General features: G+C 38.0%; 1 long non-coding RNA gene and 2 other non-coding genes across 4 annotated transcripts; 1 reads left to right on the forward strand and 2 right to left on the reverse strand.

Annotated features, from left to right (window-relative positions):
• Positions 1-25833: 25833 nt before the first annotated feature.
• On the reverse strand, positions 25834-25941 carry LOC112804563 (small nucleolar RNA R71). Its single transcript, XR_003203173.1, has one exon. It is a non-coding gene; the product is annotated as a small nucleolar RNA R71 (small nucleolar RNA).
• A 17983-nt stretch (positions 25942-43924) lies between these two features.
• Positions 43925-44028, forward strand: LOC112804225 (small nucleolar RNA R71). The gene has a single exon (XR_003202842.1). It is a non-coding gene; the product is annotated as a small nucleolar RNA R71 (small nucleolar RNA).
• A 10854-nt stretch (positions 44029-54882) lies between these two features.
• LOC112799691 (uncharacterized) lies at positions 54883-58237 on the reverse strand. Of its 2 annotated transcripts, none has more exons than XR_003818861.2 (5): positions 57383-58237; positions 56323-56410; positions 55549-55654; positions 55387-55449; positions 54883-55197 (listed from the first exon to the last, which is right to left on the reverse strand). It is a non-coding gene; the product is annotated as an uncharacterized lncRNA (long non-coding RNA). The 2 variants fall into 2 exon arrangements; XR_011881659.1 differs by lacking the exon at positions 57383-58237 and adding an exon at positions 56929-57062.
• Positions 58238-72089: the final 13852 nt, after the last annotated feature.

The following is a 72089-nucleotide window of genomic DNA, read 5'->3' on the forward strand; positions in this document are numbered from 1 at the left end:
CTCACCCAAAGATAAGATAAGATAAGATAAGATAAGATAACTAACTTATCTTATCTAAGAAGGTCACTTCTCACCATTATAAATACACTGGAGCACCCAGGTATAACTCATACTCTGATTCTACATAAAACCTGTTTAATACCCATGCTAACTTAAGCATCGGAGTCTCTTGCAGGTACCCCCCACCCTCCGGTGACGAAGGATCAGCAGTGCAACCAGTCCAACAAGTCGGACGCGGCAGCTCTGGCCACCATCTACAAGTCGGACGCGGCGGCTCCGACCACCATCAACAAGTCGGACACAACAGCTCCGACCAGCACAGAAGATCTCATCCGAGATCGACCTACAGTTTCAGGTTACCCTCGGAACACATAGTAAGATAATTCTTTGGATCCGGGTTCACACTTTGATCATGGTTCTTGGTGATCCATGCATTGGCATAGAACTCTTGAACCATTAAGATTCCGACTTGTTGAATGGGGTTGGTAAGAACGTCCCAACCTCTTCTTCGGATCTCATGTCGGATCTCCGGATATTCACTCTTTTTGAGTGAAAAAGGGACCTCGGGGATCACCTTCTTCAAGGCCACAACTTCATAGAAGTGGTCTTGATGCACCCTTGAGATGAATCTCTCCATCTCCCATGACTCGGAGATAGAAGCTTTTGCCTTCCCTTTCCTCTTTCTAGAGGTTTCTCCGGCCTTGGATGCCATAAATGGTTATGGAAAAACAAAAAGCAATGCTTTTACCACACCAAACTTAAAGGGTTTGCTCGTCCTCGAGCAAAATAAGAAAGAAGAGAGTAGAAGAAGAAGAAATGAGAAAGAAGGGAATGGCTTTGTGTTCGGCCAAAAAGGGGGAGAAGTAGTGTTTAGGTTGTGTGAAAATGAAGGAGTGAAGATGGGTTTATATAGGAGAGGGGGAGGGTTGATGTTCGGCTATGTATGGGTGGGTTGGGTGGGAAAGTGGTTTGAATTTGAATGGTGAGGTAGGTGAGGTTTTATGAAGGATGGATGTGAGTGGTGAAGAGAAAGATGGGATTTGATAGGTGAAGGGTTTTTTTTGGGGAAGAGGTGTTGAGGTGATTGGTGAATGGGTGAAGAAGAGAGAGGGTGGTGGGGTAGGTGGGGATCCTGTGGGGTCCACAGATCCTGAGGTGTCAAGGAAAAGTCATCCCTGCACCAAATGGCATGCAAAAATGCGTTTTTAGCCATTTCTGGCGTTAAACGCCGGGCTGGTGCCCATTTCTGGCGTTTAACGTCAGCTTCTTGCCCTTTTCTGGCGTTTAACGCTAGTCTGGTGCCCCTTTCTGGCGTTAAACACCCAGAATGGTGCCAGACTGGGCGTTAAACGCCCAACAGCTAGCCTTACTGGCGTTTAAACGCCAGCACGCTCTCCTCCAGGGTGTGCTGTTTTTCTTTCTGCTTTTCATTCTGTTTTTGCTTTTTTTATTGATTTTGTGACTTCTCATGATCATCAACCTACAAAAAATATAAAATAACAAAGAATAGATAAAAACATAACATTGGGTTGCCTCCCAACAAGCGCTTCTTTAATGTCAGTAGCTTGACAGAGGACTCTCATGGAGCCTCACAGATACTCAGAGCAATGTTGGAACCTCCCAACACCAAACTTAGAGTTTGAATGTGGGGGTTCAACACCAAACTTAGAATTTGGTTGTGGCCTCCCAACACCAAACTTAGAGTTTGACTGTGGGGGCTCTGTTTGGCTCTGTTTTGAGAGAAGCTCTTCATGCTTCCTCTCCATGGTGACAGAGGGATATCCTTGAGCCTTAAACACCAAGGATTTTTCATTCACTTGAATGATCAACTCTCCTCTATCAACATCAATCACAGCCTTTGCTGTGGCTAGGAAGGGTCTGCCAAGGATGATGGATTCATCCATGCACTTCCCAATCTCTAGGACTATGAAATCAGTAGGGATGTAATGGTCTTCAACTTTTACCAGAACATCCTCTACAAGTCCATAAGCTTGTTTTCTTGAGTTGTCTGCCATCTCTAGTGAGATTTTTGCAGCTTGCACCTCAAAGATCCCTAGCTTCTCCATTACAGAGAGAGGCATGAGGTTTACACTTGACCCTAAGTCACACAAGGCCTTTTTGAAGGTCATGGTGCCTATGGTACAAGGTATTGAAAACTTCCCATGATCCTGTCTCTTTTGAGGTAGTTTCTGCCTAGACAAGTCATCCAGTTCTTTGGTGAGCAAAGGGGGTTCATCCTCCCAAGTCTCATTTCCAAAAAACTTGTCATTTAGCTTCATGATTGCTCCAAGGTATTTAGCAACTTGCTCTTCAGTGACATACTCATCCTCTTCAGAGGAAGAATACTCATCAGAGCTCATGAATGGCAGAAGTAAGTCCAATGGAATCTCTATGGTCTCATTTTGAGCTTCAGATTCCCATGGTTCCTCATTGGGGAACTCATTGGAGGCCAGTGGACGTCCATTGAGGTCTTCCTCAGTGGCGTTCACTGCCTCTTCCCCCTCTCCAATTTCGGCCATGTTGATGGCCTTGCACTCTCCTTTTGGATTTTCTTCTGTATTGCTTGGGAGAGTACTAGGAGGGAGTTCAGTAATTTTCTTGCTCAGCTGACCCACTTGTGCCTCCAAGTTTCTAATGGAGGACCTTGTTTCAGTCATGAAACTTTGAGTGGTTTTGATTAGATCAGAGACCATGGTTGCTAAGTCAGAGGTATTCTGCTTAGAACTCTCTGTCTGTTGCTGAGAAGATGATGGAAAAGGCTTGCTATTGCTAAACCTGTTTCTTCCACCATTATTATTGTTGAAACCTTGTTGAGGTCTCTGTTGATCCTTCCATGAGAAATTTGGATGATTTCTCCATGAAGGATTATAGGTGTTCCCATAGGGTTCTCCCATGTAATTCACCTCTTCCATTGAAGGGTTCTCAGGTTCATAAGCTTCTTCCTCAGATGAAGCTTCTTTAGTACTGCTTGGTGCATTTTGCATTCCAGACAGACTTTGAGAAATCATATTGACTTGTTGAGTCAATATTTTGTTCTGAGCAAATATGGCATTCAGAGTGTCAATCTCAAGAACTCCTTTCTTCTGACTAGTCCCATTGTTCACAGGATTCCTTTCAGAAGTGTACATGAATTGGTTATTTGCAACCATTTCAATCAGCTCTTGAGCTTCTGTAGGCGTCTCCTTCAGTTCAGAGAGACCATCATAGAAAATACCTATGATGATCCATTCAGAAAGCATGTCAGAGGGACACTTTCTGATTAATTGTTTGTATCTTTCCCAAGCTTCATAGAGGGATTCTCCTTCCTTCTGTCTGAAGGTTTGGACTTCCACTCTAAGCTTACTCAATTTTTGAGGTGGAAAGAACTTTGCCAAGAAGGCATTGACTAGCTTTTCCCAAGAGTCCAGGCTTTCTTTGGGTTGAGAGTCCAACCATGTCCTAGCTCTGTCTCTTACAGCAAAAGGGAATAGCATAAGTCTGTAGACCTCAGGGTCAACCCCATTAGTCTTGACAGTGTCATAGATTTGCAAGAATTCAGCTAAGAACTGATGAGGATCTTCCAATGGAAGTCCATGGAACTTGCAATTCTGTTGCATTAGAGAAACTAATTGAGGCTTAAGCTCAAAGTTGTTTGCTCCAATGGCAGGGATAGAGATGCTTCTCCCATAGAAGTCGGGAGTAGGTGCAGTAAAGTCACCCAGCACCTTCCTTGCATTGTTGGCATTGTTGTTGTTTTCGGCTGCCATGGGTTCTTCTTCTTTAAAGATTTCTGTTAGGTCCTCTACAGAGAGTTGTGCCTTGGCTTCTCTTAGCTTTCGCTTCAAGGTTCTTTCAGGTTCAGGATCAGCCTCAACAAGAATTCTTTTGTCCTTGCTCCTGCTCATAAGAAAGAGAAGAGAACAAGAAAATGTAGAATCCTCTATGTCACAGTATAGAGATTCCTTGAGGTGTCAGAAGAAAAGAAAAATAGAAGGCAGAAGTAGAAAATTCGAACTTATCAAAGAAGATGGAGTTCGAATTTTGCATTAAGGAATAGTGTTAGTCCATAAATAGAAGGATGTGAGAAGAGGGGAAGTAATTTTCAAAAATCAAGTAAAAGATTTTGAAAACATTTTGAAAAACACTAATTGATTTTCGAAAATAAAAATGGGAAAGAAATCAAGTGTTTTTTTAAAAAAGAATTTGAAATTAGAAATCAAAAAGATTTGATTGAAAGTTATTTTGAAAAAGATGTGGTTAAGAAGATATGATTGGTTTTAAAAAGATGTGATTGAGAAGATATGAATTGAAAAATATTTTAAAAAAAATTTGATTTTGAAAATTAATGACTTGGCTATCAAGAAAAGATATGATTCAAACATTAAACCTTTCTCAACAGAAAAGGCAACATACTTAAAATGTTGAATCAAATCATTAATTGATAGCAAGTATCTTTGAAAATGGAAAGAAATTGATTTTGAAAAAGATTTGATTGAAAAGATTGATTTGAAAAAGATTTGATTTTGAAAAATTTTGAGAACTTGAAAAAAAATTGATTTGAAAACAAAATCTTCCCTCTTGTGCCATCCTGGCGTTAAACGCCCAGAATGGTGCACATTCTGGCGTTTAACGCCCAAAACTCTACCCTTTTGGGCGTTAAACGCCCAACCAGGCACCCTGGCTGGCGTTTAAACGCCAGTCTGTCCTTCTTCACTGGGCGTTTTGAACGCCCAGCTTTTTCTGTATAATTCCTCTGCTGTATGTTCTGAATCTTCAATTCTCTGTATTATTGACTTGAAAAGACACAAATAAAAAATATTTTTGGATTTTTAATAGTGAGGAATAATCAAAATGCAACTAAAATCAAATAATAATGCATGCAAGACACCAAACTTAGCAATTTGTATACTACTGACACTAATGAGAATGCATATGAGACACATAAACACTCAAGTCAAGAGGAATTAAAGATCAGAGTAATGAAATCATCAAGAACATCTTGAAGATCACTAAGACACATGCATGAATTTAAGAAGAACAGAAACATGCAATTGACACCAAACTTAAGATGAGACTCTAGACTCGAACAAGAAATATTTTTGGATTTTATGATTTTGTAATTTTTTTTTTTGGATTTTCGAAAATTAAGTGGAAAAAGAAAATAAAGATATCAAAATTCTTAATGAGAGTTCCAGGAATCATGCAATGTTTAGTCTAAGACTCCGGTCCAGGAATTAGACATGGCTTCACAGCCAGCCAAGCTTTCAAAGGAAGCTTCGGTCCAAAACACTAGACATGGCCAATGGCCAGCCAAGCCTTAGCAGATCACTGCTCCAACAGCAAGATTGATAGAAATCAACATGCTCTTGTGATGATAAGTTGAAACCTCGGTCCAATGAAATTAGACATGGCTTCACAGCCAGCCAGACTTCAACAAATCATCATGAAACTCTAGAATTCGTCTTTAAGAATTCCGAAAAAAAATACCTAATCTAAGCAACAAGATGAACCGTCAGTTGTCCAAACTCAACAATCCCCGGTAACGGCGCCAAAAACTTGGTAGCGCGAAATTGTGATCAATACTTTTCACAACTCAAATAATCCCCGGTAATGAATCCAAAAACTTGGTGTTCAATACCATGGCATAAACACAACTTCGCACAACTAACCAGCAAGTGTACTGGGTCGTCCAAGTAATAAACCTTACGCGAGTAAGGGTCGATCCCACAGAGATTGTTGGTATGAAGTAAGCTATGGTCACCTTGTAAATCTTAGTCAGGCAAACTCAAATGGGTATGGTGATATACGAATAAAACATAAAGATAAAGATAGAGATACTTATGTAATTCATTGGTAGGAATTTCAGATAAGAGTATGAAGATGCTGATCCTTTCCGTCTCTCTGCTTTCCTACTGTCTTCATCCAATCCTTCTTACTCCTTTCCATGGCAAGCTTAAGCAAGGGTTTCACCGTTGTCAGTGGCTACCTCCCATCCTCTCAGTGGAAATGTTCAACGCACCCTATCACGGCACGGCTATCCAACTGTCGGTTCTCGATCAGGCCGGAATAGAATCCAGTGATTCTTTTGCGTCAGTCACTAACGCCCCGCCCACAGGAGTTTGAAGCACGTCACAGTCATTCAGTCATTGAATCCTACTCAGAATACCACAGACAAGGTTAGACCTTCCGGATTCTCTTGAATGCCGCCATCAGTTCTAGCCTATACCACGAAGACTCTGATCTCACGGAATGCCTGGCTCGGTTGTCAGGCGAGCACTCGGTTGTCAGGCGATCAACCATGTATCGTGTATCAGGAATCCAAGAGATATTCACCCAATCGAAGGTAGAACGGAGGTGGTTGTCAGTCACACGTTCATAGGTGAGAATGATGATGAGTCTCACGGATCATCACATTCATCAAGTTGAAGAACAAGTGATATCTTAGAACAAGAACAAGCGGAATTGAAGAGAAGAACAATAGTAATTGCATTAATACTCGAGGTACAGCAGAGCTCCACACCTTAATCTATGGTGTGTAGAAACTCAATCATTGAAAATACATAAGAACAAGGTCTAGGCATGGCCGACTGGCCAGCCTCCCAATGATCTAAGATAGCATCAGAACAAAGATAACTACCCAGATATCTCAATACAATAGTAAAAGGTCCTACTTATAGAGAACTAGTAGCCTAAGGTTTACAGAGATGAGTAAATGACATAAAAATCCACTTCCAGGCCCACTTGGTGTGTGCTTGGACTGAGCAATGAAGCATTTTCGTGTAGAGACTCCTCTTAGAGTTAAACGCCAGCTTTGGTGCCAGTTTGGGCGTTTAACTCCCATTCTTGTGCCAGTTCCGGCGTTTAACGCTGGGAATTCTGAGGGTGACTTTGAACGCCGGTTTGGGCCATCAAATCTTGGGCAAAGTATGGACTATCATATATTGCTGGAAAGCCCAGGATGTCTACTTTCCAACGCCGTTAAGAGCGCGCCAATTGGGCTTCTGTAGCTCCAGAAAATCCACTTCGAGTGAAGGGAGGTCAGAATCCAACAGCATCTGCAATCCCTTTTAGTCTCTAAATCGGATTTTTGCTCAGGTCCCTCAATTTCAGCCAGAAAATACCTGAAATCACAAAAAAAACACATAAACTCATAGTAAAGTCCAGAAAAGTGAATTTTAACTAAAAACTAATAAAAATATACTAAAAACTAACTAGATCATACTAAAAACATACTAAAAATAATGCCAAAAAGCGTACAAATTATCTGCTCATCAATGTCCCTTTTGTCTTTGATTATGAGTGTCTGCATGCTTTTGAAACTCTGAAAGCTAACCTTACCTCTGCCCCCATTATAGCTCCCCCTGACTGGGATCTACCATTTGAATTAATGTGTGATGCTAGTGATTTTGCTATAGGAGCTGTTTTAGGACAGAGGCATGGTAAGCTTGTACATGTCATTTACTATGCTAGTCGTGTGTTAAATGATGCCCAAAAGAATTACACAACTACAGAAAAGGAATTATTAGTTGTTGTGTACGCTGTTCATAAGTTTAGGTCCTATTTACTTGGTTCTAAGGTTATTATTTATACTGATCATGCTGCTTTGAAGTACCTTCTAACCAAACAGGATTCTAAACCAAGATTAATCAGATGGGTGTTACTCCTTCAAGAGTTTGATATTGAGATAAAAGACAGAAAAGGGTTAGAAAATCAAGTAGCTAACTATCTTTCCAGAATTGAGCCTGAAGCAGGAGAACAACCACCCACAGCTGTGACTGAGATGTTTCCGGATGAACAATTGTTCCTCATTCAGCAGGCACCATGGTTTGCAAACATTGAAAATTACAAAGCCATGAATTTTATCCCAAGGGAGTACAGTAGGCAATAAGTGAAGAAGCTATTGACTGATGCAAAGTACTACATTTGGGAAGAACCATACCTTTTTAAAAGGTGCTCAGATGGAATAATCCTGAGATGTGTCCCAGATGAGGAAAAGCAGCAGATTCTTTGGCACTGTCATGGGTCTGATTATGGAGGCCACTTTGGTGGTGAAAGGACAGCTGCAAAAGTCCTTCAGAGCGGGTTTTACTAACCGACTCTTTTCAGGGACTCAAGGGCATTTGTGAAGCACTGTGGCAAATGTGAAAAAGCTGCAAATCTCCCCGCCAATCATGAAATGCCACAGCAGGGAATTCTTGAGGTTGAGTTGTTTGATGTGTGGGGTATTGATTTCATGGGACCTTTTCCACCCTCACATTCAAACAACTATATTCTAGTGGCAGTCGACTATGTGTCCAAATGGGTGGAAGTTGTGGCTCTTCCCACCAATGATGCCAAAGTGGTAATGAGCTTTCTTCAGAGATATATTTTTAGCCAGTTTGGTGTTCCAAGGACACTTATTAGTGATGGAGGAAGCCATTTCTACAACAGACAGTTGGACTCTCTTCTGCAGAGATATGGAGTCCGTCATAAAGTGGCAACCCCCTATCACCCTCAGACAAGTGGACAGGTTGAAGTTTCCAACAAGGAGCTTAAGAGGATTCTGGAGAAGACCGTCAGTGTTTCAAGAAAGGACTGGTCTAGGAAGCTTGATGATGCTCTCTGGGCATACCGGACAGCATACAACACTCCAATTGGCATGTCCCCATATCAGTTAGTCTATGGCAAAGCCTGTCACTTGCCAGTTGAGCTGGAGCACAAGGCTTATTGGGCAATTAGGCATCTGAATCTTGATTTAGAAGCTGTAGGAATTAAGCGGATGCTTCAGTTGAATGAGCTTGATGAATTCAGATATTCAGCCTATAAGAATGCCAAGCTCTACAAGGAAAGAACCAAGCTACTGCATGACAAAAAGATTGCCATCAGAGTCTTTGAACCAGGACAAAAAGTACTTTTATATAATTCAAGGCTCAAATTCTTTCTCGGGAAGCTGAAATCCCGATGGTCAGGACCGTTTGTGGTTACCAGAGTCTCACCATATGGTCATGTGGAAATACAGGAAGAAAATTCTGACAGAAAATTTACCGTGAATGGCCAGAGGTTGAAGCACTATCTTGGAGGCGAGATTGATCGCCAGAGGTCCACTCATCTGCTGAACTAGCAGAACTGACCGTCAAGCTAGTGACGTTAAAGAAGCGCTTGTCGGGAGGCAACCCGATAATTTCGTATCCTTCACTATTTTTCGTAGTAGTTTTTCTTAGTTATTTTATTATTAGAGTTCTTACTAATTTTCTGATCATGCAGCTATGTTCTCCCAGGAACCGAACACCTCAAGCTAAAAAAAAATGCCACGCGACGCGACCGCATCAGCGACGCGTCCACGTCGCAAGGAGAGGGGAGAAAATAAAAACGAACAGAAAGTCACGCTGGAGCGTGGCTGGAGGCATGCCAGTGGCATAAATCGCCCCACGTGACCGCATCGCTGACGCGTCCGCGTCATGTGGGAATATTAGCTTCCCACGCTACCGCGTGACCCACGCGGCCGCGTGCCCTGATTTTCGACGTAAAAAGGGTGCACAACCAAATATTGTGCTGGAGTGGTGCTGGCTTGGTGCTAGACGCATAATCCCTATCACGCGAACGCGTCGCCGACGCGTCCGCGTCGCCGACGCGTCCGCGTCATTTCCTTCTGAAGCCACTTACGCGATCGCATGCCCCACGCGATCGCGTCACCCCAAATTTGGCAAATATTTAAATTCGAACAGAGAGTTGTGCAGGCGCAAGGCTGCACTCGCGCCCGAAGCATAACATGGGTCACGCGACCGCGTGACCGACGCGACCGCGTCAACTAACTAAAACGCAATCATGCGATCGCGTGCCCCACGCATTCGCGTCACTTGCGCCACACTAGTTCGCCGCCCAATTTTCTTTCTCTCTCTCTCCCAATCATAAATCTCTCTTATTCTTTTATCCTTTTATTTTTTCATAATATCTGTCTCTTCTATTTTCAGTACTTCTTTGCTTGAGGACAAGCAAACCTTTAAGTTTGGTGTTGTTGGACGCTGCGCTTATTGGTTTTCTGGCACAAAAGGGAGGCGAATCATCTCACAGAGGAGCACAACCTGAAGAATAAAGCGACCGCTAGGATAACTAAGGTGGTTGAGTTCCTTTCATTTTTATTCCTCCCCTCTTTTTGCTATGTTATGTTCTGGCTTTCTGCTATTTTGCTTTGTTTGTTGCATGATTTTTTTTATTAGTTAGAATTCTATGACTAGTTTTTTTTTCTTTAATGCTGAAAAGATGTTTCATGTACCACTCACTGAACTTGAATCTAAAAAGAAAAGAAAAAGAAGTGATGTATTGCATGAGAAATTGAGTATAATTCTAAGAATAGTCTTATTTACTTAAATGTGGTGGTATTTTCTGTTATTTTTGAATGCATGATATGAACAGTGCATATTTGAATTTGAATCAAGAGATGTTGATGGATAAGGAACAGGAATTTAGAGAATTATTATGACTTCTCTGAAATAAACAAAAATTTAATCCTTGAAGCAAAAGAAACAGCAAAAGAAAAAATCATTATATAAATAAATAACCAATAATAAAAGCAAGGTCCAACGCTCTGAGCATCAATGACTAGGGAGGTCAGACATGATTAAAAGCTCAAAGAGTTGTTTCCCTAGTCATATGCTTGTGGTGTGATTGTGTCAAGTAATCTTTGAGACAGAACACTTAGAGTCGAGACCAAGTGCGTTTAACAGAGTATGCCAAAGGCTTTGAGCACCACTGTCTGGGAGTAATTGAAAGAAAAATCAGAACTCAAAGAGAGTTCCCCAGTTAAGTGCTTGTGGTGTTTCGGTGTCAAGTAACTCTTAAGACAAAACATTTAAAGTCACGGCTAGGCTCAAGGTGCAACGCACCAAAGAAAAATAAATTAAAGTAAATGTTGCTGTGTTCAAGGATTAAACTGAAACGTAAAGATCAGAGAATTCATAATATCATCCGGATTCTAAATCCGAATGGCATTAACATTCTTCCGATTCAAAGGAGATTGAGATGCCAAAACTATTCAGGATTGCAGTTGTAAACCCCACTATGAGAAGAGACATGAGCTTAATAGCACTCTCATTCTCATGCAAATTCACATCATAAGCTTATATTAGTTTTGGTTGCTTGAGGACAAGCAACAGTTTAAGTTTGGTGTTGTGATGCGTGAGCATCTTGTCTATCTTTTCCTAGTGAATTTACATTTAATTTGTTGAGTTTAATTAAGAATTAATTATATTTTAGCCACTATGGATGCTATTTTGAGTTTTGTGCAATTTTATTTATTTTTAGGTAGCATTCGGAGGGATTTGACGAAGTTTTTGCAGAGAAAAAGAAGAAACCAAAGAGATGACCAGCGAAGACCGACGCGGATGCATGGCTCACGCGACCGCGTGGAATGGAGAAATTGCAATGATGTGATCGCGTGCCTGACACAAACGCGTGGACTGGAATCTGCACAAATGACGCGAGCGCATGGACGACGCGGACGCGTCACATGCACGATCTGCAATAATTCAGAAAATGCTGGTTACGAATTTTGGGCTGTTTGGACCCACTTTCCAGCCCAAAAAACACAGATTAAAAGCTGCAGAATAGACAAATCAAGTGGTCCCCAACCATCAACTGAAGATATTATCTTTTAATTTTTGATTTTAAACCTATTAGGATTAGTAATAAATAGAAACTATGTACATTTAGACAGGTACCAGATTGTTACCAGAACCCTTATTTTTCTTCTCTGAACCATGAGCAACTAATCCTTCATTGTAAAGGTTAAGAGCTCTGTCTATTTGTATGGATTTATTCATTTGATCTTTCTAATTTAATTCATGTCTTGATTTATATTTCAATAATTGTTTTCGCTCTTTACTTTATGAATATGGGTGGAACGAAAGTATGACCCATGTTCTAATTGAGTTCTTGTAAAACTTGGAAAAGCTCTTTACTTGAATAACAGCTTGAAAACATATTATACTGAATTTCTAATTATTTGTATTTAACGGGATACGTGACATATAATCCCTTTATTTTTGGATAATTAGAATTCTTTTGGCATATAAACTAGAAATTGATCATCACCCTCTAATTGGAATTAATTGACCAAGAAATTGGCAATTAATGAATTTTAGAGGAGACTAGGAAGGTCTAAGAAATTAGGGCCTAGTCACATATAGTTTGCCATGAAATTATATATTGCATGATTAAATTAGTTAGTCATAAAAATAAATCTGGAAAATAGATAACTCTGAAACCTTAACTGCTTTCTCAACATTTTATTCCCAACTCCTTTATTTGTCTATCCTTTTGATATTCTAAGTTCGAACTTAAACCTTTTGAACATCTCAAAACCAACTTTTGCTTGCCTAACTAATCCAATCAATCAATCATTGTTGCTTGATCCATCAATCCTCGTGGGATCGACCCTTACTCACGTAAGGTATTACTTGGTACAACCCGGTGCACTTGCCAGTTAGTAAGTGTGGGTTATAAATTCCGCACCATTCAGCGTGGACCTTAATGAATCAAGTGGTCCCCAATTCGTCCAAAGGCTGCATATATTAATTTGAAATAATTTTGATTTAAACTTTTATTTTATTTATAATTATGAAAGTATATTATTTAGTTTAGGAATTTTATTTTATATTAATTAAGATTAGATATAAAAGGGGGAAGAATCAGCCCTTCGAGCTCCCATCTCTTCTCTCTTCTACCTCATTCCGCAATTTAAAGTTTTTGAGAATCCTAGTTTTTCTTTTGAACCATGAGAAACTAAACCTCCACTGTTAAGGTTAGGAGCTCTATCTATTGTATGGATTGATACTATTATTTTTCTATTTTAATTCATATACTGAATTATATTTCAAGAATTGTTTTCATTCTTTATCTTATGAATTTGGGTAGAACAGAAGTATGACCTTGATTCTAATTGAGTTCTTGTATAACTTGGAAAAGCTCTTTAGTTGAACAACAGCTTGAAAACATATTCTCCTAAATTTCTAATTATCTGGACTTAATGGGATACATGACATATAATCCTCTTATATTTGGGCAATTAGTATTTCTGTGGCATATAAACTAGAATTGAACTTCATCCTCTAATTGGAATTAAGAGACCAAGGAATTGGCGGTTGATAAATTTTAGAGGAGACTAAAAAGGTCTAAGGAATTAGGATTTAGTCACATATAGTTTGCCATGAATTAAATCTTGCATGATTAAAATAGTTAGTAAGAAAAGTCAATCCGGAAGATAGATATCTTTGGAGCCTTAACTGTTTTCTCATATATATTTCATATCAATTTACTACTTGTTTTCTGATTTTCTGAATTACCATTTGATGCATTTAAACTCTCAACACTATTTTCTATTTGTCTGACTAAGCCAATCACTCAATTATTGTTGCTTGATCTATCAATCCTCGTGGGATCGACCCTCATTCACTTGAGGTACTACTTGGTATGACCCGTTGCACTTGTCGGTTAGTTTGTGGTTGTAAATTCCAAACCACTATTCTAATTCTTATTTCTTATGTTTAGATTTACATGATCACTAGTAGTATTTAAGTTTTTATTCTTGTCTTTTAATTTAAGTATTGCATGAGTATTAATAGTATTTAAGTTTTTATTTTCCAAATTAGCTATAAAATATTCCTCTTATCCTCTCATTGAACTTTAATAAAATTTTGGAAGTAGTAATGATACATAGATTTCTAGTTATATATTAAGGATAGTTCAATTATGTTGATGTGGTGACATTGCCTATATTTTCTGAATGCATGAATGAACAGTGCATATTTGATGTTGGAGTTAAGAATATTAGCTCTTGAAAGAATGATGATGAAAGTGAAGTATATTAGTAATCTAAAAAATCTAAAAAATTGATTCTTGAAGCAAGAAAAAGCAGCAAAAAGCAATAAAAGAAAATGCAATTGTGAAAAAAAAAAGCAAAAAGAAAAAGAAAAAGTCAGTAGCTCTTTAAACCAGAAGACAAGAGCAAGGATCCAAAGCTTTGAGCATCAATGCTTAGGAGGGCCCAAAAGAAACAAAATCTTGACCTGAACAGTTCAAATGAGCTACTTCCCTAACTATATGCTTGTGGTGTGAAGGTGTCAAGGGAAAAGCTTGAGACTGAGCAATTAAAGTCGTGATCCAAAACAAAAAGAGTGTGCTTAAGAACTCTGGACACCTCTGGCTAGAGATTCTAGCAAATCTGAATCACAATCCAATCAGGTTCACCCAGTTAAGTGTTTGTGGCGTTTATGTATCCAGTGACCGGTGGTAATACTGGAAAATAAAGCGCTTAGGGCCACGGCCAAGACTCTATAGAAGTTGTGTTCAATGATAAAAAAGAACTAAACTAAGAGAATTAATAGTATCATCTGGATTCTGAGTTCTTAAAGATGCCAACTATTCTAAGCTTCAATTGAAAGTGAGATGCCAAAACTATTCAGAAGCAAAAAGCTACTAGTCCCGCTCATCTAATTGAAGCTGAGCTTCATTGAAAACTCTGAGATTCATTGTATTCATCTCTTCTTTTTATCCTACTTTGTTTTTTTTTTTTGTTGCTTGGGGACAACCAACAGTTTAAGTTTGGTATTCTGATGAGCAGATATTTTATACGCTTTTTGCTATCATTTTTATATAATTTTTATTATGTTCTGTTTAAGTTTCATAATGTTTTCATAGGTTTTAGTGCAAAATTCACATTTTTGGATACTACTTCGAGTTTGTGTATTTTATGGTAATTTCAAGTATTTTCTGGCTGAAATTCAGGAGTTTGAGCAAAAGTCTGATTTAGAGACAGAGAAAGCACCGTAAATGATGTCAGGATCTGACCTCCATGCACACTTAAAAGAGCTTTTTAGGAGCTACAGAAGTCCAAATGGCGCGCTCTCAATGGCTATGCAAAGCTAACATCTAGGGCTTTCCAAAAATATATAATAGTTTATAATTTATTTCGGAAATAAAGGCCCAAAACTGGCGTTCAACGCTAGCCATCAGCCCCATTCCTGGCGTTCAACGCCCACAAAGGGGTGACTAGCGTCCAACGCCCATTAGGGAGTCCCCAGCCAGCGTTCAACGCCCCTGAGGGGTACTAGCTCGTGGAAACACTCCAAACTCAGCCTAAACGCTCACCAAGTGGCCTCGAAAAGTGGATTTTTGCATCTCTAATTCTAGTTTATCATATTTCCCGTGACAATCACCCTTGTTTTACATGGGTTTGTACAATTTCTGATCCGGATAGCGTTGAACTAAAGCTAGAGATTACATTGCGGATTCCAATAGAGTATCTGAGCAACTTTGGATAATGTGACATAAAATCTCGTTAAGTATGGGTGCATGAGGTCTCTGTGATGTAAGGCTAGAGCCAGAAAAGCATCACTTTTTGATCTGGAAGATCTGCCTTGTCTTTGGCACCTTGAGTAGGATCGTGAAGGGGAGTGAACTGCTTAGAGCTTCATCTTCTTCTATAGTGAGAAACCTAGCAGTGGCTTGATGAGAGGACATAAGTTACCTGCAATATAGTGGATTGCTACAGTGGAAGAAGTTAAATTGATGAGAGGACATGAGTTAATCACTTACGACTACCATTGAAGGAATTAGAAAGCTATTGAAGTAGACCGCGAGAAAGGTTAATCCGGAAAGACAAAACATCTTTGAAGCCTTAACTAATTATCCATCATTATTTTCATACTTAATCCGCTATTTCTATCTTTATTTATCTGTTTTATGCATTCTTCGTGACAAACTAAATTCTCTATCCGCCTAACTAAGATTTGCAAGGTATCCATTGCCTGCTCAAACCAGTATTACTTGGACAACTCGGTATACTTGCCGGTCTATCTGTGCGAATTCTGCAGAGCCAATATCGGGCACCAACAAGCAAGAGTACCATGCCCAAAAAGAAATCGTAAATCCCAAGGTACTTAAGGCTGCTTAGTAGAGTGGAATTCGATACTGCCTAACTAGTAACGATATGGCGTGGGGACGCCGACCACATGGATAGTTTCTTAACTGAATGCATGTTTAGGGATATTGCCAAGTGCCATGACTATACACAAAAGGACAATTGTCGTAAGGCACGTATGCGTGAATGTATGCAGTTGAGCAACCATATCTGGACTTAAGGTCAGGTAACATTGGTTGCTGGTAGACAACTGACGCATGATGAGCTCATGGCCTGCAATAGGATCACGCATGCATCATACTTGGTTGTTGTTTTTCCTTGTGATTAAAATTGTATGCTTGTAATTGCTACTTGTATTTTATTAGCTACTTGATTCACTGTTTGTTTGTGTAACACATCGGAATAACTATGCTAATGTAAACTTAGAACGTAAATCTCCTTATATGCCACAGAACTTAGGCTTAGAATGAAATCTTTCTAATTTTCTCACTGGTCACTTTGTTGGAAACCTTAGGTTCTTACCCGCTTCTTTTTCCACTCTGCAGATAAGATCGGGAGTTATCTTCTTTGAGGTACCCGTAATAGGCCATTACATGGACCCCATATGGGGCGGGACAGTCATATGGGGTGATAAATCTTTCTCTCACCGCACCCTCCTTTCAGTCTGAAGTTTGATCCAGATGCACCGTACGACTTTTTGTTGTCTGAGCTGCATCTGGGAGGTACCAATTTCCCTTTTTGTCCTCAAGCACTGCACTTGTTGGAGCCCAAGCTAGAGTCTCCCTTCAACATCAACCCATATATCCCAAGTGGTTTGGCTTAGTGCCAGAGTCTGTGATACCGGTAGAGCTCGAACCAGATTATTAGCCATTAAACCTTATGGATGAGTAGTCTGGTCCTTTAAAAGATGCCTTCATACCAGCTATGCCTAATGGCTTTTTGTCAACCTCATCTGTCGAGGAGCCATCTGATATCATTCCACCATGGGAGGACCAGATGATCATTGACTTTGACCTTTAGCCCATCAAAGGATGTTGCACCAGAAGGAGTAGAGCCAAGACAAAAGTCTAACTATTATAACTAATATCAAAAGACTCGATTAACCGACGGTTTTGACGTGTGCTATAAGCTCATATTAATCTATCTAATATATAGTCTAGAGTCTTTAAAGTCGACAAATAGTAACACCTGATGACTAGCATTAGTCATGACATGCTAGAAGTTAGATCGTAATTTGGTATCAGAGTAGTTCTTCCTTAGTAGAGCCTCGGGAATAGACTGACTACGCTTTATTGTATACTCTATTTTTTTAAATCATGCTGCTAGGATATCCTCATGATACAACTGCATGAATTCCTGCAAGTACTCATTTTGATATATATTAAAACTAATCATCTTAATATTGATCGTTTGGTGTTAATAAGGCCATCATGGCTACTAATAGGTGTGACCATCAAAGAGGGAGTCTGAGTACTAAGCCGGTATTAGACCCGACTGCTTTACTAGAAACTACGAATGCAATGATTGCTTGCGGCTATGCGTGATTTTGTCACTGCTATGAAATAGGCCATAGAACGCATGGAACGGTAGAACGATAATAGCCACGAGAAAGGAAATGGGCACGAGGACGATGTAGCTGATGAGGATAGGCCGATGACCTTGGCATCCTTCCTCATGGTCAATCCACCTTCATTCCGTAGAATTACCAGCGTTAAGGTGGACGATTGGTTCCGAGGCATGAAAAGGGCCTTGCAAGCGCAACACGTCCTGGAAGGACAACATGTAGAGTTCACCACTAACATGCAAAAAGGAGACGTGCAATATTGGTAGAAAGGTGTACAATAATTTCTAGGAAAAGAAGTTGTTGAAATTTCGTAGTAAAATTTTAAACAGAATTCTACAAGAAATATTTTCCCCCGTCAATCCATAATGCCAAAGAGCTAAGGTTGCTGCAGCTGTAACAAGAGAGTATGACTGTGGTAGGATACACTCGGAGGTTCGAAGATTTGTGTTGCTTCTCTTAGGTGTATCAAGGAGTCCATGCAAAGTTTGAAGAGTGGAAATGCGTTAAGTACAAAGGAGGACCCAAGGAGGAGCTACTGGCCTTAGTAAGACCCATGGAATTCCGAAGCTTAGCTGAATTGGTGAATAAAAGCCAGTTAGCTGAAGAATGCACAAGGAGACTGGTAGTGGCCCAAGCAAATCGTTGCGACTATCTCTCGAGTAACTTCAATCGAAACCTAGCACCACACGAGAGGAATTTTTAAGGGAATAGTCAGGTGCATTGTTGAATCCCACCAAGTGGAAACTCTCAATCTCGCTTTAGCCCTAGGAGGCAACCCAAACAAGCTCAAGCGAAATCCACTTGTACCAAGTATGAAAAAACAAGGGAATCGACCATGCTGATTCAGAATAGAAGCTTGCTACAATTATGGTGAGTGAGGACACCTAGCTAGGGACTGTCAAGTCAAGAAGGATGGACCTGTTCCCCCTAGACCACAACAACAGGAAATGATTTTCGTCATGACGGCAGAAGATGCCTCCGCATCGGACTCTCTTATCCAAGGTGAGTGCTCTGTTAGAAACAAAACTCTTACTGTACTATATGACTTAGGCACATCTAATTATTTTATATCTATAGATTGTGCACGTATGTTAGGATTAGAACTTTCTAGATTAGCATAAAATCTAACCGTACAACACCTACCGCATAGATCGCCATTACTAGTCGAGTATGTTGGGATGTATCTTTGGTATTAAATAGAAATCCTTCATGCATGATTTGATTTGCTTGCCTCTACATGGTATTGATGTTATTTTAGGGATAGACTGGTTCTTTGTATATCATGTTTTTCATGATTGTTTTAAGAAAACTGCCTTGATCTTATATGATGGAATAACTACTAGCCTGAGTATTCCCCATAGGTATTACTTAAACTCAGTAGTAGCAAACCATAGGAGTAGTAAGTGTAAAGAGTATATCCTCTTAGTGACTAGCTGAACTGGGAATGAAAAGAATCTATAATAAATCCCCATAGTAAGGAAGTTTCCTAAAGTGTTATCGAATGATATTCCCGAGTTTTCCTCCAGCGAGAGTTAGAGTTTTTAATAGATTTGGTATCGGGAGTAGGATCGATTTCTATTGCACTTTACCGGATGTCTCTGCTTGAACTCGCAGAGTTAAAATTGCAACTGGAGTAATTACTAGAAAGAAGTTTATACGACCAAGTGTATCACCATAGGGAGCCCCAATCTTTCTGGTAAAGAAAAAGGATAAAGGTATGAGATTATACGTCGATGATGAACTATATTTTGTCGGTATAGAATTTTTCAATAGAATTGTGTCGTGAGTATAGTCTAAAGCAACAAGTTATAACGCATCAAAAAAAGAAAATGTGTGTCCACAATTCAAATCAATAACCGAGAGTATTAGTCTCGAGTCGTTCTCCCTAGGAGTTGCCCTAGGATGCACATCATTGGTTAGGAGTTCTCTTGGTGTTTGAGGTTGAATACAAGAAATGTAAACAAGGTTGCACAAAAGCAATGTACAAATAACAAGTAGGCTAAGGGACACAAGAAACTAAACTAAACAAAGGTGAATGACAATCAATTAATATAAAACCTTGGCTAGGGTTGGGAATTGGAATTCCTATCTTCATTGTCTCCAACAATTGTGACAAGAATTGGTTATTGCTCCACTTAGTTAACCTCCAACTAACCAATTGATACATGTTTTGGAGGGTATTTTTGTCATTTTAGATACAAAGAGAAGAACGGTAATCTTGTCGTGTTCAAGAATCTGAATACTAAAAGAGTTATAATATGCTGATGTTGGATATTAAGAAGACCAAGAATTCGTCTTAAAAATAGTACTGCTAAAATGACGACAATCGTAAGGCTCATTGAGATAAGCGAGGACAACAAGAAGCCCAAGAATTCCCTTCAAGTTTATTGGGAAAATATAAATTTGAATTTATTTTATTAGAATTAAATCTGTTTGTTGTTATGGTTTGATTTGGTTTTATTTTATTTAGTAGTATTTTTAGGTATTTTAAATTTCAATCAAATATAATCTAATCTAATAAGACCACATATGATTTAAATTAGTTATCATATCTTTATGATATTAATTTTAAATCAATCTGATATAATCTAATAAGATCATATTTGATTTAAATTAAGTTATCTTATCTTTAAGAGATTTAAATTAAGTTATTTTATTTTATCTTTTAGGCTGATATATTAGGAGACTATTTAAACACTCTTTGTGACTCATTCTAATTACCTTTTGATGAATAAATTTTTGTGCTTGCTTTATGCACGCTTTTCAATAATTATTCATGTGAGGTTAGTGATTTTCTTTTCTTGTTGCATAAAAAAATTTGAAAGATCCAACCTAAGGTAATTCTTTAGTGTTAGTTTTTCAATTTTCAGCTCTCTAATCTAGGTTGTCAAGGATAATTTCTTTGAAAGTCTAGTAGAGAATTCCTTCCAGTGACCTAGGTTGTTAAGAATAGGTTTATTAGAGGTATAATAGAAAAAAATTCTCTCTCTTTTTGTATTTTTGCTGTATCTTTTCTTATCGTTCATTCTTCATCCATATTTTCTTATCCCTTTCATATTCGTCTGTTTCTTATCATTGTATCAGTTACAGGCCGTAGGTAAATTCTTATTTATCTATATTTTGTAGGGTTCTTGTTTAGTATCTTTATTTTTATCTTCTATTTCTGCAAATTTATTTTAGAGTCACATTCAACGAAAAAAATTCGAAAATTATAAAAAAGAAAAAAAAAAAGAGAAAAAGTAATGTTCTTGAAGTGCAAAAAAAAAAGAAGGATGATTTCAAAAAAAAAAAGAAAAAAAGAAAGAGATAGTGTTCTTTGTAACACCCTCACTACCAAGATGTCATGCTTCCAGTTGCGCCATTCTTTTAGCGAGGATATTACGATGACTCATCAACATATATAATAGATCACTCATTAATCACAATTATTATCCACATTAATCAACCGCACATAATTATCATGACTTTGCATTTCAATCTTTAATGTTAATTAAATCTTTATTTATCAATTCTCACCAAAATTCTCAATCTCAATAATTATATTATAACAAGAATCTCAATCAAAGTCTCAATCCTCAAGGTAATCACAAAATCAAGACTTTTAGAGACAAAAAGTTTAAACTTATTAAAGTTTGTGCTAATTACTCTCACTTGTAATCCTAGAAAAATTTTGACATAACCTTCCCTAAAATATGGACATAACTACCATTAAAGATTCTCTCAAATTCAACCAACCTCTCATATCATATATCCTCAATCCTCCACGTCAATCAAATATCTATTCAACTTCTTCATCCTTATGCACAAAATCATAAACTCAACATAATAACTAACCATTCAATTTTATTTATCAAAACAAAAATCAAATACCAATAACTTCTTAGATTTATGAGATAAATTTTAAATTTCAACCAATCATCACATGGTTGACAAACACTTCATTCATTTTCAACGTTTCTCTATATTCATTATAAGCCAACCAAACCAATCGCATAAACTTAGAACACATCATATACTTTTACTCAAATGAACTATATCATTCATCCAATGGTCTAAGCAATTAAATAATCACATCCCATACTTTTAAATAAAAAGCAAGATATTCACAAATCTTAATCCACCTACTAAGAGGCTTCAACCATTATTTCTAATCTATTTTATTACTTTAACATTCATCCTCATTTAACTAATTTCATTTCTCCAAAACAATCCAATTTAATTCATAAGACTCATACAATCACTAAAAATATATTTTTTCACATTGATATCGATTTATAACAATTCTTAAAAATAAAATAAGTTTAAGAAAAAGCGCCTATCTCAAAGTAACTCAATAATATGGCAACAGCAGTAGCATCCGCAACATTCACAACAGCTACGCGATAACACTGTGGTAGTGGTAGCAACAATCCCAGTCCGCAGTTGCAGTGGCTCAACCCTGAGATGTTAATGATGAGCGGATAATTTGTATACTTTTTGGCATTGTTTTTAGTATGTTTTTGTTATGATCTAGTTAGTTTTTGGTATATTTTTATTAGTTTTTAGTTAAAATTCACTTTTCTGGACTTTACTATGAGTTTGTGTGTTTTTCTGTGATTTCAGGTATTTTCTGGCTGAAATTGAGGGACCTGAGCAAAAATCTGATTCGGAGACCAAAAAGGACTGCAGATGCTGTTGGATTCTGACCTCCCTGCACTCGAAGTGGATTTTCTGGAGCTACAGAAGCCCAATTGGCGCGCTCTCAACGGCGTTGAAAAGTAGACATCCTGGGCTTTCCAGCAATATATGATAGTCCATACTTTGCCCAAGATTTGATGGCCCAAACCGGCGTTCAAAGTCACCTCAAGAAATCCCAGCGTTAAACGCTGGAACTGGCACCCAAATGGGAGTTAAACGCCCAAACTGGCACTAAAGCTGGCGTTTAACTCCAAGAGGAGTCTCTGCACGAAAAATGCTTCATTGCTCAGCCCAAACACACACCAAGTGGGCCCGGAAGAGGATTTTTATGTCATTTACTCATTTCTGTACACCTTAGGCTACTAGTTTTCTATAAGTAGGACCTTTGACTATTGTATTAGAAATCTTTTGATCACTTTAGATCTTAAGAGGACTTTGGTAGCTATCTTCATTTTTATGCTATCTTAGATCATTGGGAGGCTGGCCATTCGGCCATGCCTAGACCTTATGCTTATGTATTTTCAACGGTGGAGCTTCTACACACCATAGATTAAGGTGTGGAGCTCTGCTGTACCTCGAGTATTAATGCAATTACTATTGTTCTTCCATTCAATTCCGCTTGTTCTTGTTCCAAGATATCACTTGTTCTTCAACTTGATGAAGGTGATGATTGACGCCCATCACCATTCTCACTCATGAACAAAGTGACTGACAACCACTCTTGTTCTACAAGCATTTGAGGCTTGGTGAATATCTCTTGGATTCCTGATTGCACGATGCATGGTTGATCGCCTGACAACCGAGTGCTCGCCTGACAAACGAGCCAACCATTCCGTGAGATCAGAATCTTCGTGGTATAGGCAGGACCTGATGGCGGCATTCAAGAGAATCCGGAAGGTCTAAACCTTGTCTGTGGTATTCTGAGTAGGATTCAATGATTGAAGGACTGTGACGTGCTTCAAACCTGTAACCTACTGGGCGTTAGTGACAGACGCAAAAGAGTGATTCTATTCCGGTAGGGGAGGGAACCAAACCGGTGATTAGCCGCACTGTGACAGAGTGCATAAGCATTAGTTTTCACTGCGAGGATGGGAGGTAGCTGCTGACAACAGTGAAACCCTACACGAGCTTGCCATGGAAAGGAGTAAGAAGGATTGGATGAAGACAGTAGGAAAGCAGAGAGACGGAAGGGAAGGCATCTTCATGCGCTTATCTGAAGTTCCTACCAATGAATTACATAAGTATCTCTATCTTTACCCTTGTGTTATTTTCGTTTATCACTATATACATTTGAGTTTGCCTGACTAAGATTTACAAGATGACCATAGCTTGCTTCAATACTAACAATCTCCGTGGGATCGACCCTTACTCGCGTAAGGTTTATTACTTGGACGACCCAGTGCACTTGCTGGTTAGTTGTGCGAAGTTGTGTAATGCCATGGTATTGAGCCACCAAGTTTTTGGCGCCGTTGCCGGGGATTGTTCTAGTTTTGAGCAAGCTTTCGGTAACATCAGTGCCAAGATCCGGCAGCAACATCAAGTTTTGGTGTTATTGCCCGGGATTGTTTAGGCTGGACAACTGACGGTTCATCTTGTTGCTTAGATTAGGTATTTATTTTTTTTTCGAAATTCTTGAAGATGAATTCTAGAGTTTCATGGTGATTTGTTGAAATCTGGCTGGCTGAGAAGCCATGTCTAATCTCATTGGACCGAGGTTTCAACTCATCATCACAAGAGCTTGTTGATTTTTCATCAATCTTGCTTTTGGAGCAGTGATCTGCTAAGGCTTGGCTGGCCTTTGGCCATGTCTAGTGTTTTGGACCGAAGCTTTCTTTGAAAGCTTGGCTGGCTGTGAAGCCATGTCTAATTCCTGGACCGGAGTCTTAGACTAGCATTGCACTGATTCCTGGAATTCTCATTAAGAATTTTGATATCTTTTTCCACTTAATTTTCGAAAAACACAAAAAAAAAAATTTTACAAAAAAAAATCATAAAATCCAAAAATATTTCTTGTTTGAGTCTGGTCTCATCATACGTTTGGTGTCAATTGCATGCATTCATATGTCTAAGTGATCTTCAAGTTGTTCTTGATGATTTCTTTGTTTTGATCTTTGAATTCTATTGACTTGAGTGTTTTATTATATGCATTCTCATTTTGTTAGTGTCAATGGTATACAAACTGCTAAGTTTGGTGTCTTGCATGCATTATTATTTGATTTTAGTTGCATTTTAATTATTCCTTATTATTAAAAATCCAAAAATATTTTTAATTTGTGTCTTTTCAAGTCAATTATACAGAGAATTGAAGATTCAGAACATACTGCAGAGGAATCACACAGAAAAAAGCTGGGCATTCAAAAATGCCCAGTGAAGAAGACAGACTGGCGTTTAAACGCCAGCCAGGGTGCCTGGCTGGGCGTTTAACGCCCAAAAGGGTGTAGTTTTGGGCGTTAAACGCCAGAATGTGCACCATTCTGGGCGTTTAACGCCAGGATGGCAAAGGGGGAAGATTTTGTTTTCAAAATCAATTTTTTTTCAAGTTTTCAAAGTTTTTCAAAATCAAATCTTTTTCAAATCAATTTTCCAATCAAATCTTTTTCAAAACCAATTTCTTTCCATTTTTAAAGATACTTGCTACCAATTAATGATTTGATTCAACATTTCAAGTATGTTGCCTTTTCTGTTGAGAAAGGTTTAATGTTTGAATCATATCTTTTCTTGTTAGTCAAGTTTTTAATTTTCAAATCAAATCTTTTTAAAAAAAAATGTTTTTCAAATCATATCTTCTCAATCACATCTTTTTAAAACCAATCATATCTTCCTAACAACATATTTTCCAAAATAGTTTTCAATCAAATCTTTCTGATTTCTAATTTCAAAACCTTTTTCAAAAATCACTTGATTTCTTTTCCTTTTTCATTTTCGAAAATTAAGTAGTGTTTTTCAAAAATGTTTTAAATTTTTCACTTAATTTTCGAAAATAACTTCCCTCCTTCTCACATCCTTCTATTTATGGACTAACACTATCCCTTAATGCAAAATTCGAACTCCATTTTCTCTGTTAAGTTCGAATTTTCCACTTCTGTCTTCTATTCTTCTTTTCCTCTGACACCTAAAGGAATCTCTATACTGTGACATAGAGGATTCCACACTTTCTTGTTCTCTTCTCTTTCTTATGAGCAGGAGCAAAGATAAAGGCATTCTTGTTGAGGCTGATCCTGAACCTGAAAGGACCTTGAAGAGAAAGCTAAGAGAAGCCAAAGCACAACTCTCTTTAGAGCACTTGAACGAACTCTTCAAGGAAGAAGAACAAATGGCAGCCGAAAACAACAACAATGCCAACAATGCAAGGAAGGTGCTGGGTGACTTTACTGCACCTACTCCTGATTTCTATGGGAGAAGCATCTCTATCCCTGCCATTGGAGCAAACAACTTTGAGCTTAAGCCTCAATTAGTTTCTCTAATGCAACAGAATTGCAAGTTCCATGGACTTCCATTGGAAGATCCTCATCAGTTTTTAGCTGAGTTCTTGCAAATCTGTGACACAGTCAAGACTAATGGGGTTGACCCTGAGGTCTACAGACTGATGCTATTCCCTTTTGCTGTAAGAGACAGAGCTAGAACATGGTTGGATTCTCAACCTAAAGAAAGCCTGGACTCTTGGGAAAAGCTAGTCAATGCCTTCTTGGCAAAGTTCTTTCCACCTCAAAAATTGAGTAAGCTTAGAGTGGAAGTCCAAACCTTCAGACAGAAGGAAGGAGAATCCCTCTATGAAGCTTGGGAAAGATACAAACAATTGATCAGAAAGTGTCCCACTGATATGCTTTCTGAATGGAGCATCATAGGTATTTTCTATGATGGTCTCTCTGAACTATCCAAGATGTCTTTGGATAGCTCTTCTGGAGGATCTCTTCATCTGAAGAAGACGCCTACTGAAGCTCAAGAACTGATTGAAATGGTTGCAAATAACCAATTCATGTACACTTCTGAAAGAAATCCTGTGAACAATGGGGCTAGTCAGAAGAAAGGAGTTCTTGAGATTGACAATCTGAATGCCATATTGGCTCAGAATAAAATATTGACTCAACAAGTCAATATGATTTCTCAAAGTCTGTCTGGGATGCAAAATGCACCAAGCAGTACTAAGGAAGCTTCATCTGAGGAAGAAGCTTATGATCCTGAGAACCCTTCAATAGAAGAGGTGAATTACATGGGAGAACCCTATGGAAACACCTACAATCCTTCATGGAGGAATCATCCAAATCTTTCATGGAAGGATCAACAGAGACCTCAACAAGGTTTCAATAACAATAATGGTGGAAGAAACAGGTTTAGCAATAGCAAGCCCTTTCCATCATCTTCTCAGCAACAGACAGAGAGTACTAAGAAGAATACCTCTGACTTGACAACCATGGTCTCTGATCTAATCAAAACCACTCAAAGTTTCATGACTGAAACTAGATCTTCCATTAGGAATTTGGAAGGACAAGTGGGTCAGCTGAGCAAGAAAATTACTGAACTTCCTCCAAGCACTCTCCCAAGCAATACTGAAGAAAACCCAAAAGGAGAGTGCAAGGCCATCAACATGGCCGAATTCTGGGAGGAAGAAGAGGCAGTGAACACCACTGAGGAAGACCTCAATGGACGCCCACTGACCTCCAATGAGTTCCCCAATGAGGAACCTTGGGAATCTGAGGCTCAAGATGAGACCATAGAGATTCCATTGGACTTACTTCTGCCATTCATGAGCTCTGATGAGTATTCTTCTTCTGAAGAGGATGAGTATGTCACTGAAGAGCAAGTTGCTAAATACCTTGGAGCAATCATGAAGCTAAATGACAAGTTACTTGGAAATGAGACTTGGGAGGATGAACCCCCTTTGCTCACCAAAGAACTGGATAACTTGTTTAGGCAGCAATTGCCTCAAAAGAGGCAGGACCCTGGGAAGTTTTCTATACCTTGTACCATAGGCACCATGACCTTCAAGAAGGCCTTGTGTGACTTAGGATCAAGTGTAAACCTCATGCCCCTCTCTGTAATGGAGAAATTAGGGATCTATGAGGTACAAGCTGCAAAAATCTCACTAGAGATGGCAGACAACTCAAGAAAACAAGCCTATGGACTTGTAGAGGATGTCCTGGTCAAGGTTGAAGACCATTACATCCCTACTGATTTCATAGTCCTAGAGACTGGGAAATGCATGGATGAATCCATCATCCTTGGCAGACCCTTCCTAGCCACAGCAAAGGCTGTGATTGATGTTGATAGAGGAGAGTTGATCATTCAAGTGAATGAAGAATCCTTGGTGTTTAAGGCCCAAGGATATCCCTCTGTCATCATGGAGAGGAAGCATGAAGAGCTTCTCTCAAAATAGAGCCAAACAGTGCCCCCACAGTCAAACTCTAAGTTTGGTGTTGGGAGGCCACAACCAAATTCTAAGTTTGGTGTTGAAACCCCACACTCAAACTCTAAGTTTGGTGTTGGGAAGTTCCAACACGGTTCTGAGCATTTCTGAGGCTCCATGAGAGTCCTCTGTCAAGCTAGTGACAATAAAGAAGCGCTTGTTGGGAGGCAACCCAATGTTTTATAATTAATTATTTTCTTTTGTTATTTTATCTTTTTTGTAGGTTGATGATCATAAGAAGTCACAAAAACAATGAAAAAAGCAAAAACAAAATGAAAAACAGGAAGAAAAACAGCACACCCTGGAGGAAGATGCTGTTGGCATTCAAACGCCAGTCAGCCTAGCAGTTGGGCGTTTAACGCCCAGTCTGGCACCATTCTGGGCGTTTAACGCCAGAAAGGGGCACCAGACTGGCGTTAAACGCCAGTAAAGGGCAAGAACCTGGCGTTAAACGCCAGGAATGGGCACCAGCCCAGCGTTTAACGCCAGAATTGGCTCAAAACGTGGATTTTGATGCCATTTGGTGCAAGGATGCCTTTTCCTTGACACCACAGGATCTGTGGACCCCACAGGACCCTACCATCACTCTCTCTCTTCTTCCCCCATTCACCAATCACCTCAACACCTCTTCCCCAAAAACCCTTCACCTATCAAATCCCATCTTTCTCTTCACCACTCACATCCATCCTTCATAAATCCCCACCAACCTCACCCTTCAAATTCAAACCACTTTCCCTCCCAAACCCACCCATAATGGCCGAACCTTTACCCCCCTCTCTCCTATATATACCCTTCTTCAATCCTTCATTTTCACACAACCTAAACACCACTTCTCCCCCTCTTTGGCCGAACACACCACCATCTCCCTCTTCCTCATTTCTTCTTCTTCTACTCTCTTCTTTCTTCTTTTGCTCGAGGACGAGCAAACATTTTAAGTTTGGTGTGGTAAAAGCGTTGCTTTTTCGTTTTTCCATAACCATTATGGCATCCAAGGCCAGAGAAACCTCTAAAAAGAGGAAAGGGAAGGCAAAAGCTTCCACCTCCGAGTCATGGGAGATGGATAGATTTCTCTCAAGGGTGCATCAAGACCACTTCTATGAAGTTGTGGCCTTGAAGAAGGTGATCCCCGAGGTCCCTTTTTCACTCAAAAGGGGTGAATATCCGGAGATCCGCCATGAGATCCGAAGAAGAGGTTGGAAAGTTCTTACCAACCCCATTCAACAAGTCGGAATCTTGATGGTTCAAGAGTTCTATGCCAATGCATGGATCACCAAGAACCATGACCAAAGTGTGAACCCGAATCCAAAGAATTATCTTACTATGGTTCGGGGGAAATACTTGGATTTTAGTCCGGATAGTGTGAGGGTGGCGTTCAACTTGCCTATGATGCAAGGAGATGAGCATCCTTACACTAGAAGGGTCAACTTTGATCAAAGGTTGGACCAAGTCCTCACAGTTATATGTGAAGAGGGCGCACAATGGAAGCAAGATTCAAGAGGAAAGCCGGTCCAATTGAGAAGGCATGACCTCAAGCCCGTGGCTAGAGGGTGGTTAGAGTTCATACAACGCTCAATCATCCCCACTAGCAACCGGTCCGAAGTTACCATAGACCGGGCCATCATGATCCATAGCATCATGATTGGAGAAGAAATAGAAGTTCATGAGGTTATAGCCCAAGAACTCTATAAAGTGGCGGACAAGACCTCCACCTTGGCAAGGGATGAATTTTCCTCCACAAAACTATTGGGAGCAACTACACACCTCCCTAGGAGAGTTGAGTTCCAACATGGGACAACTAAGGGTGGAGCACCAAGAACACTCCATCATCCTTCATGAAATTAGAGAAGATCAAAGAATCATGAGGGAGGAGCAACAAAGACAAGGAAGAGACATTGAGGAGCTCAAGCACTCCATAGGATCTTCAAGAGCAAGAAAGAGCCGCCATCACTAAGGTGGACCCGTTCTTTGATTTCCTTGTTATTTGTTCTTCTGTTTTTCGAATTTTTAGTACTTATGTTTATCCATGTTTGTGTCTTGTGATCATTAGTGTCTTAGTGTCTATGCCTTAAAGTTATGAATGTCCTATGAATCCATCACCTTTCTTGAATAAAAATGTGCTTAATTGAAAAAGGAAGAATTGCATGAATTTTGAATTTTATAACAGTTTAATTATTTTGATGTGGTGGCAATATTTTTGTTCTCTGAATGTATGCTTAAACAGTGCATATGTATCTTGAATTTGTGGTTCATGAATGTTGGCTCTTGAAAGAATGATGAAAAAGGAGACATGTTACTGAGGATCCGAAAAATCATTAAAATGATTCTTGAAGCAAGAAAAAGCTATTCAAAAAAAAAAAGAGAAAAATCGAAAAAAAAAAGAAAAAAGAGAAAAAGAAAAGAAAACGAAAAAAAATAGAGAAATAAGAGTTGTGATCCAAGGCAAATAAGAGTGTGCTTAAGAACCCTGGACACCTCTAATTGGGGACTTTAGCAAAGCTGAGTCACAATCTGAAAAGGTTCACCCAATTATGTGTCTGTGGCATGTATGTATCCGGTGGTAATACTGGAAGACAGAGTGCTTTGGGCCACAGCCAAGACTCAATAAATAGCTATGTTCAAGAATCATCATACTTTACTAAGAGAATCATTAACACTATCTGGACTCTGAGTTCCTAAAGAAGCCAATCATTCTGAATTTCAAAGGATAGAGTGAGATGCCAAAACTATTCAGAGGCAAAACGTTAAAAGCCACGCTCATCTAATTAATACTGATCTTCACAGATGTTTTTGGAATTCATTGCATATTCTCTTCTTTTTATCTTGTTTGATTTTTAGTTGCTTGGGGACAAGCAACAATTTAAGTTTGGTGTTGTGATGAGCGGATAATTTGTATACTTTTTGGCATTGTTTTTAGTATGTTTTTGTTATGATCTAGTTAGTTTTTGGTATATTTTTATTAGTTTTTAGTTAAAATTCACTTTTCTGGACTTTACTATGAGTTTGTGTGTTTTTCTGTGATTTCAGGTATTTTCTGGCTGAAATTGAGGGACCTGAGCAAAAATCTGATTCGGAGACCAAAAAGGACTGCAGATGCTGTTGGATTCTGACCTCCCTGCACTCGAAGTGGATTTTCTGGAGCTACAGAAGCCCAATTGGCGCGCTCTCAACGGCGTTGGAAAGTAGACATCCTGGGCTTTCCAGCAATATATGATAGTCCATACTTTGCCCAAGATTTGATGGCCCAAACCGGCGTTCAAAGTCACCTCAAGAAATCCCAGCGTTAAACGCTGGAACTGGCACCCAAATGGGAGTTAAACGCCCAAACTGGCACTAAAGCTGGCGTTTAACTCCAAGAGGAGTCTCTGCACGAAAAATGCTTCATTGCTCAGCCCAAACACACACCAAGTGGGCCCGGAAGAGGATTTTTATGTCATTTACTCATTTCTGTACACCTTAGGCTACTAGTTTTCTATAAGTAGGACCTTTGACTATTGTATTAGAAATCTTTTGATCACTTTAGATCTTAAGAGGACTTTGGTAGCTATCTTCATTTTTATGCTATCTTAGATCATTGGGAGGCTGGCCATTCGGCCATGCCTAGACCTTATGCTTATGTATTTTCAACGGTGGAGCTTCTACACACCATAGATTAAGGTGTGGAGCTCTGCTGTACCTCGAGTATTAATGCAATTACTATTGTTCTTCCATTCAATTCCGCTTGTTCTTGTTCCAAGATATCACTTGTTCTTCAACTTGATGAAGGTGATGATTGACGCCCATCACCATTCTCACTCATGAACAAAGTGACTGACAACCACTCTTGTTCTACAAGCATTTGAGGCTTGGTGAATATCTCTTGGATTCCTGATTGCACGATGCATGGTTGATCGCCTGACAACCGAGTGCTCGCCTGACAAACGAGCCAACCATTCCGTGAGATCAGAATCTTCGTGGTATAGGCAGGACCTGATGGCGGCATTCAAGAGAATCCGGAAGGTCTAAACCTTGTCTGTGGTATTCTGAGTAGGATTCAATGATTGAATGACTGTGACGTGCTTCAAACCTGTAACCTACTGGGCGTTAGTGACAAACGCAAAAGAGTGATTCTATTCCGGTAGGGGAGGGAACCAAACCGGTGATTAGCCGCACTGTGACAGAGTGCATGAGCATTAGTTTTCACTGCGAGGATGGGAGGTAGCTGCTGACAACAGTGAAACCCTACACGAGCTTGCCATGGAAAGGAGTAAGAAGGATTGGATGAAGACAGTAGGAAAGCAGAGAGACGGAAGGGAAGGCATCTTCATGCGCTTATCTGAAGTTCCTACCAATGAATTACATAAGTATCTCTATCTTTACCCTTGTGTTATTTTCGTTTATCACTATATACATTTGAGTTTGCCTGACTAAGATTTACAAGATGACCATAGCTTGCTTCAATACTAACAATCTCCGTGGGATCGACCCTTACTCGCGTAAGGTTTATTACTTGGACGACCCAGTGCACTTGCTGGTTAGTTGTGCGAAGTTGTGTAATGCCATGGTATTGAGCCACCAAGTTTTTGGGGTTCATGATCGGGGATTATGAGAGTTGTGAAAAAGTATTGTTCACAATTTCGCGCACCAGTTAACATCGCAAAATCCACAACAAACGTATAACAGAATACTAGCGACGAGGGTTCCGAAACAATAATACTTATAACAATTAGGGAGGAAAGAGGGAACAACGTAGTAGTAGCTCCGGCGGTGCTTCCGGCGACAACAGCGTCATTCCTGCGACATTAGACACAGTGACACAGCCTGCAGTAGTGGCGATCCTTACCAGCATCGCCTCCTCCCTTCTTGGTGACGAGCTTGCAATAGAGCCCCCTGTTCTCTCTCCCATTCGCACCCCTCTCCCCTGTTCTATACGGCGATGATGGTAGCCCAAACAGGGATGGCGGCGGTCTCAACGGCAAGGGCTTAGCGGTCTCAACGGCAAGGGCTTGGCGGCGACAGAAGCAGCACCCTCCTTTCTTGTCGCGCTCTATCTCTCTCAACACCTTCTTCTCTAACACCTCAAATTCGATTTTCTATCTCTCTCTCCACCATTCCCATAAACCCAGATCTAGTTGACAACCCGTGGAGAGTCAGGGATTATATAACAAACCCTCTCATCCACCCCAGAGAGCACAAGCTCATATTGACACTCTGCCACGCCACCCCCGAAGCTTCTGGAGGTCCTCCTCCGTAACCCAGGACCGTGGTGCGCGAAATTGTGATCATCAATGGCGCCATCAATATGGTACGCTCAATTGTAATCTCAACTCTTTATCACAACTTCGCACAACTAACCAGCAAGTGCACTGGGTCGTCCAAGTAATAAACCTTACGCGAGTAAGGGTCGATCCCACGGAGATTGTTGGTATGAAGCAAGCTATGGTCATCTTGTAAATCTCAGTCAGGCGGAATCAAATGGTTATGGAGGATTAATGATTAAGAGATAAATAAAACATAAAATAAAGATAGAGATACTTATGTAATTCATTGGTGAGAATTTCAGATAAGCGTATAGAGATGCTTTGTCCCTTCCGTCTCTCTGCTTTCCTACTGCCTTCATCCAATCCTTCTTACTCCTTTCCATGGCAAGCTATATGTTGGGCATCACCGTTGTCAATGGCTACAGTCCCGTCCTCTCAGTGAACATGTTCAACGCGCTCTGTCACAGCACGGCTATTCATCTGTCGGTTCTCGATCATGTCGGAATAGAATCCAGTGATTCTTTTGCGTCTGTCACTAACGCCCCACAATCGCGAGTTTGAAGCTCGTCACAGTTATTCAATCCCTGAATCCTACTCAGAATACCACAGACAAGGTTTAGACCTTCCAGATTCTCAAGAATGGCCACCAATGGATTCTAGCTTATACCACGAAGATTCTGATTAAGGAATCCAAGAGATATCCACTCAATCTAAGGTAGAACGGAGGTGGTTGTCAGGCACATGTTCATAGGTGAGAATGATGATGAGTGTCACGGATCATCACATTCATCAAGTTGAGGAACAAGTGATATCTTAGAACAAGAATAAGCTAAATTGAATAGAAGAACAATAGTAATTACATTAATACTCGAGGTACAGCAGAGCTCCACACCTTAATCTATGGTGTGTAGAAACTCTACCGTTGAAAATACATAAGAACAAGGTCTAGACATGGCCGAATGGCCAGCCTCCCAAAGAGGGTTCAATCATAAAAACATGATCAAAAGATGATCCGAAGATTGAAAGATCCCCAAATACAATAGCAAAAGGTCCAATTTATAGAGAACTAGTAGCCTAGGGTTTACAGAAATGAGTAAATGACGTAAACATCCACTTCCGGGCCCACTTGGTGTGTGCTTGGGCTGAGCATTGAGGCTTCCATGTGTAGAGACTTTTCTTGGAGTTAAACGCCAGCTTTTGTGCCAGTTTGGGCGTTTAACTCCCACTTTTGTTCCAGTCCCGGCGTTTAACGTCGGGAATTCTGAAGCTGACTTGGAACGCCTGTTTGGGCCATCAAATCTCGGGCAAAGTATGGACTATTATATATTTCTGGAAAGCCCTGGATGTCTACTTTCCAGCGCTATTGAGGGCGCGCCAATTGAGCTTCTGTAGCTCTAGAAAATTCACTTCAAGTGCAGGGAGGTCAGAATCCAACAGCATCTGCAGCCCTTTCCAGCCTCTGAATCAGATTTTTGCTCAGGTCTCTCAATTTCAGCCAGAAAATACCTGAAATCACAGAAAAACACACAAACTCATAGTAAAGTCCAGAAAAGTGAATTTTAAATAAAAGCAAATAAAAATATAATAAAAACTAACTAAAACATACTAAAAGCATACTAAAAACAATGCCAAAAAGCGTATAAATTATCCGCTCATCACAACACCAAACTTAAATTGTTGCTTGTCCCCAAGCAACTAAAAATCAATAGGATAAAAAGAAGAGAATATACAATGAATTCCAAAAACATCTATGAAGATCAGTATTAATTAGATAAGCGGGGCGTTTAGCTTTTTGCCTCTGAACAGTTTTGGCATCTCACTTTATCCTTTGAAGTTCAGAATGATTGGCTTCTATAGGAACTCAGAATCCGGATAGTGTTATTGATTCTCCTAGTTAAGTATGATGATTCTTGAACACATCTACTTTATGAGTCTTGGCCGTGGCCCAAAGCACTCTGTTTTCCAGTATTACCACCGGATACATCCATGCCACAGACACATAATTGGGTGAACCTTTTCAGATTGTGACTCAGCTTTGCTAGAGTCCCCAATTAAAGGTGTCCAGGGTTCTTAAGTACACTCTTTTTGCTTTAAATCACGACTTTAACTGCTCAGTCTCAAGTTTTCACTTGACACCTTCATGCTACAAGCACATGGTTAGGGACAGCTTGGTTTAGCCGCTTAGGCCAGGATGTTATTCCTGTAGGCCCTCCTATCCACTGATGCTCAAAGCCTTGGATCCTTTTTATTATCCTTGCCTTTTGGTTTAAAGAGCTATTGGCTTTTTCTGCTTGCTCTTCTTTTTTTCTTTTTTTTTTGAATTCACTGCTTTTTCTTGCTTCAAGAATCATTTTTATGATTTTTCAGATCCTCAGTAACATGTCTCCTTTTTCATCATTCTTTCAAGAGCCAACAATTTCAACATTCATGAATAACAAATTCAAAAGACATATGCACTGTTCAAGCATACATTCAGAAATCAAAAGTATTGCCACCACATCAAAATAATTAATCTGTTATAAAATTCAAAATTCATGCAATTCTTCTCTTTTTCAATTAAGAACATTTTTCATTTAAGAAAGGTGATGGATTCATAGGACATTCATAACTTTAAGGCATAGACACTAAGACACTAATGATCATAAGACACAAACAGAAATAAAACATAAAGCATAATTTTCGAAAAACAGAAAAATAAAGAACAAGGAGATTAAAGAACGGGTCCCCCTTAGTGATGGCGGCTTGTTCTTCCTCTTGAAGATCTTATGGAGTGCTTGAGCTCCTCAATGTCTCTTCCTTGCCTTTGTTGCTCCTCTCTCATGATTCTTTGATCTTCTCTAATTTCATGGAGGAGGATGGAATGTTCTTGCTGCTCCACCCTTAGTTGTCCCATGTTGGAACTCAATTCTCCTAGGGAGGTGTTGATTTGCTCCCAATAATTTTGTGGAGGAAAGTGCATCCCTTGAGGCATCTTAGGGATTTCATGATGAGGAATTTCCTCATGTCTATGAGTGGGATCTCTTGTTTGCTCCATCCTCTTCTTAGTGATGGGCTTGTCCTCATCAATGAGGATGTCTCCCTCTATGTTAATTCCAACTGAATTACAGAGGTGACAAATGAGATGAGGGAAGGCTAACCTTGCCAAGGTAGAGGACTTATCCGCAACCTTATAAAGTTCTTGGGATATAACCTCATGAACTTCTACTTCCTCTCCAATCATGATGCTATGAATCATGATAGCCCGGTCTATAGTAGCTTCAGACCGGTTGCTAGTGGGAATGATTGAGCGTTGGATAAACTCCAACCATCCCCTAGCCACGGGCTTGAGGTCATGCCTTCTCAGTTGAACCGGCTTCCCTCTTGAATCTCTCTTCCATTGAGCGCCCTCTTCACAAATGTCTATGAGGACTTGGTCCAACCCTTGATCAAAGCTGACCTTTCTAGTGTAGGGGTGTTCATCTCCTTGCATCATGCGCAAGTTGAATGCCAACCTTATATTTTCTGGACTAAAATCTAAGCATTTCCCCCGAACCATTGTAAGCCAATTCTTTTGGTCCGGGTTCACACTTTGATCATGGTTCTTGGTGATCCATGCATTGCCGACTTGTTGAATGGGGTTGGTAAGAACTTCCCAACCTCTTCTTTGGATCTCATGTCGGATCTCCGGATATTCACTCTTTTTGAGTTTGAAAGGGACCTCGGGGATCACCTTCTTCATGGCCACAACTTCATAGAAGTGGTCTTGATGCACCCTTGAGATGAATCTCTCCATCTCCCATGACTCGAAGGTGGAAGCTTTTGCCTTCCCTTTTCTCTTTCTAGTGGTTTTTCCAGCCTTAGGTGCCATAAATGGTTATGGGAAAATAAAAAGCAACGCTTTTACCACACCAAACTTAGAAGGTTTGCTCGTCCTTGAGCAAAAGAGGAAAGAAAAGAGTAGAAGAAGAAGAAATAGAGGAGATGGAGGGGTTTTTTATGGTTCGGCTGAGGGTGAGAAGTAGTGTTTAGGTTGTGTGAAAATGAAGGAGTGAAGAAGGGTTTATATAGGGGTGGAGAGGAGGGTAGGGTTCGGCCATTATGGGTGGGTTTGGGAGGGAAAGTGGTTTGAATTTGGGTGGTGGGGTTTGTGGGGTTTTATGAAGGATGGATGTGAGTGGTGAAGAGAATGGTGGGATTTGATAGGTGAGGGGTTTTTTTGGGAAAGAGGTATTGAGGTGATTGGTGAATGGGTGAAGAAGAGAGAGAGTGGTGGGGTAGGTGGGGATCCTGTGGGGTCCACAGATCCTAAAGTGTCAAGGATAGCTCATCCCTGCACTAAGTGGCGTGCAAAACGCCCTTTCTGCCAATCCTGGCGTTAAACACCGGGTTGCTGCCCTTTTTTGGCGTTAAACGCCAGTTTCTTGCCCATTCTTGGCGTTAAACACCAGTCTGGTGCCCCTTTCTGGCGTTAAACGCCTAGAGTGGTGCCAGACTGGGCGTTAAACGCCCATTTGCTGCCCTTACTGGCGTTTAAATGCCAACAAGTTTTTCCTCCAGGGTGTGTTGTTTTTCATTCTGTTTTTCATTCTGTTTTTGCTTTTTCAATTATTTTTGTGACTTCACATGATCATCAACCTATAGAAAACATTAAATAACAATGGAAAATAGATAAATATAACATTGGGTTGCCTCCCAACAAGCGCTTCTTTAATGTCAGTAGCTTGATAGTGGGCTCTCATGGAGCCTCACAGATGTTCAGAGTAATGTTGGAACCTCCCAACACCGAACTTAGAGTTTGAATGTGGGGGTTCAACACCAAACTTAGAATTTGGTTGTGGCCTCCTGACACCAAACTTAGAGTTTGACTGTGGGGGCTCTGTTTGACTCTGTTTTGAGAGAAGCTATTCATGCTTCCTCTCCATGGTTACAGAGGGATATCATTGATCCTTAAATACAAAGGATTCTTCATTCACTTGAATGATCAATTCTCCTCTGTCAACATCAATCACAGCCTTTGTTGTGGCTAGGAAGGGTCTGCCAAGGATGATGGATTCATCCATGCACTTCCCAGTCTCTAGGACTATAAAATCAGCAGGAATGTAATGGTCTTCAATCTTTACCAGAACATCCTCTACAAGTCCATAAGCTTGTTTTCTTGGATTGTCTGCCATCTCTAGTGAGATTCTTGCAGCTTGTACCTCAAAGATCCCTAACTTCTCCATTACAGAGAGAGGCATGAGGTTTATGCTTGACCCTAGGTCACACAGAGCCTTCTCGAAGGTCATGGTGCCTAATGTACAAGGTATTGAGAACTTCCCAGGGTTCTGTCTCTTTTGAGGTAATCTCTGCCTAGTCAAGTCATCCAGTTCTTTGGTGAGCAAAGGGGGTTCGTCCTCCCAAGTCTCATTACCAAATAACTTGTCATTTAGCTTCATGATTGCTCCAAGGTACTTAGCAACTTGCTCTTCAGTGACATCTTCGTCCTCTTCAGAGGAAGAATACTCATCAGAGCTCATGAATGGCAGAAGTAAATCCAATGCAATCTCTATGGTCTCAGTGTGAGCCTCAGATTCCCATGGTTCCTCATTAGGGAACTCATTGGAGGCCAGTGGACGTCCATTGAGGTCTTCCTCAGTGGCGATCACTGCCTCTTCCTCCTCTCCAAATTTGGCCATGTTGATGGCCTTACACTCTCCTTTTGGATTCTCTTCTGTATTGCTTGGAAGAGTACTAGGAGGGAGTTTAGTAACTTTCTTACTCAGCTGACTTACTTGTGCCTCCAAGTTTCTAATGGAGGACCTTGTTTCAGTCATGAAACTTTGAGTGGTTTTGATTAGATCAGAGACCATGGTTGCTAAGTCAGAGTGGCTCTGCTTAGAATTCTCTGTCTGTTGCTGAGAAGATGATGGAAAAGACTTGCCATTGCTAAACCTGTTTCTTCCACCATTATTGTTGTTGAAACCTTGTTGAGGTCTCTGTTGATCCTTCCATGAGAGATTTGGATGATTTCTCCATGAAGGATTATAGGTGTTTCCATAGGGTTCTCCCATGTAATTCACCTCTTCCATTGATGGGTTCTCAGGATCATAAGCTTCTTCTTTAGATGAAGCGTCCTTAGTACTGCCTGGTGCAGCTTGCATTCCAGATAGACTTTGAGGAATCATATTGACTTGCTGAGTCAATATTTTGTTCTGAGCCAATATGGCATTCAGAGTATTAATCTCAAGAACTCCTTTCTTCTGATTCATCCCATTGTTCACAGGATTCCTTTCAGAAGTGTACATGAATTGGTTATTTGCAACCATTTCAATGAGTTCTTGAGCTTCTGCAGGCGTCTTCTTCAGATGAAGAGATCCTCCAACAAAGCTGTCCAATGACATCTTGGACAGTTCAGACAGACCATCATAGAAGATACCTATGATGCTCCATTCAGAAAGTATGTCAGAAGGACACTTTCTGATCAATTGTTTGTATCTTTCCCAAGCTTCATAGAGGGATTCACCTTCCTTCTATCTGAAGGTTTAGATGAGCGGGACTTGTAGCTTTTTGCTTCTAAACAGTTTTGGCATCTCACTTTTTCCTTTGAAATTCAGAATGATTGGCTTCTCTAGGAACTTAGAATTTCGGATAGTGTTATTGACTTTCCTAGTTAAGTATATTGATTCTTGAACACAGCTACTTATGAGTCTTGGCCGTGGCTCTAAGCACTTTGTTTTCCAGTATTACCACCGGATACATAAATGCCACAGACACATGACTGGGTGAACCTTTTCAGATTGTGACTCAACTTTGCTAGAGTCCCCAGTTAGAGGTGTCCAGAGCTCTTAAGCACACTCTTTTTTGCTTTGGATCACGACTTTAACCACTCAGTCTCAAGCTTTTCACTTGGACCTGCATGCCACAAGCACATGGTTAGGGACAGCTTTGATTTAGCCGCTTAGGCCTGGATTTTAATTCCTTGGGCCCTCCTATCCATTGATGCTCAAAGCCTTGGATCCTTTTTACCCTTGCCTTTTGGTTTTAAGGGTTATTGGCTTTTTCTACTTGCTTTTTCTTTTTCTTTCTATTTTTTTCGCCAGCTTTTTTTTGTTTTTTTTTTCGCAAGCTTTTGCTTTTTCACTGCTTTTTCTTGCTTCAAGAATCAATTGTATGATTTTTCAGATCAACAATAACATTTCTCTTTGTTCATCGTTCTTTCAAGAGCCAACAGCTTTAACATTCATAAACAACAAGATTAAAATTATGCACTGTTCAAGCATTCATTTAGAAAACAAAAAGTATTGTCACCACATCAATATAATTAAACTAAATTCAAGGATAAATTCGAAATTCATGTACTTCTTGTTCTTTTGAATTAAAAATATTTTTCATTTAAGAGAGGTGAAGGATTAATGGAATTATTCATAACTTTAAGACATGGTTACTAAACACTAATGATCATGAAGTAGAGACACGAAACATAGATAAACATATAATATAAAAACTGAACAGCAAAAAAGTAAGAACAAGGAATGAATCCACCTTAGTGGTGTCTTCTTCTTGAAGGACCAACAATGTCTTTAAGCTCTTCTATGTCCCTTCCTTGCCTTTGTTGCTCCTCCCTCATTGCTCTTTGATCTTCTCTTATTTCATGGAGAATGACGGAGTGCTCATGATGTTCCACCCTTAATTGTTCCACATTGTAACTCAAATCTTCTAGGGAAGTGTTGAGTTGTTCCCAATAGTTGTTGGGAGAAAAGTGCATCCCTTGAGGCATCTCAGGAATTTCTTGATGATGAGCTTCCTCATGCATCTCTTGAGATCCGTGGAGGGTCTCTCTTGCTTGCTCCATCCTCTTCTTGGTGATGGGCTTATCCTCTTCAATGGGGATGTCTCCTTCTATGATAACTCCAGCTGAGTAACATAGATGGCAAATAAGGTGAGGAAAAGCTAGCCTTGCCATGGTGGAGGGCTTTTCGGCTATTTTGTAGATTTCATTGGAGATGACTTCATGAACTTCTACTTCCTCTCCAATCATGATGCTATGAATCATGATGGCCCGATCCACAGTAACTTCAGATCGGTTGCTAGTGGGAATGATGGAGCGTTGAATGAACTCCAACCATCCTCTAGTCACAGGCTTGAGGTCCAATCTTCTTAGTTGAACTGGCTTGCCTTTGGAGTCTCTTTTTTATTGAGCTCCTTCCACACATATGTCCATTAGGACTTGGTCCAACCTTTGATTAAAGTTGACCCTTCTAGTGTAGGGGCGTTCATCTCCTTGCATCATGGGCAAGTGGAACGCCAACCTCACATTTTCCAGACTAAAATCTAAGTATTTCCCCCGAACCATTGTGAGATAATTCTTTGGACTCGGGTTCATACTTTGATCATGGTTCCTAGTGATCCATGCATTGGCATAGAACTCTTGAACCATTAAGATTCTAACTTGTTGCATGGGGTTGGTTAGGACTTCCCAACCTCTTCTTCGGATTTCATGTCGGATCTTCGGATACTCATTTTTCTTGAGTTTGAAAGGGACCTCAAGGATCACCTTCTTCTTTGCCACAACATCATAGAAGTGGTCTTGATGGCTTTTGGAGATGAATCTTTCCATCTCCCATGACTCGGAGGTGGAAGCTTTTGTCTTCCCTTTTCCTTTTCTAGAGGATTCTCCGGCCTTAGGTGCCATTGATGTTAATGGAAAAACAAAAAGCTTATGCTTTTACTACACCAAACTTAAAATATTGCTCGCCCTCGAGCAAGAGAAGAAAGAAGAGAAGAAGAAGAAGAAGAAAATATGGAGGAGAGTGAGAGATGGTGTTACGCCAAGGTGTAGAAGAGGGGGTTTGTGTTGTGTGAATATGAAGTAGAATGGAAGGGTATATATAGGGAGGGGAGAGGGTGTAGTTTCGGTCATTTAGGGTGGGTTTGGGTGGAAAAGTGTTTTTGAATTTTGAAGGTAGGTGTGGTTTATGGGGAAGAGTGGATGGATGTGAGTGATGAAGGGGGTAATTGGGAAGAGAGATTGAAGTTGTTGGGAAGTGTGTTTTGGGGAGGAGTGTTATAGGATTAGGAGGTAAGGTGGGAATATGTTAAGTGGGGATCCTGTGGGGTCCACAGATCCTGAGATGATCCTGTGGGGTCTACAGATCCTGAGGTGTCAAGGATTTACATCCCTGCACCAATTAGGCATGTAGAATGCCTTTGCACACCATTATGGCGTTCAAACGCCAGAATGTTGCTTGTTTCTGGCGTTCAGCGCCAGATTCATGCTCTGTTCTGGCGTTGAACGCCAGCAAGATGCTCCTTACTGGCGTTGAACGCCAGTATGTCCTCCCTCCAGGGTGTGATTTTTCTTCTGCTGTTTTTGATTCTGTTTTTAATTTTTATATTTTTTTCTTGTGACTCCACATGATCATGTACCTAATAAAACACAAAATAATAATAATAAAATAAAATAAAAATTAGAAAAATAAAAATTGGGTTGCCTCCCAACAAGCGCTCTTTTAATGTCATTAGCTTGACAGTAGGCTCTCATGGAGCCACAAAGGTGATCAGGTCAATGTTGTATCGTCTCAACACTAAACTTAGAGTTTGGATATGGGGTCTTAACACCAAACTTAGAGTTTGGTTGTGGCCTCCCAACACCAAACTTAGAGTTTGACTGTGGGGGCTCTTCTTGACTCTGTACTAAGAGAAGCTCTTCATGCTTACTCTCTCTTGTCACAGAGGGATGGCCATGTGCCTTAAACACAAGGTAGTCCCCATTCAATTGAAGGACTAATTCACCTCTGTTGACATCTATCACAGCTCCTGCTGTGGCTAGGAAAGGTCTTCCAAGGATGATGCACTCATCCTCTTCCTTCCTAGTGTCTAAGATTATGAAATCAGCAGGGATGTAAAGGCCTTCAACCTTTACTAACATGTCCTCTACTACTCCATAAGCTTGTCTTAATGACTTGTCTGCCAATTGTAATAAGAACAAGACAGGTTGTACCTCAATGACCCCCAGCTTCTCCATTACAGAGAGTGGCATAAGATTTATTCCTGACCTCAGATCACATAGAGTTTTTCAAAGGACATGGTGCCTATGGTACAAGGTATTAGGAATTGTCCAGGATCTTGTCTCTTTTGAGGTAAAATTTGCTGAATCCAGGTATCTAGTTCACTAATGAGCAAGGGAGGTTCACTTTCCCAAGTCTCATTACCAAACAACTTGGCATTCAGCTTCATGATAGCTCCTAAATATTGAGCAACTTGCTCTCCAGTCACATCTTCATCCTCTTCAGAGGAGGAATAGTCTTCAAAGCTCATGAATGGCAGAAGAAAATTTAATGGAATCTCTATGGTCTCTATATGAGCCTCAGATTCCTTTGGATCCTTAATAGGAAACTCTCTCTTGCTTGAGAGACGTCCCAGGAGGTCTTCCTCACTAGGATTTTCGTCCTCCTCCTCCCTTGTGCATTCAGCCATATTGATTACATCAATGGCCTTGCACTCTCCTTTTGGATTCTCTTCTGTATTGCTTGGGAGAATACTGGGAGGAGTTTCAATGACTTTCTTACTCAGCTGGCCCACTTATGCCTCCAGATTTCTGATGGAGGATCTTGTTTCAATCATGAAACTGAAAGTGGCTTTTGACAGATCAGAGACTAAATTTGCTAAATTAGAGGAGCTTTGTTCAGAATTCTCTGTCTGTTGCTGAGAAGATGATGGAAAAGGTTTGTTATTACTGAGCCTATTTCTTCCACCATTATTAAAGCCTTGTTGAGGCTTTTGTTGATCCTTCCATGAGAAATTTGGGTGATTTCTCCATGATGAGTTATAGGTGTTTCCATAAGGTTCACCCATCAGGATCATAAGCTTCTTCAGAAGCTGCCTCTTTAGTACTGTTGGATGCATTTTGCCATCCATTCAGACTTTGAGAGATCATGTTGACTTGCTGAGTCAACACTTTGTTCTGAGCCAATATGGCATTCAGAGCATCAATTTCAAGAACTCCCTTCCTCTGAGGCGTCCCATTATTCATGAAATTCCTCTCAGAAGTGTACATGAATTGGTTATTTGCAACCATGTCAATGAGTTCTTGAGCTTCTTCAGGTGTTTTCTTTAGGTGAATGGATCCACCTGCAGAATGGTCCAATGACATTTTTGAAAACTCAGATAGACCATAATAGAATATATCTAATATGGTCCATTCTGAAAACATGTCAGATGGACACCTTTTGGTCAACTGCTTGTATCTTTCCCAAGCTTCATAGAGGGATTCACCATCTTTTTGTTTGAAGGTCTGAACATCCGCTCTAAGCTTGCTCAGCTTTTGAGGAGGAAAGAATTTATCCAAGAAGGTCGTGACCAGCTTATCCCAGAAGTCCAGCCTATCCTTAGGTTATGAATCCAACCATATTCTAGCTCTGTCTCTTACAGCAAAAGGGAAAAGCATGAGCCTGTAGACTTCAGGATCTACTCCATTTGTCTTAACAGTCTCACAAATCTACAAGAACTCAGTTAAAAACTGGTAAGGATCTTCAGATGGAAGTCCATAAAACTTGCAGTTCTGTTGCATTAAAGCAACTAGTTGAGGTTTAAGCTCAAAATTATTGGTTCCAATGGCAGGAATGGAGATGCTTCTTCCATCAAACTTGGACGTTGGTTTTGTGAAGTCACCAAGCATTCTCCTTGCATTATTATTGTTGGGTTCGGCTGCCATCTCCTTCTTTTGTTCGAAAATTTCTGAAAGGTTGTTTCTGGATTGTTTAGCTTCTCTTAGTTTCCTCTTCAGAGTCCTTTCAGGTTCTGGATCAATTTCAACAAAAGTACCTTTTTCCTTGCTCCTGCTCATATGAAAGAGAAGAAAACAAGAAAAGAAGAAGAATCCTCTATGTCACAGTATAGAGATTCTTTTATGTTAGTAAAAGAAGAAGAGAATAGAAGAAGGAAGAGTGAAGAATCCAAACACAGGGGGAGGAGTGAGTTCGGATTTTTGGATGAAGAGAGGTGAAGAGAAGTGTTAGTAAATAAATAATTAAATAGAATAAGAAAAGAGAGGGAGAATTCGAAAATTAATTTTTGAAAAGGAGTTAGTAATTTTGAAAATTAAAGATAAGATATGATTAAAATTAAAATTTAAAACAATTAAAAAGAATTTTTGAAAAAGGGATGAGATATTTTCGAAAATTAGAGAGGGAAAAGTAGTTAGGTGGTTTTGAAAAAGATAAGAAACAAACAAAAAGTCAAATAGTTAGTTGAAAAAGATATTAAAATCAAATTTGAAAAGATTAGAAGATAAGAAGTTAGATAAGATATTTTGAGATCAAATTTTAAAAAGGATAAAGTTTTTGAAAAAGATATGATAAAAGATAAAAAGATTTAATTTTTAAAATTAAAATTAGTTACTTAACTAACAAGAAACTAAAAGATAGGATTCTAGAATTTTAAAGATTGAACCTTTCTTAATCAAGAAAGTAACAAACTCCAAATTTTTGAATCAATCACATTAATTGTTAGTGTAATTTCAAAAATTTGATATAAAGATAAGAAAAAGATTTTGAAAATAATTTGAAAAAAGAATTTAAAAAGATAAGATTTTTAAAATTGAAATTTTGACTTGACTTGTAAGAAACAACTAATTTTAAAAATTTTTGACCAAGTCATCCCAAAATTTCGAAAATTTGGAGGAAAAAAGTAAAAGATATATTTTTGATTTTTGAATTTTTAATGAAGAGGGAGAAAAACACAAACATGACCAAAACATGAAAATTTTGGATCAAAACACAAGATGCATGCAAGAACACTATGAATGTCAAGATGAACACCAAGAACACTTTGAAGATCATGATGAACATCAAGAACATATTTTTGAAAATTTTTTTATGCAAAGAAAACATGCAAGACACCAAACTTAGAAATCTTTAATGCATGGACTCTAACAAACGAAAATTGCATATGAAAAACAACAAACAACACAAAACAAGAAAACATCAAGATCAAACAAGAAGACTTACCAAGAACAACTTGAAGATCATGAAGAACACTATGAATGCATGAATTTTTAAAAAATGCAAGAAATATATTTTTAAAACATGCAATTGACACCAAACTTAAAATGTGACTCAAGACTCAAACAAGAAACACAAAATATTTTTTTATTTTTATGAATTTATGAATTTTTTTGGATTTTTATTAATTTTTTTCGAAAATATTTTTGAAAAAAAAAACGAAAAAGAAAAGAAAAATTTTGAAAAAGATTTTTGAAAAGTTTTTGAAAAGAAAATTACCTAATCTGAGCAACAAGATGAACCGTCAGTTGTTCAAACTCAACAATCCCCGGCAACGGCGCCAAAAACTTGGTGGACGAAATTGTGATCACATCAATGTAGTACTCTTTGTTATTGTATGGAATCATTATTGTGGCTCTTTACTATGTGTGGACACAACTCCGTTCAACTTAACCAGCAAGTGTACTGGGTCATCCAAGTAATACCTTACGTGAGTAAGGGTCGATCCCACAGAGATTGTTGGTACGAAGCAGCTATGGTCACCTTGTAAATCTCAGTTAGGCGGATTCAAATGTATTTGGATTAGATATTTAAAAGATAAATAAAAAAGGATAGAAATACTTATGTAAATTAATGGTGGGAATTTCAGATAAGCGTATGGAGATACTGTGCCCTTTCTTTTTCTACTTTTCTACTTCTTCCTTCAATCCTTCTTACTCCTTTCCATGGCAAGCTGTATGTAGGGCATCACCGTTGTCAATGGCTACATCCCATCCTCTCAGTGAAAAAGGTCCAAATGCTCTATCACAGCACGGCTAATCATCTGTCGGTTCTCAATCAGGTTGGAATAGAATCCCTTGATTCTTTTGCGTCTGTCACTAACGCCCAACCTTCAGGAGTTTGAAGCTCGTCACAGTCATATAATCCTGGAATCCTACTCGGAATACCACAGACAAGGTTAGACTTTCCGGATTCCCATGAATGCCGCCATCAATTCTAGCTTATACCACGAAGATTCTGATTAAGGAATCCAAGAGATATACGCCCGGTCTAAGGTAGAACGGGAGTGGTTGTCAGTCACGCGCGTTCATAGGTGAGAATGATGATGAGTGTCACGGATCATCACATTCATCAAGTTGAAGTGCAACGAATATCTTAGAATAGGAATAAAGAGAATTGAATAGAAAATAATAGTAATTGTATTGAAACTTGAGGTACAGCAGAGCTCCACACCCTTAATCTATGGTGTATAGAAACTCCACCGTTGAAAATACATAAGTGAAAGGTTCAGGCATGGCCGAGAGGCCAGCCCCCATGATCTGAGAACTAATCGTCCCAAGATGTCTAATACAATAGTAAACTATCCTATTTATACTAGACTAGCTACTAGGGTTTACATGAGTAGGTAATTGATGCATAAATCCACTTCCGGGGCCCACTTGGTGTATGTTTGGGCTGAGCTTGATCTATCCACGTGCTGAGGCTTCTTTTGGAGTTGAACGCCAAGTTGTAACGTGTTTTGGGCGTTCAACTCCGGGCGTGACGTGTTTCTGGCGTTTTACTCCAGACAGCAACATGAAATTGGCATTGAGTGCCAATTTACGTCATCAATTCCCGAATAAAGTATAAACTATTATATATTGCTGGAAAACTCTGGATGTCTACTTTCCAACGCCATTGAGAGTGCGCCATTTGGAGTTCTGTATCTCCAGAAAATCCATTTCGAGTGCAGGGAGGTCAGATTCCAACAGCATCAGCAGTCCTTTGTCAGCCTCCTATCAGAGTTTTGCTCAAGTCCCTCAATTTCAGCCAGAAATTACCTGAAATCACAGAAAAATACACAAACTCATAGTAAAGTCTAGAAATGTGAATTTAACATAAAAACTAATGAAAACATCCCTAAAAGTAGCTTGAACTTACTAAAAACTACCTAAAAGCAATGCCAAAAAGCGTATAAATTATCTGCTCATCAATACTCGAGGTACAGCAGAGCTCCACACCTTAATCTATGGTGTGTAGAAACTCTACCGTTGAAAATACTTAAGAACAAGGTCTAGGCATGGCCGAATGGCCAGCCTCCCAAAGAGGGTTCAATCATAAAAACATGATCAAAAGATGATCCGAAGATTGAAAGATCCCCAAATACAATAGCAAAAGGTCCTATTTATAGAGAACTAGTAGCCTAGGGTTTACAGAAATGAGTAAATGACGTAAAAATCTACTTCCGGGCCCACTTGGTGTGTGCTTGGGCTGGGCATTGAAGCTTCCATGTGTAGAGACTTTTCTTGGAGTTAAACACCAGCTTTTGTGCCAGTTTGGGCGTTTAACTCCCACTTTTGTGCCAGTCCCGGCGTTTAACGCCAGAAATTCTGAAGCTGACTTGGAACGCCTGTTTGGGCCATCAAATCTCGGGCAAAGTATGGACTATTATATATTGCTGGAAAGTCCTGGATGTCTAATTTCCAACGCAGTTGAGAGCGCGTCAATTGGGCTTCTGTAGCTCCAGAAAATCAACTTCGAGTGCAGTGAGGTCAGAATCCAACAGCATCTGCAGCCCTTTTCAGCCTCTGAATCAGATTTTTGCTCAGGTCCCTCAATTTCAGCCAGAAAATACCTGAAATCACAGAAAAACACATAAACTCATAGTAAAATCCAGAAAAGTAAATTTTAAATAAAAACTAATAAAAATATAATAAAAACTAACTAAAACATACTAAAAGCATACTAAAAACAATGCCAAAAAGCATATAAATTATCCGCTCATCAGACGGTGTCCCCCACACATCAAAGTCACCCAATAATAAGTACTAGAAACACCACCAGTCGAGACCACGGGAGCCCGAGCACCCTCAATCCTCCATCGCACCATACCTAAAATAGGGGGCACCATTGTCAGCTCACTCCCCAGAAAGGAAAATCATACAAATTTTCTCATTAACGTGCCTAAAGTGAGCCTAAGAAACAGTAGCACCTCCCCCATTTCCCTACCACTACTGCAGATCACTATCACTAAATCACATTAAAGAAGAAACACCCTCTAATTGATACACCATTTCTAACCAGAAAACAAGCCCCAAAGGAAGAAGCGCAATAGCAAACAAATCAAAAGGAAAAAACACCACATAACAAAATAATAACCACATGCAAAGTAGAAGGCACCAACCTAATCCTGAAGTAAACAAAGGAGAGGAAGTAGCATGCAGTAGCGGTAGAATGCGTGGTATGCCAGGGAAAAAGCAACGCACCAAATAGAGAACTATGAAAACAGAGCAAACGAAAGAAGACGAAAAGAGTCACAGACGAAGGAAATCAAAGAGATACAAAAACAGTTACAAGTGTAAGGCCAAATGTTTCAAAAAAGAAACACGAAGGGACGAAAGGCAAAATGGAAAGGAGAAACAAAACTTTCTCTTGCATTTAAAACACCATTATATAGCCTGGGAAACCGCAACTAACAAAATTTCCTTTGAAAAAGCAATGGGTAGGTGACAAGACCGCCAAGCACTTCCAGATTTTCAACCTCAATTAGGAAATCGGATGACATCTTTCCAGCCAAGCTCACGGAAAAGGTCGAAGGCTCCTCTAACGATGAGATTGAGCACGCTCACTCTCTTACTCCGAGGGCAACTGTTCCAGACTTGGTTCCCGGATCTTCCATCGGGACAACCACAAACCCGGTTATTCGGGTCCAGACACTCTTTACGGCCCAAATTGGCCCAATAACCACAAAATCATTAACCAAGCATTCAAATTCGAACTCCTCCTATATCTTAGTTAAACAAGATAAGATGAGATAACTCCCGTAAGCTATATAAAGGGGAGTTAGATGCCCCCTCAAGTACGTAACTAATCCTTTCCTATACCTCTCAAATCCATTCTGACTTGAGCGTTAAAGTATCTTTGTAGGTACTAACTCCCGCTGCTCCAAGACTCGACCCATCACCATCAAAACTAGCTAGTTCCCGATTCCTCTCATAACTCATAGGGCAATTTACTTATTTAAATTATTCCACTCTCAATATTACGCAACTACATTGTTTTAAAAATGGATACGTAAATACATTGATTCACATATCTATATAAACCGCTACTACCAGTAGCGGTTTACAAGAGAACAAAAACCGCTAGTACCAGTCGCAGTTTACATGTATGCTGGGTTGGTCATAAACCGCTGCTGCCAGCAGCGGTTTATGTAAATTGGTGTGCGTGCGTAAACCACTGGTGCCTATAGCGGTTTACGTTTAGTATGTATTAATGGATTCCCTATATAAACCATGGAGGGGCCAAATGTGGAGAGGTAGAGTGTTATTCACAAATGGATGGAAAGATAGTATTAAAAAAATACAATACTCAAAGTATTAAATTATATAAATCAAGACTTTTTTTTATTCTCATCTCTTTTAAAATTTATAAATAATAAAATTATTTATTTATAGCCAAAAGTTCACTAAATCATATATTTTTCTCTTTAAAAATCACTTTATTCTCTTTTATTTATATCAACCATACAAAAGAGACTAAGAGAGTTTGGAACATGAGTTGTGTTCTTTGCTACTGAATTGCATTTGAGATTCTAGCTAAATAATTTTTTTTTATTTGTGCAACTTTGTTGTTTTATGCAAAAAATAAAAACTATTTGTATTTTATAGTTGATTGATTGGATAAATAATAGTGATAGTATCATAATTTTGATGAATAAAATAAAAAATATAAATACGCATGTAATAATTTTTTATTTGTATTTATTATTAAAATGAGACGAAATAGCAAATCAAAGAGGGAGTATTCACAGAGTACTAAAATATATAAATTAACACTAATTTTTTTTTTATCTTCATCCCTTTTAAAATTCATGAATGATAAAATAATTTATTTTTAGTAAAAAATAGTAAATTTTTTTATTTGATTTGCTATTTTTAGTGAAAAAAATTCACTATTTTTTACTAAAAATAAATTATTTTATCATTCATGAGTTTTAGAAGGGATAAATATAAAAAAATAGTTTTAGTTTATATATTTTAGTACTCTATCAATACTCACTCTTTGATTTGCTATTTTGTCTTATTTTAATAAGAAATATAAATAAAAAATTATTACATGCATATTTATATTTTTTATTTTATTCATCAAAATTATGATGCTATCACTATTATTTATCCAATCAATCAAGTATAAAATATAAATAGTTTTTATTTTTTGGCATAAAACAATAAAGTTGCACAAATAAAAAAAATTCATTTAGCTAGAACCTCAGAGGTAAATCAGCAGCAAAGAACACAATCCATGTTCCAAACTCTTCCAATCTCCTTTGTATGGTTGATATAAATAAAAGAGAATGACAAATTAATTTTTTTTATTTATGATATTATTTAAATAGTATATACCATTCATTATTTGTTTTGTAATTATTTTTTAGATAAAGATTAGTTTTACTATTTGTTTTCATACTCAACGTAAACTGCTACTGCCTCTAGCGGTTTACATACGTAAACCAATGCACATAAACCGCTATTGATAGTAGCGGTTTATGACCAATCATAATTATGCAGAAACCGCGGTAGGCAACAACGATTTCTATGCTACCACAACTCAACGTAATCCGCGACTGACAGTAGCAGATTCTGTATTTGTGTAAACCGTTACCGCTAGTAACGGTTTACATAGATATGTGAAACAATGTATTTGCGTCTTCGTTTTGGAAATAATGCATTTACATAATTTTAAAGATGAAACAATTTATTTAGGTGAATTGTCCTAACTCATACAAGTGGCATCTTGTACAACTTTAAAATATTTATACTTAAATATTGATGTAAAGTTTTTCATATTTTAAATTTAAAATACTTATAATATACAAATATCAGGCACAAATTTTCATTGATAAAGAAAAAAATAGTTCTTTACCGTTTATATTATTAATTCGTTCGCTCATTTATATCAGGACACACATGCACAGATCTCATATGTAAAGTATCTGATATGTGCTCAATTTTATAAATAATGTTAGATATGATGTGCACTTAAGATCAGTGTAATTAAATTTTATTTTTTATATTTTGAATGCAGTATATTAGCGATATATATTTATTTATTTTTTATTCATTATATATGAGATGTGTCTTTGATTTTAAATTTGTAAATAATTTAAAAATAAGACATATTAATAAATAAAAAATTTATTTCATTAATAAATGAAAAATCCAAAAGATTTATCATAAGTTTTGGAGGAAGAAAAAAAGAGTGAGAGCAACCAGTATTTGAACAAAACAAATATAAATTGAAGAAAATAGTATCATTTCTCCCAATAATCCGTACCCCCGCCTAACTAAGTACACCTAACCTAATCTTGCAGACCTAACTAAGTACACCCAACAGTCTAACACACACTTGGAAGCCAATGGGCGTATGCTCTTAGGAAAATTCTCCAATTGTTAGGCCTCCAATTTTGACCCTATTTTTGTTTGCATGCAAGCGAATTATTGACTAGCTCCTGTTCAAGGTTGGAATTGGTTTTGAAAAAATTAAATTAAAATAAAAAGTGTAAACCTAAAGGTTTTATATATATAATATCATACACTTGCGTTCCGGCTTGGTGTATTCCATTCATTAAAGTAATGGAAAGGAAAACAAGAGATAGATGTTGAATACATGATCTTTAAATAATCCAAAGTAACGCTATTGAAGGAATCACGATGTCATCATTTTCGTAAAAAAAATTATAAAAAATATGAAAAATTAATTAGTCGTACAACGAACTGTAATCAATTAAAAAAAAGGCTCAATAAAAAAAATAATACCTAAAAAATTAATCTAGTTTCAATCACAACTCAATTCTATATACACTAAAAAAATAATTACACAAATTTTATAAATATAGATCTTTTCAATTGGTAAAATAAATTGAAGAAGTAAAGTGTAATTTTTAATATTTTATTATTCTCTTTCTTATATTTTTTTTTAGTCCCACTTATAAAATTAATAGTGAGAGATCACACTTTACTCTCTCAATTATTAAAAAAAATTGAGAGGATCCATTCCCTAAACTCTTATCCCTCTGTTCCTTTCATAGCCGCACGTCGCACCTCTCTCCACAAGACATCTTCCTACAACAGTCGCCTGTTGCGTCTATCTGCCAGTCGCATACTGCTCCTCTGTTTGCCAGCCGCACATCTCACCCTTCTCTTCCAAAGCCAACCGCCATGCGTTCAGCCGCCAAGGATCGTCGTATGCTGCTATTGTTGTTGTACGCCACCTTGATTTGCAACGGAATGATCAGCAAGGAAGAAGGATCCTTACCTTGCCACATTTAAACACGGTGTTCTGGTCTCATCACTCTTCTTCTTCTTCTATGTTCCTCTGTTCGTCAACCACAAGCTACGCCGTTCTCTCCCAAAGCCAACCGCAACGCATCCAGTTGCCGAGGATCGCCGCACGTCATTGTTGGTTATACTCGCTATTACGACTCATGATGGAACAGCAAGCGAGGAAGAAGGATGTGTGTCCCGCCACATCCAAATAACGTGCTTTGGCTACCTCGCTCTTCTTCTTCTTGGTTTTGGATGAGTTTTTTTTTTCTACTTTTGGATGTTTTTTTTCTTAAATTTTGGATGTTTCTTTTTCTTATATTTTGAATGTTTCTTCTTTTTGAATTTTGGATAATTTTTTTAACAGTTTTAGATATTTCTTGCTTAATTTTCAAATGTTCTTTGTTCAATATTTTTTGGATGTTTCGTTTTGTAAGGTTTTAAAATTTTTAAAATGATTTTAGATATCTCTTTTGTGTTAGGTTTTGGATGTTTGTTTTTGTTGTGTTTTAAATATTCCTTTTTATTATGAATTTTTATAATGACTTTTAAAATGATTTTGGATCGAATTTTCAAAATAAATTTTTAGTTTTATAAAATTATTTTAGAAATGATTTTAGAATTTTTTAAATAATTTAAAATTTTTAAAATAGTTTTAGATTATATTTTGGATAATTTTTTTATTAGATTTTAGATATTTATCATGATAGTTTGAATTCACGTTTATTGATGGATCCATAAATTTTAAATTATATAGTTAAAACATATAACGTATAAGAATAACAAAATATTTTATATAAATATATCGAATTGTACATAATTAAATAACATAAAAATATTAAATATTTAATAATCTTTTATTATCCATATTTAATATATATAATAATAGTAGTAAATGTAAGATAAATTAAAATAGTAAATTGATTATCTTCTAACCAACAAATTTTTTATTTAGGTCTTTAAAATAGCAAACCACATTTTTTATGAATTATATGTGATGAATAATATTTTATAAAAAATATGCCAAATCTCTCATATATTCTATTAGATATTTTATAGATTATCTAATAATTATTCAATTATTTAATAAAAAAAATATCAAATAATTTTAATTAATAATAATAATAATAACAAAGGAGTTACTTTATTATTTCAACTAATTTTCAAATATTTTTTATTCAATTTATGTTTTAGAATTAATCATCAAAATACATTTATAATTTACTAATAAAATTAAATTTTGAGTAAAAGAATAAAAAATATAAACTTCAATTAAATAAAAGACACAACTAGAAAATGGATTAATATAGACAGATTTAGTCTTTATTATAGACGGATTTTTGGTTACCGACAGATTTTATCCCTCTGTAAAAACCTCGTCAAAAATTATTTACCGACGGATTTTTTCCGTCGGAAAACTACCGACTGATTTTTACCAGTTACTGACGAATTTTTCCTTTGTAAATTCTCTATCCATTTCCCTAAAATGATGAACTTTTCGACGGATTTTCCGTCAGTAATTACAGATGGATTTTCCGTCTGTAATTACCGACGAATTTTTCAACGAATTTTTTGTCTGTAATTACAGACAGATTTTTTGACAGATTTTCTGTTGGTAATTACAGACGGATTTTCCAAATTTTGAATACAGACAGAAAATCTGTCTGTAAACCCATCAGTAAGGTATTTTTTTTTAGATTTTTCATTGCAAAATGCATATTTTTCATACAAAATAAATATAAATTTAATAAATAAAATTTTTTATCTAATTTGTATTCGAATATTTATAATATTTTAAAAAATAAACAAATTTATTATATTATCAAACTAAAAAAAATATTATAAACAAGGAAGCCAATAATATAATTCAAAAAATAAACAAAGTGTATTGATACATCAACTATAATAATAAATAACAACTATACATCAACAAAATGTGTTTATACATCAACTATAATTCAAAACATAAACTCAGTGTATTGTTCTTATAGCATCATATAAATTTTCAATGCCAGCATCAGCTAAGAAGCCACCAAGGAGGCCAAGAAGGTTGAAAGTTTCCATAAAATTGGTAAATATTGTAGTAGATTTAGCTGATGAAAGATTCAAAGTTCCAACCAAGAATGTGACCAAGTTTATAGATATTCCCATAACACATCCTTTCAGCTAGTTCAGTTCCTGCATAATGAAAAAAAATATGCAAATTTAGAATTGAAATTATGACTCAAATTTCTTTGGATTGAAAAAGAAAAATAAACTAGGGCAGGTAGCATTCAGAATAAATCAATGACTAATTCAGCACACATAAGTAAAAGCTATAAACCACAGATACTGACAAAAAAAATAGAGAGAATTGAGTGACCAAACCTTTCAGATAATCCAAGCTATTTGTTTATCTCTGACTTGCTTTGAGTTGTAAACTTCAAGACCCTGCATTGAATTATGATAAAGAGTTTTAAAAGAAATTATCAGAGCTAGATGAAAAAATGTTGAAAAGCTTGAAAACTATTTTTTTTTTGTGTTACTTACTCTTGAGTGCAGGATTAGCATCACGATGATGAACAGAGAGAGCACTCATGGAATTAACAAGCACACCCATAGGATGAGCATCATGTGACATTGAATGTATGATATCCTACAAAAATAAAAGAGGAATTAGTTGTTTACTAATCTAAAATTAGAGATATACACTTGACAACAAGAGCATTCTCTATAGCTGCAGAGGTGTCTAAAGCCTTCTAAAGATTGCCTATTCAATCCAAGATTTAAACCCAGCAAATAACCCAACATGATGTGGCCACCCCTCTGAGTCGATGCGTCTCAATCTGAAATCTCAGATTGCTAGATTAATTCTGTTATTATAGCCATCATTGATATTTGGAAACTCCATTGATAGTTTCATGCCTTTTCTCCTTCCTAGTAATGCAATTCTCCAAAGGCTTGTTCAGGCTGACAATCGTTCTAACTTCTTCGATTAATAATCAGACACACCTTAAGTTCCTCGCTAATCTTCAATGGAGATTAGTTTATATTATTAAGGATTTAATTGTAACAAGCTTTAAAGCTTAGTAAGCTTTAGCTTCAGGGGGAGTGTTGGAATAAAGAAGATATCATATAATATCTCTACCATATGGATTAAGAGTGGTACTGCTATAAATAGGGATTACGATATTGTATATTGGAAAACATCAGATTATAAACATATCAATATACTTATAATCATTGTTCTCTCTTTTCCTCCTCTCCAATTTAGTCCCACAATCTTAACAGAAAATATTAAGCTAAACAAGGAACAACACATACCAAAGCCTGAACTCCACCAGCTGTTGCGATGGCTTCCCTGCTTCTATCATCAAATGACGAATTCCAAAGGGCACCAGCAGCTTCTTGCCTGTAATAATATAGACACGAAGAAAACTTCTTATTAAGATATGAATGGATTTAGCTTTTACTCCGTAAACTCTTTACACATTTAAAAAAAAGAGCACCCTGGTGCACATGCATCCTGTGATAACGCAGGGTCTGGGGGAAGGAGTGCACCTAGGGTGCATTATACGCAGCCTAACCTGATAATTACATGAGAGAGAGAGAGAGAGAGAGAGAGAGAGAGAGAGAGAGAGAGAGAAAGAATTGACAAAGCATACAACTGAAGAATCAATATTTATTTAGTGTTCGTTTTGGCTTATATTACCAAGACAAATGGCATAGAGAATGGCATAAAGCACCCCTTAACTAAATTGATCATCATTACTGTTGGCTCTGTTTGTCAGATCCTTACTAAGACATCCTATCTTTGTTTTGCAATTTGCACATGACCATTGACCAGAATAAGCACCATTTAAAACATAATTAGATTAATAATTAAAAAATACCATAAGTTCCAAGCTTTATTTAGTAGGCATAATATACCTAATAAGATAGTTGTAAAGCACAAAAAAATATGAGATCTATGATAACGCAGGATCTGGGGGAAGGAGTGCACCTAGGGTGCATTATACGCAGCCTAACCTGATAATTACATGAGAGAGAGAGAGAGAGAGAGAGAGAGAGAGAGAGAGAGAGCCCTATATGGAAAGGATAAGAATCGACAAAACATACAACCGAAGAATCAATATTTATTTAGTGTTCGTTTTGGCTTATATTACCAAGACAAATGGCATAGAGAATGGCATAAAGCACCCCTTAACTAAATTGATCATCGTTACTATTGGCTCTGTTTATCAGATCCTTACTAAGACATCCTATCTTTGTTTTGCAATTTGCACATGAACATTGACCAGAATAAGCACCATTTAAAACACAATTAGATTACTAATTAAAAAATACCATAAGTTCCAAGCTTTATTTAGTAGGCATAATATACCTAATAAGATAGTTGTAAAGCACAAAAAAACATGAGATCTGTGATAACGCAGGCTCTGGGGGAAGGAATGCACCTAGGGTGCATTATACGCAGCCTAACCTGATAATTACATGAGAGAGAGAGAGAGAGAGAGCCCTATATGAAAAGGATAAGAATCGACAAAACATACAACCGAAGAATCAATATTTATTTAGTGTTCGTTTTGGCTTATATTACCAAGACAAATGGCATAGAGAATGGCATAAAGCACCCCTTAACTAAATTGATCATCATTACTATTGGCTCTGTTTGTCAGATCCTTACTAAGACATCCTATCTTTGTTTTGCAATTTGCACATGACCATTGACCAGAATAAGCACCATTTAAAACACAATTAGATTACTAATTAAAAAATACCATAAGTTCCAAGCTTTATTTAGTAGGCATAATATACCTAATAAGATAGTTATAAAGCACAAAAAAATATGAGATCTATTTTAAGTCTTCATAGTAATCATAAACTCCAAGAAAACTCACCAATACAGTAAATATAAAAAACAAAAGATAAAAAAGGAACAAGAAGAGCAGCAACATGCAAATAAGACCTTGAGGAAAAAGTTAATTACCACAACTTCCTTCATCCAAGAAGTAGCCTTCTGAACCTGCTCACTCTCCCAGCCTTTAATGACATCATCTTCTCTCTTGAATCTGTTGTTAATCTTTGCAATCTTGTTATACATGCTTATATCTTTGCATTAAACTCCTCCTTCTTCACCCTTTGCATTGAAACCTCTTCAACCACTTGATGATGATGATGTTGATGTTGATGATGACCACTACTAGAACCTGCACCACCACTACTAGAATATAAACTCATGAACATTGGCTCAGAAAAAAGATTGATTTTAGTAAATAAAAAGCACCTTGGGTATCTGCAAGATCATTATATATTGCTTGAACGTGTTGAACAAGTCCTAAGTGTCTAATCCATTTTCATGTTGTTCCATTTTGTCTTTATCCGAATCTTCTTCACTAGAATTATGCCTATCACGGGAGGGGAAACTATCCTAAACACTAAGTGTATAACATCCTTTGGTCCTATTGTTAAGATCGCAATAATTAAAAATAAACTTTAAGCTTAATGGATGACGAATTGAGTTGTGACGGCTTGTGTGAAGAGAGAGAGAGAGAGAGAGAGAGAGAGAGAGAAAGAACAGGTCCATATTTTTCTCACCTTTCAAGTGTGCTAAACATGCATCAGTAATGTCATTAAATCCCAAGTTGAGTACTTTCAAATTTTCTAGCCCTGCAAAAATTAAAATAAAGAGTTTTCTACGGCTGCCTTGTCCATAATAATTCTTATGGTACAATAAGTTTGGAACAAATGAACATATTTTAAAATAGATAATTATCAAACAAAAATAGCAGATAGACAAGTCCCAACAAAAATAGCACCATATTTTTCCATGGTTAAATTACTTACAACTGAACAATGTTGTTTTCACCATAATGACATTCTAGTGCTCAAAGCAGGATGAACGAATAACGTTAAAGCTATCAGCCTCTCCTGTCCAAGCCATCTTGTAAAACATGCAGGCGAATAGATCAATTACCCAAAATGCTGGCATAGCACACAGCATGTCTGAAGTTCCCCCATCAGCACCCCTCATTTCCATGTACCTCTTGAGCTTGACCTACACAAAATTGAATACTTGGCCAACTTAGTAAACAAAAGGTAGATATACAAATTTATTTGATGTTATACTTGTAATATTCTTTACTTGTAATATGCTTTAATCTTATCTCTTAACAACTATTTTTGAATTTGTGCAACCATATAATAATAGGACACACCTTTTTCCTTAGACGACTTTTTCTTGCGGCCTCTCTGTTTTGAGCCAAACGTCTCAATGTCTGATAGCAAAAGTAATATAGGAAAAAAATAAATGTAAAAGAAGTTAACATAGCTTCAATAATTCAGAAACTATATTACAAAAAGAAAAATCAATAATCAATTAAATGAGTGCCGATCATGTTTATATTCATGCGATTCCTCGTTCAAGTTAATGAAAACAAAGTCAAGAGTTTGTTTTCATATTTCAATGTTTTCTAATTCTAGGATTTTGTGAAAGATAAATTAATAACAAAATATAAATTTTTATTATTTTCACCGATTTCACTTTTTTTTCATAAACTAATGAAAACGAATACGCAAGGCACTAAGGCAACAAGGCCCGTTAATAAACAGGGTCGTAACTGGTAAGTGTATGTGACTATGTGCATAGAAAAAAAAAGAAAGGAAGTTGTATGTGACCATATGATGTATCTGAAGCTAAGCTCCACAGAAAGATTTAGTTTAGTCAAGGCCTCCCGTACCCTTCTACAAAAGGGGCATGCCTCTGTTGACAAACAATGTTTCAGCTTTCATAAGGAGGAAGAAGTGGGATTGTTGACCTCGAAAGTGAAATTGCGTTGTTTAGAAGGATCTCCTCCATGTGAATGTGTAAGAGATAGCAACAACATTACAACATGTCATTGAAGGAACAAAGCATAGGGATAAATTTTGTGTTGCTAGATTCTGGAAGTGCATAAATTTTCTTAAAATTTGTTTGAAGCGGCTAAGATAGGGACAATATTAATTCTTTTTTGTTCTTAATGTTTCTGTCTCATCTATGTTGGGAGTTAGAACAGTAACCAAATTACAATTAAACTCAATATGCTAAATTTTCACAACTAATCCAACATATGTTCACCTCCACAAAAAAAATCATGAATGCAAACTCGAATAGAAGGTCGATCATCAAATTACAGTGTAACAGCAAAAATTATGGTCCTATGGTAACAACAAACCCAATTTAATCCACAAAGAGACACCTACGCAAACTAACATTCTCTAATCCTAATCAAGTAAAAGCGTGAACAATCCCATAACCCTAATAAATTCGAACGCAAGAATATTGATAACAAGAGCAATTAATTAATCAGGAATGAGGAATGAATCCAAAAACCCTAGATTTGGGAGAAGCAGAAACCTGGAATGAATCAGGCATTGGCGGTTTTAGGGATGACAGGAAAGGCGGCGCCCTTGGATTGGGAGTGATTAAGGGGGCTCGTTCCTTGATCTTCTGCATCTGAAGCATGCGCTCCATGAGGAGCTTGTACTGGAACTTTTCGTAGGATTGACGCTCGTTCTCGCACTTCCATGGAAGGTAGAGCTCGGCCTAGCGGCACTTATTGAGAGGGATGAGGAGGTGCGCGCACTGGTCCCTGTATGCAACGGAGCTTCGATGCGACAGAAGTTCAGTACAATGGAGGTTCGGTGCAACGGCAGTGTAAGGCTAGAGGCGCCGCTGACAGAGCATTTGGAGGAGATGAGTGTGGAGAAGTAGAAGGATCGTGATTGAATGGATGAGCTACCAGGGACGACCCTAATTTCAATATATTTTCTTATGAAAACTTTTAAATTACAGACGAAATTTTTTGTATGTAATAATTTAATAAAACGCAATTTTTTGTCCATTTAATTACAGACGGATTTTTCGTCTGTAACCATTTTCTACAAAAAAAATTAATTTTTTTGACAGAATTACCGACAGATTCTCTTTTCTGTCTGTAATTTATGCTAATTCATTTTTTTCAATAAAAAATTCCTCTAAAATTCCATCTGTATTTTTGTGGGATAAAATCTATCGGAAATATCTGTCTGTAATAACTAGTTTTCTAGTAGTGGGAATAGTATCACAATGCTTTGTTTTTTATTAAGTTGATTTAATATATAGAATTTTGTTAAGATGTATCCTAAAAACACATTTTAAGAATATTATAAAATATATTTTATTAAAATAATTAAAAGATAAACTTTTATATTTCTAATGCGTTAAATTAAGCAAAAATTTAAAAAAAATTATTATTATACTTTTAAAATATATCTTTAAGATATAATAACTAAATTCATTTAGTAAAATATTTCTTTTACACAAAATTTAATAAAATAATTTTTAGATAAATATTCTGCATCATCATAGCCAATTAACTGTAATTTTAATTCATATATGATGGTTTCAGTGGCTAAGAGAAGGGGGGGTTGAATCTTAGCCCCTTTTTCGAAAGCTAACACTTGCTGATTCTTGGAAGAGACTTTTATGTTTTTGCTCGTCACTTGACACGAGCAACTCTGTTTTGTCTTGTCCCTTGCCACGAGACTTTTTGTTTTGTCTCGTCACTCGGTACGAGAAAATTCTGTCTTTTGCTCGTGTGTGATAGAAAACAGAAATGGAGTAGAAAGAGAAGAAGATTGCACCCAGATATATCCTGGTTCGGCTGCTAAGTGCAGTGCAGCCTACATCCAGTCTCCATCACAAATATGATGGAATTTCACTATAACCAATCTGATTACAACTTGTAAAGTGCTAACCCAACTTACAAGGGGATTCCCACAGAATCATGATACACAACAAAGATGTACAAAGGAACTCTAAGACATCAATGGCTTTTCTTTTAATTTTGCACTCTCTGCCTTTTTCCGCTCTATGGCTTTTTCATTACAAACCTCACTTGTTTGCCTTTTACCATGAGACTCAAGACATGACAAAATTAAACAGAAAAATATAAAACAGAGAACATTGAAGGAGAAGAGAAAACTATTAGCTCAGGTAGCTCTGAGAACTCTGTGCCTTGCACTCTCAAATTTTCTCCTTTCTTCAAACAGTGGTTGTTTCCCCTTTTTAAAGAAACAGGAAAGCCTCCACACTTGAAGCCAAAACCGAACCAACTTTCTTCCTCCTTCAACAAACCGGTTCGGCCACACAAAGAGAGAAGAGATAACCATGCATTAACCAACATGCAATTACCTCTAGTCCTTTCTTGATCATCAACCTTCATCAATCCGGGCTCTCCATCCTTGGCTTGCTCTCCAAGATGGATTTCTGGCCCTTGATGCCTCATGATGATGATAACTTCATCTGCTTCAAACTCTGCCTCCAACCATCACTTCGCCACTCTAGCTACTCCCTGTGGTGGTTGGTCAGATTCGAAGACAAGCCATGCTTCAAGAATCTCCCTCTTGGCCGAATCTTCTTCTTCCATTTTTGAGCATGAAAGGCTCAAGATAGCTTCACCAAATCTAACCACATTTGGTAAGTATCTTAGCCACAGCTCATCTTTCTTTTGGTATGTTTTCTTGCCATCATTAGCTTGATGGTCTTGATGCATGCTTCTCTTTCCTTTTCTTCGTTGAAGAGCACGGCCTCCATTGTTTCCTGGACAAGGACCGAATAGAGAAGAAGAAAGAGATGAGAGAGAATTAAAGAATCTGAAAGAAAAGCAACACAAAGTGTTTGATCAAATTAATTAGGCTTAGCTTGCTTTTACTTCCCTATTGAGTGGCGTGTAAGACATCATAGCTATCAATCACTTCAGCTGAATTTTTCTCTCTCATGTTCCCCATGCATTAATTAACAATGTAATAGATTTTGAAATCCATCACATGGTTAAAGGCTTGGTTCCGTTGGAAGCACTATGCTTTCCTTTTTCCTTTGTTTCGGACCAAGCTTGAAAACATTCATCATTTGTGAGACTTGGGCTTGTAGTGTTGAAATTAAAAGCTAGCCCAATTAGTAAGCATTTGCTTTCCTGATAAGTTGTGTAGCGGATCAAGCATAGGAAGCAAACAAGAAAACATTTGTTTGGGCTTGCAACATTAACATTTATTCTGGCCCAATTATATAAAATTTCAGCCTCATTATAAAACATGTAACAAGGCTAATTGTTGGGCTTGAGTCAGAAACTTATTCCTCGGCCCATCATGAAACCTGCAACAAAATTATTAATCAAAATATGTTAAATGAAAATCAGATTAATAATTTTGTAATTATTTATTTTAATAATGTTTAGTCATCACAAGTATTATTTTAGAGTTTTCCAAACTCATCAATCTCCCCCTTGATGACAAACATTATTAAAATTGAAATGGAAAGAAATTAAAAAATTGAGTAAGTAATACTCCCTTTGATTTGAATTTCTCCCCCTTTCAAAATGTTACATGGCTCCCCCTTAATATATGCTATTTTACCATGGGAAGCATAAACCTGTAACATTTAAATCAAGCTTCAAGTAACAATGTTATTTAGCAGATTTTACAATGCTAAATTGCTTGATTTATGAGCAGTTTTAATTGATAATCAAAACTTATTTGATATCATAACTGATTTACTGCTCAAACAACAAAAGTTTTCAAAAATATTTTTCAAACATTTTCTTGCTTAGGAGATCATAACAAATCAACATGATGAAAAATATTTGAAGACCAAAACAAGGCAGTTTTGCTATGTTGCACAATTAAAGGAACTGCCAAAAATAAATTTTTAAACTAACTAGTTTATCAATGATGAATCAATCAGCCATGCATCAAACATCATTATCAACCAAATGCTAAAAAAAACTAATCATGATAAACAAATGTAGTTTAAACAGCAATGATCATATGCAATCAACATGCATTCTTTGAACAAGGGTAATCATGAATTTTTCAAAAATGAAAAATCTCAACCCCTGTTTTTCAGCCAGCCCCTGTTTCGTTCCAATTTCAATTTTGGAACCTAAATTTCCTCCCCCTTTTGTCATCAAAGGGGCACCTGCACAAAGCATGATAAACATAACAAAAAGAAACAATATAAAATAGCAAAAGTGTATCAAAGCATCCTAAAGATTGTCCTAAAGCAGTGAGTATCAAGTCATGCTTATACAAAAAAAGATTAAGCCTAATGGAGCCAATATCAAACAGAAAAAAAAATCACTAATCATCAGAGAATTGCATGTCCTCTTCTTCAGCGCCTCCTTCACTCTCTTCTCCCAAATCCTTGTTAAGTTGTTCCAGCATCAAGTTGACCCTTTCTTTGCAGTTCTTCCAAGCTTTCTCATTCTCATAAGCCTGTTTCCGGGCTTCTTTATGAGATCGAAACATCATGTCAGCCATGTTTGAGAATTCTCCCAAGATCAGTTGAAAGGACCTGATTGTTTTGGAAGATTCTGGCCTTCCTTCAGGCTCACTGTCCGATTTTTTCCCTTTGGTTTCTTTAGTCACGCCTCCACCACGGATTGTGGACACATCGTTTTCTACTTTCTCATTCAACAAATCAACTTTAAAGTACTCAAATATTCCAGTTAAAAACATACCATAAGGCAGATTAGCCTTTCTGGTGCTTTTAACAGAATCCCACATGTGTCTAATCATAATATAACCAAAAGAGATAGGAGTAGAGGTAACCAAAGCAAACAATATGAGACAATCAGAAAATGTTACTCTGTTGTGTGAGCCGCTTTGGGGAGTCAGAATATGAGTGATGATGCAATGAAGCAAGGAATTGACTGGTCCGAGAGCTTTGTGAGTTGGAGTGGTTCCATGCAATCCAGAAAGGTTTGTGCAAATGTGCTGAAGAACAGTATTGTGAGAAATGCCGACTTGTGTGTCCCATTTTTCAACCATGTAAGCTTTCGGTCCTTCATCCTTGAAGCCCAGGGCCGCTCCAATTGTCTCAGCATCAAGGGCAATTTGAACCCTTTTGACATAGGAATGAAGAGTGCCATCGATGAGCCGCATGTTAGCATAAAATTCTCTAACAAGACCTGGGTACACCGGCTTTTTGATAAGGAGCAGAGGCTTCCAGTTGAGAAGTTCAAACAGAGAGGGAATGTTGGTGTTCTTGAGATTGTCGAGACTGACAAGATATGTAGTGCACAGATGGCGTTTCTCCACAACCTCTTTGTGGAACTCATATGAGGTGCATGAGTTAAACCTGCTTGGATCATAGTGAGAGTGAGACTTGCGAAACTTGTCTCGGAATTCCATGGATTCCAAGTTCGCAGGTTCGGTTGTGTCATTTAGTGCAAACCCTTGATCTTTCTTTGAGCCTTTTCCGGGGGTTGTCTTCTTCGGTGATGAGGGAGGAGGAGAAGGAGTAGGAGAGGTATGAGACTCTTGCTCTTCTTCTTCGACTGCTGGTTGTTTGTTCTTTCCTCGGCCTGAGCTCTTGTGAGCAATAACTTTCTTTCTCATGGTGGTGGTTCGCTTAGATGGTGGTGAAGGAGAAGATGATGAGGTTGAGTGAATGTGGATATGTGTGTGGGTTTGAGGCGTTGGAGGTTTCTGAGAAAGAAGAATTCTCTCACTCTTTCTTGGCGCGGTTTTCTTTTTCATATTAATGGAGGAACGAGAATATGAAGGGGTGAGGTTGACAACCGAGTGGAGTGGGAGAGAAGTAAGATGGATGATGCATTTAATGTGTTGTGGAGAGAGAGAGAAAGATGGAAATAATGATCATTAGTGGGGGGTTAATGACCATTATGGGCGGTTATTGCCCAGAAAGTTGATTTCCTTTTTAATTTTTGAAATCAAAAACTGAAAAGTGGTTACCTTAAATCTAGGGATTAGATGGAGAAAAGGATTTGATTTGACAATAACCACTTCCAAGAAGATATTATGACACAAGAAGGAAGATTCTTAAGTACATAGTGAGATAACTAACAAAAGTGTTATGGCGGGTTCATGAAAATTTTGGTGGGGCCCATAAAATTTTGAATTCTGCGTTGCCTCCCCCTAGACCACAGCTCTTCCATTGTGCCATTTATTTTTGTCTCGTCCAAACCTACGAGCAAAACAGAACAGAGTCACAAATTCACAGATTTTCAATACAACTCAAATCAAACATTCCCAAACTTTTTCTCAATGTACAGAATCTGTCTTCACAGAGAGGTTTTGTAAGAATATCAGCAATTTGATCTTCAGATTTTACAAATTGAATATCAATAGTACCCTTTTGCACATGTTCCCTAATAAAATGATATTTTATCTCAATGTGCTTAGTTCTTGAGTGCAGAACAGGATTTTTTGAAATGTTTATAGCACTCATATTATCACAAAATAAGGGTATACTATTGATTTTTAATTTGTAATCTTCCAATTGTGTTTTTAACCAAATTAATTGTGAACAACAAGCAGATGCGGAAACATATTCGGCTTCAGCAGTGGATAGAGCCACTGTGGCTTGTTTCTTGCTTGACCACATGTTGAGTGAGCTTCCAAGGAAGCAACACATGCCGGAGGTGCTCCTCCTATCCACTCGATCACCCGCATAATCTGCATCACAAAAACCTACTGCACAAAAGTCATCAGATTTAGGATACCATAATCCATAATTACAAGCTCCCTTAATGTATCTAATGATGCGTTTAACGGCTGTGAGGTGGGATTCTTTTGGATGAGATTGAAATCTTGAACAAACACCCACACTTTGGACTATATCCGGTCTAGAGGATGTAAGGTACATGAGTGAACCTATCATTCCTCTATACCTTGTTTCGTCCACATCTTGGCCATCATCATCTTTTTCAAGTTTAGTATTGGGATGCATAGGAGTGCCCATTGATTTGGAATTTTCTAGGCCAAACTTTTTGATAAGTTCTTTTGCATATTTTCCTTGGTGAATAAAAGTACCACTAGGAGTTTGCTTAATTTGGAGGCCAAGAAAGAAAGTAAGCTCTCCCATTAAACTCATCTCAAACTCACTAGTCATGAGTTTTCCAAACTCTTCACACAAGGAGATATTGGCCGAACCAAATACAATGTCATCAACATAAACTTGAACAAGAAGGATATCATCATTAGATGTCTTAATGAATAAGGTAGTGTCGGTGGTTCCCCTATGAAAATGATTTTTCAACAAAAAAGCACTAAGCCTCTCATACCAAGCTCTTGGAGCTTGTCTAAGACCATAAAGAGCCTTAGTTAATTTAAAAACATGATTTGGAAATTCTTTATGTTCAAAACCAGGGGGTTGAGCCACATACACTTCCCTATCAATAAAGCCATTAAGGAATGCACACTTAACATCCATTTGAAACATTTTGAAACCCTTATGGGCAGCATAGGCAAGAAGCAACCTAATTGCTTCCATTCTAGCTACCGGAGCAAAAGACTCATCAAAATCAATACCCTCTTCTTGATCGTAACCTTGGGCCACTAATCTAGCCTTGTTACGAACAACTTGTCCATCCTCACCAAGTTTGTTCTTAAAAACCCACTTAGTACCCGTTACCTTCTTACCATCCGGATGAGGTACTAGAGTCCAAACCTTATTCTTGTCAAATTGAGCAAGCTCTTCTTGCATTGCTTTGACCCATGATGGATCTTCAAGAGTTTGTTTGACATTGTTGGGCTCTATTTGTGACAAGAGAGCAAGATTGCTAGGTTCGGTTGGCCTTTTGGTGGATGATCTTGTTGTTACACCTTGAGAGGGATCACCAATGATGAAGTCATGAGGATAACCCTTCATAGACTTCCATTCTCTGGGCTTTCGGACAGGTGTTGAGCTTTGATGAACTTCTGGTGGTATCACTGTTTCAGTTTCTCGTCCCTGCTCAGGAGACAAATCGGAAGTTTCTCCTTCAATCTGACGAGACAAAACTGGACTGGCAGATTCTTCATTCTGGACAGATTTGAGATTTTCTTTGCTTATTTCAGCTCCTTCTCCATCTGAATCATTATCTATCACAGTACTGGGAATTAAGTTAGAATCACAAAAAGTAACATGTATGGATTCCTCTATTGTCCTATGTTCCTTGAGATAAATTCTATAAGCCTTGCTTGTGGTGGAATATCCAACAAACATTCCTTCATAGGATTTTGGATCAAACTTTCCAAGATTTTCTTTATTGTTAAGCACAAAGCATTTACATCCAAAAACATGAAAATACTTAAGATTTGGAGGGGTCCCTTTCCATAGCTCATAAGGAGTTTTCTTTAACCCTTTTCTAATGATTGTTCTATTCAAAATATAACATGCAGTGTTCACAGCTTCAGCCCATAAAAATTTAGGAATTTCATTCTCACATAGCATGGCCCTAGTCATTTCTTGAAGGCTTCGATTCCTTCTTTCAACCACCCCATTTTGTTGGGGTGTTCTAGGGCATGAGAAATTATGAGAAATCCCTAAGTCATCACAGAATTTTTCAAAATCTTGATTTTCAAATTCTCTTCCATGATCACTTCTTAAATGGGCAATTTTCAAATCCTTTTCATTTTGAATTTTCTTACAAAGGGTGGAAAAGGCATAAAACGCATCATTCTTATGAGCAAGGAAAAGTACCCAACCGAATCTAGAGTAATCATCAACCACAACAAGGCCATAATGTTTACCTCCCAAACTTTGAGTTCTAGTAGGACCAAAAAGATCAATATGTAACATTTCCAATGGCCTTTTGGTTGAGATTCCATCTTTTAATTTAAAAGAAGATTTTACTTGTTTGCCCAATTGGCAAGCATCACAAGTAAGATCCTTATCAAACTTGATGTTTGGAATTCCTCTAACCAAATTCCTTTTGACTAGCTTAGAAATTTGGTACATGCTAGCATGTCCCAACTTTCTATGCCAAAGCCATTTTTCAGATTCAAGTGAGGTAAAGCATGTTACATTTTGTTCCTTTAAATCCTCAAGAGTTAATCCATACACATTATTGCATCTTTTAGCTTCAAATAAAACATCCCCAGTTTTCTCACAAACAACCAAGCAAACAAACTTCTTAAAGATAACATCAAAGCCTAAATCACACAATTGACTAACACTAAGTAAGTTATGTTTCAAACCATTTACAAGAAGCACATCATTTATACAAGAAGAAAAGTTTTTACCAACTTTCCCAACAGCAACTATTTTTCCTTTTGCATCATCACCAAAGGTAACAAGTCCTCCATCATATTCATCAAGCTTTATGAAGAAGGTTGTCTTCCCGGTCATATGCCTAGAGCATCCGCTATCCATGTACCACATATTTTCCTTTTTCTTGGATGCTAGGCAAACCTACAAAATAAACTCAAGTGACCTTAGGTATCCAAATTTTCTTGGATCCTTTCACGTTAAACCATCTCTTATGTCCCAAATCATTGTAATCAAAAACAACTTTGTAAACTTTGTCACCAATCATTCTTTCACCAAAGAAGCATTGAACTGGAAAATGACCACTTCGGTTGCACATTCTACAAAATCTTGGAGTTGCAGTTTTGTTAAAGTGAGTTGGGTTTTGATATGTTATATCATTTGAAGATGAGGCAATATTTTCAAATTGTGATTTTCCAGATTTATAAAATCCCAACCCAGCTTTATCATAAAGAGGTTTTTGACTAGCCAAGATTTGATTCAAATTTTCAGAACCTTGAGTGAATTTGGCTAAGTCATCTTTAAGTCTTTTAACCTCTTTGAGCAACTCTTCATTTTGCTTAAAACAGTTCACATAGGCAAGAACAGAATGATCACTTTCACAGCTTTTAACTTGGGCTTTTAATTGCTTGTTTTCTTCCACAAGATCACAAGCATTTTCGGCCTCTCTTAATTTTTCTTTGAGGAAATCATTTTCAGCTTTAAGAATGAAATTTTGCTGTTCAAGATTTTGATTTTCAGTTAGGAAACATCTTATTTTTCCAGAAAGATGATCTATCATGAGATGAAGGTTTTCAGTATTAGAGTCTTGAAATGATACCTGATCTATCTCATTTGCCATGAGACAGTGCTGTGATTTAGTCTCAGACTCTTCATCATTATCATCTGAGTCATTTTCCAAATCTTCCCATGTGGCCATCAGTCCCTTCTTCTTCACCTTTTTCGGCTTTTCTTCCTTTTTCAACTTGGGACAATCAGATTTGAAATGACCCATTTCCTTGCAATTGTAACAAGTTACTTTGCTAAGGTCTTTCTTTATCCTCCTTGAGCTGCTACCTTTGCCTTTGAGCTTTGCCAATTTCCTGAACTTTTTTGCAAACAACACAAATTCATTTTCAGAAGAGTTATCACTGGATTCACCATCCAGAGGGTTAGTCAAAGAAGAAAAAGCAATTCCTTTTTTCTTTGAATCCTTTTTTAAATAGGAGTTTTCAAAAGCAAGAAGATTTCCTCTCAAATCATCAAGTGTCATGGAATCTAAATTACTACTCTCAGAAATAATTAAAGCTTTTGTTTCCCACTCTTTTGTGAGACATCTCAACACTCTTCTCACTAGCACAGATTCTGAATGTGTGATTCCAAGAGCATCTAAGCCAACAGTGATGATATTGAACCGTTCGAACAGTTCATCAATGGACTCTCCTTCCTTCATTGCAAACATCTCATATTCCCTATTTAACATGTCTGTCCGAGACTTCTTCACAATGGTAGTTCCTTCATGAGTGATTTGCAATTTGTCCCAGATTTCCTTTGCCGTTGTGCATCGTGATACTCGTCGGTATTCCTCAAAGCTGATAGCACAGTTGAGTAGATTGGTTGCCTTGGCATTTAACTCCACCGTCTTCCTATCTTCTTCGGTCCAGCTTGCTTCTGGTTTAAGAGAGACTACTCCTTGAGCATCTGTGGTAGTTGGAAATTTAGGACCTTCCAAGATAATCTTCCAAAGTCTATAATCCACGGCTTGTACAAATATCTTCATCCTCTCCTTCCAATAGGTATAATTTTTCCCATTGAAGAGGGGAGGTCTGTTGCTTGATTGACCTTCAGCCAGATTATATGATAACACATTTGTGCCACTGTTTTCCGCCATGAGGATCTTTACTCCAAGCTGCAAAGCTTGATCTCTTTGAGACCAAGCTCTGATACCAATTGATGGTTTCAGTGGCTAAGAGAAGGGGGGGTTGAATCTTAGCCCCTTTTTCGAAAGCTAACACTTGCTGATTCTTGGAAGAGACTTTTATGTTTTTGCTCGTCACTTGACACGAGCAACTCTGTTTTGTCTCGTCCCTTGCCACGAGACTTTTTGTTTTGTCTCGTCACTCGGTACGAGAAAATTCTGTCTTTTGCTCGTGTGTGATAGAAAACAGAAATGGAGTAGAAAGAGAAGAAGATTGCACCCAGATATATCCTGGTTCGGCTGCTAAGTGCAGTGCAGCCTACATCCAGTCTCCATCACAAATATGATGGAATTTCACTATAACCAATCTGATTACAACTTGTAAAGTGCTAACCCAACTTACAAGGGGATTCCCACAGAATCATGATACACAACAAAGATGTACAAAGGAACTCTAAGACATCAATGGCTTTTCTTTTAATTTTGCACTCTCTGCCCTTTTCCGCTCTATGGCTTTTTCATTACAAACCTCACTTGTTTGCCTTTTACCATGAGACTCAAGACATGACAAAATTAAACAGAAAAATATAAAACAGAGAACATTGAAGGAGAAGAAAAAACTGTTAGCTCAGGTAGCTCTGAGAACTCTGTGCCTTGCACTCTCAAATTTTCTCCTTTCTTCAAACAGTGGTTGTTTCCCCTTTTTAAAGAAACAGGAAAGCCTCCACACTTGAAGCCAAAACCGAACCAACTTTCTTCCTCCTTCAACAAACCGGTTCGGCCACACAAAGAGAGAAGAGATAACCATGCATTAACCAACATGCAATTACCTCTAGTCCTTTCTTGATCATCAACCTTCATCAATCCGGGCTCTCCATCCTTGGCTTGCTCTCCAAGATGGATTTCTGGCCCTTGATGCCTCATGATGATGATGACTTCATCTACTTCAAACTCTGCCTCCAACCATCACTTCGCCACTCTAGCTACTCCCTGTGGTGGTTGGTCAGATTCGAAGACAAGCCATGCTTCAAGAATCTCCCTCTTGGCCGAATCTTCTTCTTCCATTTTTGAGCATGAAAGGCTCAAGATAGCTTCACCAAATCTAACCACATTTGGTAAGTA

The sequence above is a fragment of the Arachis hypogaea genome, chromosome 5, assembly GCF_003086295.3.
Source record: "Arachis hypogaea cultivar Tifrunner chromosome 5, arahy.Tifrunner.gnm2.J5K5, whole genome shotgun sequence".
NCBI classification, from domain to species: Eukaryota; Viridiplantae; Streptophyta; class Magnoliopsida; order Fabales; family Fabaceae; genus Arachis; species Arachis hypogaea.